At 32.8% G+C, this 72089-nt stretch overlaps 5 protein-coding genes across 11 annotated transcripts; 3 read left to right on the plus strand and 2 right to left on the minus strand.

Annotated features, from left to right (window-relative positions):
- The first annotated feature begins 517 nt into the window (after nt 1–517).
- LOC130624270 (uncharacterized) lies at nt 518–4133 on the plus strand. Its single transcript, XM_057439848.1, has 3 exons — nt 518–1151; nt 2257–3007; nt 3635–4133. Exons 1-3 carry the CDS (start codon nt 813–815, stop codon nt 3778–3780), a joined length of 1236 nt encoding a protein of 411 aa, XP_057295831.1. The 5' UTR covers nt 518–812; the 3' UTR covers nt 3781–4133.
- A 143-nt stretch (nt 4134–4276) lies between these two features.
- On the plus strand, nt 4277–6693 carry LOC130624271 (ankycorbin-like). Its single transcript, XM_057439849.1, has 2 exons — nt 4277–5303; nt 5504–6693. The coding sequence occupies exon 2, from the start codon at nt 5506–5508 to the stop codon at nt 6205–6207; it is 702 nt and encodes a 233-aa protein (XP_057295832.1). The 5' UTR covers nt 4277–5303; nt 5504–5505; the 3' UTR covers nt 6208–6693.
- Nucleotides 6694–7047: 354 nt separating this feature from the next.
- Nucleotides 7048–19464, minus strand: LOC130624267 (S-adenosyl-L-methionine-dependent tRNA 4-demethylwyosine synthase TYW1-like). The gene is made up of 21 exons (XM_057439846.1): nt 19220–19464; nt 17604–17758; nt 17317–17391; nt 15989–16090; nt 15671–15865; nt 14959–15055; nt 14371–14552; nt 14167–14292; nt 14066–14090; nt 13536–13604; nt 12886–12938; nt 12505–12623; nt 12210–12319; nt 11680–11751; nt 11370–11475; nt 10396–10531; nt 9451–9561; nt 8982–9050; nt 8707–8805; nt 8104–8160; nt 7048–7460 (listed from the first exon to the last, which is right to left on the minus strand). The coding sequence occupies exons 1-21, from the start codon at nt 19263–19265 to the stop codon at nt 7299–7301; spliced, it is 2166 nt and encodes a 721-aa protein (XP_057295829.1). The 5' UTR covers nt 19266–19464; the 3' UTR covers nt 7048–7298.
- Nucleotides 19465–21540: 2076 nt separating this feature from the next.
- On the plus strand, nt 21541–34586 carry LOC130624268 (leucine-rich repeat-containing protein 74A-like). Its single transcript, XM_057439847.1, has 12 exons — nt 21541–22023; nt 25595–25776; nt 26375–26482; nt 26640–26733; nt 27198–27247; nt 28431–28512; nt 28974–29059; nt 29547–29662; nt 30922–31000; nt 31240–31332; nt 31861–32192; nt 32675–34586. The coding sequence occupies exons 1-12, from the start codon at nt 21939–21941 to the stop codon at nt 33069–33071; spliced, it is 1704 nt and encodes a 567-aa protein (XP_057295830.1). The 5' UTR covers nt 21541–21938; the 3' UTR covers nt 33072–34586.
- A 1335-nt stretch (nt 34587–35921) lies between these two features.
- LOC130624266 (uncharacterized) lies at nt 35922–51468 on the minus strand. Of its 7 annotated transcripts, none has more exons than XM_057439844.1 (7): nt 50839–51024; nt 46578–46641; nt 43256–43331; nt 41661–42259; nt 41271–41546; nt 40399–40609; nt 35922–37117 (listed from the first exon to the last, which is right to left on the minus strand). In XM_057439844.1, the coding sequence occupies exons 3-7, from the start codon at nt 43315–43317 to the stop codon at nt 36055–36057; spliced, it is 2211 nt and encodes a 736-aa protein (XP_057295827.1). In that variant the 5' UTR covers nt 43318–43331; nt 46578–46641; nt 50839–51024; the 3' UTR covers nt 35922–36054. The 7 variants fall into 7 exon arrangements, with proteins under 7 accessions (XP_057295827.1, XP_057295823.1, XP_057295822.1 ...); XM_057439845.1 differs by having other exon boundaries at nt 36057–36176; nt 36386–37117; nt 41271–42259; nt 50839–51027; XM_057439840.1 differs by lacking the exon at nt 50839–51024 and adding an exon at nt 51390–51461 and having other exon boundaries at nt 41271–42259.
- Between the last annotated feature and the right edge of the window lie 20621 nt (nt 51469–72089).

Consider the following 72089-nt stretch of genomic DNA (forward strand, 5'->3'; position numbering starts at 1 on the left):
TAAAAAGATGCGACGATAAAGATATTTGTTTACGTTAGATTTCCAGGTAAATTTTCCCATGGAAGCAATAGAAACTCTATGTATAAGGCATTAACATACACGCGTTTTTTCGTTTTAACGTGATTATTCGCAACTCTTTGGAAGAAATCATCCTGATGTGTTATCAGCATATTCTTAGCACATTCAAGATTGAAAGATCTGAGAAAGCAAACCAGTCAAAATCACTTAAGGTGCTGTTGCTTAGGCAACCTAATTCAATAGGAAAACTTATATACCTTATCAGGGAAAATCTCGTCAGGGGAAATATTCGACGGGGAACATTTCCTTCACTTGCGAAAAAAAATCGTCAATTTTCCCCAACGAACTTTTTCAACGATAAGGTATCATATTAATGATGTAAATAATGAGTTCGCTACAAAAGAATAAAAACCAAACATAAAATAAAAAAAAATCATAAATTAACATATTTTTACGATATTCTGATCATTTTGTCTAATTTTTTATTAAATATTTCTATGGAGTAAATTCTTAAAATAAAAAAAGGTGTTATCTCACAGAATATTTTATGCAGTACTACGAAGCTAAAACCATTCAATTCTGTGTTATAAATATCACAATAACTTAAACACTTGAAAATTCTTTTGAATTAAAACCATTGTAAGTACTATACGATCCTCTTGTTGATTTTATAAAAGCTTGTCATAATAAACCGATTAAACTCGGTTGTAAAGTTTTAAGATTATTACAGCGTAGCTGGAAAGTAATGTTGTATATTTAAAACTTGTGTTTGACGATTATAAATATATCTATCTATGATGAAGGTGAAAAGACTAAATAAAAAAACTACAGATCAAGAAAACAAGGGTTTATTAATACCAAGTAGCATGGATAACAATCCAGACGAAGAGAATTCTTTAAAATATTTGACGAAAGTGCAGGATAGTCCTAACCGTGGAGTAGTACCGGTGACACAACAAACTAATTCGGCTCAAGATACAGCCCACCACGCTTTTTTGGATGGATATCCTTACCATGAGCACTCGGATCGGATTCTTATTCATAAGAAGAAACAAAGAGATGCTCTGTGGAAGGAGCCTTTTAATTTTAAACTTCTTTGTAAAGAAATCCGAAAGACTGAAGCAGCCTGGAAGGTTAGATCGATTTATTGTTCAGTTTTTCGTGCAATAATTAATTTTTATGGTATAAAGTAGGGATTGCACGGGCCTCCGACAGCTGTAATAATAAAGAAACGTAAAAACTAGTTTGATCTTAGTAGACTTATTTTACGACGCGTTGCTTTTAAAGTAAAACTACTTAGCTTCAAAGAAAATTTATCAAAACAACATGGAATTTTTTCCTAAGATTTTTTAATGTTATAGTAACGGTGTCTTTAACAAACGTGTTAAACTGTTTAATACCTTTTTAGGAGCAACAATAACAATTAATGAATCATAGAATCTGGACGTTTACCTTCTAATCACATTTTCACAAATATTTATTGGGTTGGGTTCAGGGTTGTAGCTATAATAGCTTTGCTACATGTGGAATCAACGAAGAAGCATAGAGCTTATTATAAATATCCATATATGGAATATATTATTTACGCTTATCTCTATAAAATCTTATAATTAATCTTGCAAAATTGTTCAAGCTGTTTATTCACAAATAATAATCTTCATAGAATTCTTCCATAGGGTCCATTTTGTAAAAATATAAAAACAAACATTTGACCTTACAAAAAAACTTCACATTGTTTTCTCTGAATAAAGTTAAAGTTTGTCATTCGGTAAACAGCTTGAAATTTCACGTTTGTTTGAAACAAGTCAGCCAAGTAGCTAGCAGCTTATATCATCATATCCAAAGACCTAGCTTATTTAACACCAAGAATTATAAACAAACCATTTGAACAGCCCAATGTTTGGTAGATACATGCTATTATTTCATATTATCACCAAATGTTAATAACAATATATATGAAAAATTAATTTTGCAAATATTGCAAGTAAACAAGCCATATCTGCACTACTTTTCTGGAAAAATTTTTTTGCTCTTAACTAATTTCGTTTTCATGCTATTCGGTATTTTGGTACTTATACTTCGCGGCACGATAAAAGAATATGGAAATAGACATCTTGCCTTTGGTTATTCGCACTGAACTTTAATATTGCTAAAACTTGAAAATAATTATATGTCTCGCGTAGTTGCTTATGTGTTAAGGAAATAACTTCCTAAATCAAATATTCATTTTGATTATAGATGTTATTCTGGATTGGCATCATATTTGCTTTTGCCGCCATCATCGTTGCATTTGTAAAAGAAGAATTCGAAGGCAAAGACGAGGAACTCATTTTGCATTTGAGCATATCTGAATTGGGTCTTGCTTCAATATCCATTCTGGTGTCGCTGATAAAGCATTGTCTGAAATACAACTCAGTGATCGAATTACAAAAACGGATCAAAACAAAGGAAAAAAACAAAGACGATCTCGAGCAAACCAACAATAGAAGAAAACTATATCTTGCACTTGCTTTCACCTGGTTCGGTTTTGTATTATTCCTTTTGATTGGTTTTTTAATAATGCATTTTTTAAACAAGGACAGTCACAAGGAATTGCAGTATACCAAATACACGACTGTGATGGCTTTATTTGTTACTGTGATTCTTGACGGAGTAATCAACGACATTGTCAGCAATGCCTATTCGATAGCAAAAGCTGATCAATACAGACTGCTTATACACCAATTAAGTTTGGAATTAAGAATTGACCATAGCGGTTCCAGTGAAAGAATCAAAGACATTGAGAATTTTCTGGCAGCTTCAGAGATATTTTCAGTTCACGATAAATCCCATTTTATTAGAGTGGAAACGGTACTTTTAAATGGTGAAATTAGCAACGAGCATGTTGTTTCTAATAAGAAAAAAGAAGTGATTATTTTGGATCCGCGTGAAAAAAAAGAGAACAGAAGCGATGGATTGCATATGGAAGAGATACAACACTTGGATAAAGGTAATTATTTCCTTACTTCACGTATGGTTCTTATGATGCGAAATCGTGAATTGTGATTACTGGTGGCTGAGTAGCATGCAAATTTCAGGTCAGCCCAATCCATATCTTACGGAAGTTAAACAGTTTTGTCAGTTTCAGTTCAAAAACATAGAAGTATACAAAAGGCAATTAATTACTAAGAAAAAAGTAACTTTTTTCATAACCTCTCTCTGCTTTATGAGAAGAAACTTTGTGGGTAATTTAACCTAATTTTCCACGAAAATTTTCCAAAAGTTGCGATCATCTTTTGAATTTTACTATTTGTTTCTCTCAACTGTATTCAAGCGATTGCCGAAATTACTTTGTGCCAAGGTTCTAGGAATAGGTTCAATGGCAAAAAATTTGTCATGCATAAGAAATCAGTGTTTCGTTTGGATATGAAAGCAGCAGAAAATAACTTAAGAACGTAGAAAAGGATTTTTAATAGCCTTACAACTATCAAATATTTTCCACAAAAGGATCCGTCTACTTCGGAAACTCCAAAATTTCTTCTTGCGAAAATTGGTTTTACGACTTTTTTGTTTTGTGAAAATTTTGTGAGAAATTTCTTAGTCCACGATTTTTCATATTTAAATTTGTCACCTTTAGATTCTGCACCGAACGAAGCTGAAGTTGAAGATGGCGCTGAAGATATACTTTTAAACATGGAAACCAGATCAGAAGCTGGATTTGTTGTTGTCGATATCGATAATTTAAACGAAAGTAAAGAAAATATTGCTTCCGAAGAAGCCTAATGTTTACAACTAAGTGTATAGATATGATGGTCTGTAATAATGTTAATGCTGCTATACGAAAACACTTTCTGGTTACAGGATTCTGTTTCAGTATGAGAGTCATCTGATTCATGCGATTAGAAGGCAGTTTGAGATTTTTATCTCAATATGTGAGATATGCACCTAAATTACATGAGCGTAACGATGGCGTGTCTCTGTGTGTGTTTGTGGAGAAAAACTTTTGTAATTTTTTCAGGTTGTGTGAGACATTCAACGTTTTAGTCCATTTAATTACATAGTAATTATTGTGTAGTTTGCTATACATTTTTTTTAAAAAAAGATGTAATTTTTTTTTAAATTTACATATTATCCAACTGGCAGCATTATTTTTAGTTAATTGCGAAATGGATTTAGCATTTGACATGTAAGAACTGAACATCAGAATCCTGCGAAGGCGAAAAAATAGTTTATCTTCTTCAACACTGCGAAGTAATTTTTTAAGCCTATATTCTACAATTTCTTTCAGTTTATAACTTTTTTTTCACTTTCTCTAAATTTCAAGCATCCATAATCTGGTCGTTATTTCATTAAAAACTTTTTGTGCTAAAGCGTGTTTTGTACTGCTGTTCATTTAAAATCCTTGATTAAGTTAAATTGAAATTCATCTACTACACCAGTTTTTACTTTGTTGTTATAGCATAACTCTTCCAAATATTTTTAACAATATGGATACTAAAAGCAAAAAAATCGCGAAATCAAGGAAAATAATTGTCGCTGTTGTCTCTTTTTTAATTTGTTTTTTGCGAGAAATAACTTTTATAAATGACTATTTCAATTTTTTTTGCCAAAATTAACTTTTAAGATTATTTATGTTTAAAGAGGAATTAAATTATGAATGATTAAAAACTACATGATTTTGAATCGACTCAAAGATTTGTCAACAGTCATTATACGAAACCTGAAGCAATAAGAATAAAAGTGATATCATGAAGATTCCAAACAAATAAAATTTCAATATACACGCTTTTTATTTAAAAGAAACCCGCTTATGAGAAACCTGAGGCTCAAAAGTTGAAAATATTAAGGGCCACACAACTTTCGCGATTTACGCTTAAAATAACGACATCAGCTTTTTTTATTAAAAGTTTCTTTTTTTAAATGTAAAAGTTTTTTCAAATATATGAATCTTTGAAAAGGTTGATGAAATTATTTAAATTTTATTTTACTAGAACAATAAATATTCCTCCTTCGTTGACAAGAAAGATTTTTAAAAATAATCTAGAAATGTATAAAAATATAACTTCTTATTCAAAAACCTAATATCATTTTAAACATTTATATGCTGCTTATTGAAAAATCAGAATGTCCCGGTTACACATCTTGATATGAGGCTAAAAGTAGAACACTTTGGTATCAATATTTAATATAATTTAATAATTTCAAACATTTTAACCATGGAATAGAATGGTTTGTGGAAGTTATAGTGATAACAGAAGCAGATTACTTGACATTTTCGAACTCGTCATGGTTAATATGGTGACAAAGTAGGTTTCTTGTTTTATTTTTGTCTTAAAAACCTAACAAGAAATGTTTACTGCATTTTACAGCTTTTTCTTTTTCCAATCATATATCTTATTAAAACAATCAAATAATCCTTGAAAAGTTATCTTTTTGTCTTGAAGGATATATTCTGTGAAGTAAAGGGTAAATTTAGGGTAGAAATTAAAATTATATTTTTATTTAGAAATGGATATTATTACTGCAATCAAGAATCTAAACTTTAAGGTGGTAGCAGAATTACTTGCCGCTCGATTCCAACAAAATGGAAACCGGAAGCAATCCAAAAAAACTTCGAAGGAAATCATTCCCCTCCATGTAGCTGCTGAGACAGGTTGCGTTGAAATGTTAAAAATACTCTTGCGTTATGGTGAGGACATTGACTCAAAAAACAGCGAAGGTGTAACTGCTTTACAGGTTGCTTGTCAACACGGTCATTACGACGCTGTCAGATTTCTACTACAGCAAGGTGTTAAGGTAAACAATGAAGAGAAAAATATGTTAAAAGTATCATTAAACTTTGTCGGTGGTCAATACACTAAAATTAAAAAATTGATAACCAAAGCCGAGCAGGAAAAAGGCGAAACAGCAACAGAAAGCAGTGGAGCGGCAGGAAATAGTGGTGCGGCAAACACAACTGCAAGTGAAGATACCACAACGGATAAGGTAAAAGCAGCAAAACCTGCTCAAACTAGTAGAGTTAGGTTTGAACGTAGAGAAAGACCAATTCGACAAAGAAGCTTTGATGCAGATGCGTTCACCGATCCACTTGACGAGTTATCAGCCAGAAGAAGAGAAGCATTGCTAATTGACGCAGAAAAGAAAAAGGACCTAATGGGTAAACGAAGAAGATACACGCAACGAAAACATAGTGTTGGAAGAAAGTTATGATTCTCGTAGGTATTGTAAAAGATGGAAATACTTGGCTTAAAAAATGATGGAAAAAGCAATAATCTCGTTTTGCAGTTTATCAACGAAACACTGTCAGGAGAAACCATCGCCTGAGTTCAATTGATGTCAACAAGAATTGATTGCAGCCTACAGTAACTGTATTAAACGCAGTAACAGATGGGATATGAACTGCAATATTGCTGAATTAAAAAATCAGTCGAAATAGAATACTGCAAGTTATTGATAATACGTAATGAAATTATGAAGAACATATTAGAAAGTACTTAATAAGACAGTCTGTACTATTTTAATATTTTACTTGTTACATATTGAAATTATAACCACATTGACTTAGCAACAGAAAGTTGACAGAATTCTTTGTAATTGCTGCCCAGTTACACAGTCTCATAAATAAATCAAAGAAAACAACGTGTTGTCATTCACGATATATTTTCTCTTCAGCAAAGCAAGAAAGTCGCCAAGACGGGAAACTATTATCAAGTTAATGTAACTATTTGAAATTTTTACAAAATTTGATCTCTATTTCTGATAAAACATTAGACAAAAACCGCTCTAGCTTTGTTTTTAAAATGCTGAATTTAAGCAAGGAATTTCGGAAACTTTAATTTCGCAACCTTTTCCACCGCGAAGTCGAATTCTGCCTTTACTTCTTGTCCTAAAACATTCTCATAACATAAACAAAATATATGCAGCCATGTATCTAAACTACGCAATAACTGAAAGTTATGGTAGCACCATGCGTACTCATTTACTGCAGGAGTACAATCAGAGTAAAATAATCAGATTCCCAAATTTCAATAAAAAAAGACTTTGTCAACATGCCTTAAAAATTGCTACAGTGGTTTATTTTGCAAAACTGAAGATTACATCTAATATATGAGAAAGTTAAAGATACCTTTGATTCTTCTACTGAAACAACAATTACATTGTTTGATGTTTGTTTTCAAATATTAAATGTCAAGTGTTAACTTCTTTATTTGAAGTTTTTTTTTTCGACCTGAATAATTATTTTCACCAAGAGCAAACGCGTCACTACATAAGCCGCGCAGTACAGACCATTCGTGTCTGTTTTAACAGCCTGATATGTCTTTCTTCTTCTTTCGATGCCATCTCGTCTCTTGAGGGTCGAAACCACGATGATCGTCACCAAACACAGCCCATTCTGGGGTAGGAGCCATGTAATCGATATCTTTAAACGTTTTCTTGCCGTTTGAATCTGTGAAATCTTGGACCTAAAAAACGGTTATAGACATTGTATTACACAGAAATTACAAAACAATGTACGATTAACTTGCGCACCCAAAAGATTAATTAAAGTCCCGTATTTTTTAACCCTACAAACATTTAAAGCTAGCGTCGAGTGCAACACATGACGTGCTCGAGTAAAACTCTGCTCGAATGCAATCTAAAATCGAAACAAATTTGAACCAATGCAGCAATTTTTGTTTTCATTACACAATGCAACGTCTCCATAAACCTGGCAAATGATCACTGAGAGATATCAGTGGTTCTAACAATTGTTTCATTTTTAGTTCTACTGCATGCTCTATTTTTCATGCTCTATGTTTTTATGATTCGAACTGTTTGATTTTTTGCACTGTTTTGCTTGCGAAACATAATATTAATACCAATGATGCACAAAAATATTGCCGACTTTTTGTAAGTTTAATGCCCTGAGTTCGTTACATGGAGGCTTTCAGAGATCGGAGGACGAAAAGTTTGGTTCGTTGAATCGACCGTTCACTATATCAGGGATTCGTTATATAAAAATAATTTAAAAGAGTTTCTTAAGGTTCACTTTTTAAGGTATCGTTATGCCCATTGTATTTATACTGGACTATACGTCAACAAAGCGAAAAAAACAAGTTATCCTACCAGCTGATGATATTTTGGATAATCAATCCATGTCCACCACTTGCCATCAATCTTGAACTAAACAAATAAATTTTTTAATTAAACAGCTTTACATTCGTTCAAGTCGAAATTGGTTTTCTCTTAGAAAAAACAAAACTGGTTTAAATAAATTGATTGAGTTTTCCAGAGAATTTTACATTTTCAAAGGTAAGATGAAAAATAAATATCTCTAGTTATAAATAAACTAAGAGTTTCACGTAGATGCGTTAATAAACCTCAAAGCTTGAATATCCCCTTTCACGTTTTAAAGACTCGAACTCCACAGAAAATTTGAATAAGCAAAATTTTGTTCTTAATAATTCTCAAATATAACACTTTCTCTAGCAGTGGTAAACCTCTCAAATATAACACTTTCTCTAGCAGTGGTAAACCTATTCATGGAACGAATTACCGCCATTTGTCAAGGGATAAAAGCAAACAACAACAATAACAACAACAACAACAACAACAACAAAAGGGAACAACAACAACAACAACAACAGTTGAAACAAATAACTGAGAAGTTAATTGCGAATATATCAAGGATTAATATATTTAAACAAAAAAAGCTCAAAATCCTCTTACGCGTTTGTGGGCTAACAACACGCAGTTAGAATGCTCATGTTCAGAAGCTAACTCATAATCTGGAAGTGATTCAGCCAGTTGCTTGACAAAACCGATAACCTGTAGTAAAAAATAAATTAAAACAAAATGCAGTAAAGCCAGTTAAAAGAAATCATCAAGAATAGCAAGAACATAAAAACCCCCAAAACAACAACAACAACAACAACAACACAGGAAACAACGACAACAAAGACAAAATATAGAAGAAAAATGAATTATATCAAATTCGTGCAAACCTCTTCGTGCCACGGAACGTTTTCCATCGTCAAACTCGACGCCTTTGATTCCCCACAGTAAGTTACACCCTAAAACATGAAACAAAATATACAAGTTGGTATTTCTGTTCGTTTTTCATACAGAAATCCTGTGTGGTTGTTCCTCTCTTCTTAGTTACACAATTAAAGATGCAAATTACTACGATGAATTTCGCCTAAATAATCCAGATTGTCTTAAAAGTGGTATAAATGAAAAGGCATGATAACATATCGAAAGCGAAAACTTAGAACATGGACAAATTTAAGGGGCGATAAATAATATTAGCAAGAAGTGCTTGAGCTCTTAAGATATATAGCTAGACAAATATACACTCATCCTTTTAAAATAATTGGTAGGTTAGTTTGGATTCCTCGCTCCCTACCTCCCCACCCCCCCACGCCCCACCCTTCCCTAAAACGACGTAGCACATAATCCTGCGGTCGTACTTACCTTGATCTCGATAAATCCTGGTTGCCCTAGCGCAACCAATTTGGCGTAAGATTCAATTTCTTCAACGTTGAAAGCTTTCACCAAAGTCAGTCGATATACCGTTCTCTGACCCTAGTTATATTTAACAATAAATATTTTTTTAGACAAAAAAATTGTTTACAAAGTGTAGATCAAAATAGGACAGTTACTTTGTTCGTTTTCCCTTCCCTAAAATATCGAGGATAGGCTTAAAGTTTGTTTCAATGTATTCGAATTTGTTCTACTTTTTATTGGTGTCACAGATTTGTTTTAGTAACACTCCAATACAACATATAAACACCAATCAGTTGAAAAAAATGTTGGCACATGATCGCACATTATAAATTCTGTTGCCACAAGTAGTAATTTCGGCTGCTTCTATATTAGATCTACACAATTTAAACTTGCGGACATAAGACTCCAAATCTTTGGTTCAATCTAAACACGTAAAACGTGCATATATGTTGATGACGTCAGTACGACTCCCTTTTGCAATTTTTCGTAGTTTCTTGGACCTGACATGGGTTTCATTTCCAGCATGTAAAAAAGTGCGACTAGCGAATTCTAAGCGCTGCTCAGCATATCTACGTATGTATACATATAGATGTTGCACTTTTCGGGTGTGGAGTATTGGCAGGTTAATGCTCTTTGCCAATTTAAAAAAGCCCAAATAACTGCCCCTGTGCCAAATCTTTTATCACCGATTGTAGATCGACATTCTTTTACGTGAAATAGACACAATATAACATATTAAAACACTTTTTAAAAAAGTGTTTCAATAAAAAAGGTGTTTTAAAAAGGTGTTATAAAAAGTGTTTTAATAAAAACATATTAAAACACTTTTTTATAGCACGTACAGCATTTTTTTAATAAGTTGCAAAAACATAAAGGTCAACAATTTAACGTAGGTCACAAATTAGAACTTACTTTATCCGATAAAGCTGTGAGACTATCTAAAAATCTCTGCCAGAAATCTTTAAACAATGGTCGGTCAATTTTCTTCAAGCTGTCTTTCGTACCCGCGTCTACGCTAACATACAGTTGCGTGACTGGTTTTAACGTTCTAAACGAGGGAAAAGTTTAATGGTAGCTGTTTTAAGTTTTTACACGGGCGAGGTTAATGCTAAAAATCATTTTTAAGGAGCAAATTAGGGATCTCATTTGGGAAATTTTAGGAAAAACTCAACCTTACATTATGTTACAAAAAAAAAAGGAAAAATCTTTAATTTTGTTTAACATTTAAATGTTTTTTTTATAACTAAATGAAAGTTCGGAGTTAGGCTGGGGTATGTTTATGCAAAAACACAACCAGGCTAGTAAGTCCATTATGCTTAACGGAGAAAGAAATTAAATACTTAAACGTTGCCTTGTGCGCTATATATAGATAAGATGAAATGGTCCTATTTTATGCTTGGTGAATGTTAAAAAATCCCTCATCCGAGCCTGAATATGCTTATAACCGTGATGTTTATATAAAAAACATGTAATCCTTCATGTTTGTTTACTTTTGACAACCATGCTAAACTTTTACTTTGCATGATCTTGTGCGCGGTTTAAAGACTGATTTAAAAAATATATATATATATATATATATATATATATATATATATATATATATATATATATATATATATATATATATATATATATATATATATATATATATATATATATATATATATATATATATATATGTATATATATATATATATATATATATTTCTTTTTTTTGATTTTATAACAATATTTTAGATTTTAATTTATTCTTCAATTATGTTGTGTAACTATTTGTCAGCATTTTCAAGACAGTTTAAACTCTTACATCAACGGTAAGTTCCACGTTTATGTATCCTTTAGTCATATATTGACATATATACAAAAAAGATCTATTAAAAACCAACCTGATGGCGTCGGGAAACTGAGCATTCGTTACGAGGAAGGTGGATATTTTCTTACTGTGAAGTAAATCTATCAATGTATTGATTTCAGGATACATGATAGGTTCACCTGAAAATAAAATAGATCGAAGATTTTATTCATCATCACTATTTACAATAAATTTACAATCTCAATTTTCATTCGCAGAAGCATATGCGGCCATAAACACTGCGATTTTGCTGCAAATATGTGTGGTATATGATGTAAAAAAAACAAATAACAAACACAAAAAGTATTATTGCAACCAAAAAAACGTCCAAAACATCCACCTACCTACTAAAGATAACGCACAGTGCTGTACATTCATTGCTTCTGCAAAGCGTTCTGGTTTCACACCAGGTACTCCTAAAATAAATGTAAACACCCAAAATATATTTCCCCAATTTTTGAATAAGAATATGATATTAAAATATCATACCATCAGATTGATGTTTAGTGAGTGCAACGTTGGCTGGTTGTAATTATTTAAATATGAGAGATCCTGATGCTACTATTATTCTAAGTGAATTTAAGTCATATGGCTGAGTAAGTGCAGGGAATAGCTAAAGAATAAAGTTCACTTCCATTCAACAGCGTTGCACAGTCGTGCAAAAAATAGAAATGCGCGCACAAACTCAAAATAGCCGCAATTCAATCAGATGCAAAATTCTCGGCACTAATACAACCACTTAAATGATTTTGAAACAAACACTGTAGACAAAAGCGCTATTATTATTGTACAATATACAGCACTTTGTCTTTATTTTGCCAGCATCGTTTAAGTTTCCGAATCTATGCTAGAAGAATTAGTAACCACTATTTACCTCGGAATTGTTTGACCATCTTATAATGATTTTCTAGAGCTCCTTGCACGATTACTTCTGGTGGATCCATTTTCCATTTCCATTCCGTTCCCACTGGATTCGTGTGATGTCTACAAAAAATACAAACTTAAACACGTGAATTGCGTCTGTGCGAGTGCAAAGAGCTGTCACTAAAACCTTGAAGTGTAACTCTTTTTAAAAACGTGTTTGTAATTTTTTCTACAACTCAGCAATGCATCGCAAATGTTGGTAATTTGACCAGAACAATAATAATAAAAATAATAAAAAAAAACACCTCCAGCAAAACACGCATTTGTTTGCACATGCTAAACTTGGTGTCGACTCCATACATCGGTGACTCTCAATCCCATAAAACGTATGTTTGTAACATCCACCACGACCACGCATCATTGACTACGGAACAAAATACACAATCTTTATAGATGAAAAAACCTGAAAAAATGTTATTTTCTAGACAAAACTTTCAAATATAGCTTGTCACCATAGTGAAACTTTTTTAGCCCAGAATATGCCTTTTGCATCATGCAAATAAAATACAGCTGGTTGACAAAACCGTCATAACCAATCCTCACAAATTAGAATACTTGGAAAAATGAGTTGAGTTGTTGGTAAACGTAATAGACACAGTAATTAAAGAGGGAAATAAGGAGTATACCTTCGTCCACCGACAAATTTTAACTCCGGAATGACTTCCAATTAGTTTGTAACCTAAACAAAATATGCATGAAGAAACTTAGTTGACTGATTTTTAGGTTAATATTTCTCCAAATAAAAGCTCCCTCTAATAGCACCCCCTTTCTCCCTTAAGAAATGCTCACTCTGGACTTGACAAATTGTCGACCCTTTAGCTGAATTCAACATCATCCGACAATGACAAAAAGGTGGTTGTAATGTAAATGCCCCCTCTTTTAAACGATTCTTTTTTAATTAAAGCATTATGGTATATGTAATAAATAATATATATGTATTTTCTTAGAATACTAAACATATTAGTCTATATAGATCTAACACATATGACTGTCACTTGATCACACACAACAATTGCCTTTATTGAAAACCGGAATCTCTACAAAATTTGGTACAAACAATCAGGTTAAATTATTTAATCCATTTAACTTAGACCAACACTTTTGGAGTATTGTGGTCTATTGATTCTTTCTTTGTATACTTTTTAATAGCACAGTGTTAAATTACTTTACAAACATAATATTTAGCAGGGTTATTCTTTCTGGCACAAAAGGAGCTTCACAGCAGCTTGTTGGCTAATAATAGCACTACCTGTGTAAAGCAACTGAAAAACAGTACCTTGTTTCTCTAATGATTTTTTCAACAAGGGTGTCACCATTTCTCTACTTGCAGGAACAGTTTTCTCTCCTACAATTTAGCATAAAAACTTAAAGTTAGATAGGTGAATCAAGGTGACAGTATTTTTACATTATATAATAAAATTACGTTGGTCTACAATGTTTCATGCATTATTGAAACATATAAAAAATAAACCATTATGGAAAACACACGCAAAAAGGAAACATTATACCATAACTTCCAGTGAGATAGGTAACATGAAGTTGGTTAGGCTTATTAACAAAATACTTTTGTTACATTTCTTAGAAAATTGGACGCAATAATAACCACAGTTTATGATGATTTTAGACGGTAGTTGACAAGAAAATTGCATTGCGGAAAGATTTGTTTGACAGATATCTTTACAAAAATTATTGTTTTGCATCAAAGCTAAACAATTTGTTTGTATCGAATTTAGTATCTCTTTTTTTGCCAAAGTTACAAATCTTTTAATTATCAAATGCACCCTCAAAAAATAAAACTCAACTTACCTACAAAGCCCTCATCGTAGGTGTCCTAAAAAAGCAAAATAAACATTATAAATCATGAGTTTAAACACAAATCATTGACTAAAGTACTACTGATAAATTACATCTGTTTTTTTAAATTCATTCATCATGTTTCCTATATCTTCAACATCGACAATGCCTTCTTCTGCTTTGTTTGACGATTTACAACTTCCACTATTTTCATCTTCACTTTCTGATTCATATTTTTTCTAAAAGAAAATCAGATACTGTAAATAACAAAAACAAAACACAACCACAAAAAAATGCATGGAGCAAACACTACCTACTGTATTTTCTAAAAGTATATTTTTTTCTTCTCTTTCAGCAACTTTTTCATCCTCATTTACCATGCCATTTCCACTTCCATTCGCAATTCCACTTTCAACTTTTTTAACAATGCAAAGAGAGTTGTCTTGAAACTTCTGAAGCAAGGTACACATCCAAGACTTGAAATCATCACTAAGATTACCTAAATCAACAAACGTTTTATCAGAGCTAGAAAATATCACAACACACGTCTCAAAAAAAAAATAATTTTCTCTTCTGATAAAACAAACAATGATACATGTTTCTTTTTTTTAAAAATATCTTGGAACGATAGACTTGTAAAAGTTCAAAAAATTTATTAAGTCCCCTTTTAAAGCCCTTCCAACATGTTCTTAACCTTAAAGATAAATTCTTGCATATAATCCATCACGCTTATCCATTATCTATGGTTTCATAACACAGAATTTGTATATGTATTTTAAAATAAACCTTATCAATGGTCTAGTTTCCTAGTGCTTATAGCCAACATAAGGTGATTTGAAAAATAACCAGGAAACAAAAAACTCTGCAATATCATTCACAAAAACAAACTGACAACTAATTCTCACTTGTTCCTTTGCGTGATACATTATCATCTCCCAATGCAATTGGAAAGACTTTGCTTGCAGATAATTTATGAAGCCAATTGTCAAGATTAATAGCAACCTGTGAACAAATCATAAGCTAAAATCAATGACAGCATTGTTGTATGGTGAAACGGGACTTGCTTTTCTTGCCTATATGTCCTGATACTTGGCCATAAACAATATGTAGTCCTTTATTTTGCAGTGCACATAAGAACAGAGCTCCTATTGGAATGAGCTGGTACAATCAATTTCTACCACATTATATAAATACATTTTTTCATGGTGAAAACCAACGATCCATCACTTTATGGGTCAGATTTCTGAACTAAGATCACAACGGGTGTGGCATGTTTAGCAAATGTCTTTAACAGAAGAAACCCATACCATGTCACAGAAATTGGTTATGTATACCTAATGTATGCATTTAAACACACAGGACCCAAGTTGACAATAATGTTTCCAAAGTAGCTATCCTATATAATTTTTTTGAAATAAAAAAATAATGTTGAAAACAAAATATAACTTCTCATGTCCTTTTTTAAATTTACATAGAAACAAATGATTAAACAGGTTAACAGTTATCACTTAAATAGTGTATTAGTATTTTTAACTTGATCGAAACGATCAAGATACATCAACACTACTGTGAATAATAACATTTTTTAATTTTTAATTTTAAAGAACTTAGACATACGGTATTGTAATGATCTTCATACACAGAATTTCCCAGACCAAACACAGTGTACCGTAATCCTGACAACATGGATTTCTGCACTCTGAAATCATCACTTGCTTCACGTAGAAACTTGCAAAACCAGGCTGCACCTTCAGGTGGTTCACCTTCTGTATATGTCGACACAATGAACACACATAAGTTCTTACTATCAATCTGTAAAACAAAGGAAAAAGTGTTTGAAACAATGCAAAAACGATAAAACACCAGTGATATTAAACACAACGCATTGTTTGCAACCATGTTCTGTAAAAAATAAAAATAAAAAGTAACACAAACCTCTTCAGTTAATGTATCTTCAGGCTCACAATCTTTCATGTTGAAAATATTAACAGTAACACCCTTTCTTGAAGCATGCTCTTTAAATTGTTCAGCAAAATACTAAGGGAGAACAATCTTTAATTTAACATACCACCTTTCTCAATTTAGCATTAAAAGCACCACTAAATAATTGCTGGTACAATTTTAGAACTTAAACACTGTGACAGTTTTGTAGCTCATGATATGGTAATATTTTGTTAATAACATTTTTAGAGTTAAAAAAATACATAAAGGAACTCACTACTTATATCAGCAATTCTTGCTTTCACACATCTAATAGTAACTTAACATTCCTACTCTATATATAATGCCTTGTTCTTAAAACTTGGTAATTCCTTTTGACACCCACTAATATATATATAATATATATGAAAGAACTTGAAATGGTAAGATAATTTCTTGTTTAAAAATAAAAAAAAATGTTCTGAAACATTATATATATATACAGGATAATCATACAACAACTAAAAAATACGCCTTACGATTTTTTTTTAACAATCAATTTCTGGCTCCATTTTTTCGCAAACAAAAACAAAAAAACACTCCAATACGATATCTTATTATATCATGTTATTAATTTTCTTTGTTTTGATGTATTTACCGCCATATCTCACTAAAAAGATATTTTTATTGTGGAAAAGAAATCTCTAGGCTATAGGTATCAATGATACAACCAGGGTTTTTTCTGTCATGTTTCGATGAAATGGATGTTTTTATATTTTTATAACAAATATTTTGTGAATACACACTGAATAAATACTCCAAAAAGTACAATTACACAAAATATATTAATAATCTTGTGGGACAGGCAAATAAAGCACATAATTCTTAAAATCTAAATATCTTAAAACAGGGTTAGAATAAGGTCTTTAAAAGTTGAGGCCACTTTGTACAACGTTTTTGTCACCTTGGATTTTCTTAACTGCAATAGAGATGTCCCTACTACATTTTAAAGTTTAAAGATTTATATACTAATAATCCCAATATTAAATTGTTTACCAAATTCAATTTTAAAATTTTTATTTATTTTCATCCATTCATTTTTATTTTTAATAGAGGGGAAACAACATTGTTAATACTACAATTCGTAATACGAAAATTCATTTTCAAGTTTTTCGGGTACAAGGTGCCACCTCGAAACATTTTTTTGACCTTTTTAATTTTGTAAATACTATGGGACGACTCTATAGTTTAACCTTGTGATGAATACTTTTTCAATATGCTGATACACATAAGACACACACAAGTATCAAGGCATATCAGTAGGACAAAAAATACAAATTTACCTTTGCATTTCCTGTCTGAGTCCCATAAAATACTTTTATGCATGCCTCCTTTTCCTCTTTTGCATCTTCAATGAGCTATAATATGATACTATATTGTATAGATGAACACAAAAGAGTGAACCTGTTGCTTTGTTTCCTATTGTGAATTCTTAAAAATATTGCACATCGTTATTATATAAAAGGAAAGGTTATTGTTATAAAAGTTTGTTGTTGCTAGTTCCTTCATGTCAAAAGGTTTATTGTTTACTCCACCACCACAACAGTATACCTATGTCGAAAAAGTTTACCTGGAATCTGTGCTTGTTTTGGTAAATAAAAAGCCATGTTAGCATTGAAGAACCAAAAACAAATGCAGCAATAGGAAATTTGGCATAGTTCCACCATACTACAAAGTCCTCACTCCATGATGTTGAATACTGACTTTCTTTGTTCCCACTTGAAGCTACAAAATATTAAACAGATTTTTGGCAACTGTTGGGCCTTAAAAACAATGAAAGAACTATGTATACTTTGTCATGTATATTTTCTTATTTAGTATTAATATGAAATAACTTTTGCTGCTGAAAAAAACAAACAGTTTTAACAGCATTATTAAACAAAATGTTTAAAAACTAGTTTATTTTGCTGTTTTTGCTATAAAATCATTATATATGCACACTGAAACAAAGATATGTGCAAACATGATTTTTACAAGTTTTTGATTTTGTGGAGGGGAAAATACTATTTTTTCTTTCTTTTAGAATTGAAATTGTGGTAAATTTTAACATTGTCAAGGACATTTTGCCACGTTTGTACTTCCAAAACAAAACAATATTGGTAGGACCTGCATTGTTTGCCTCATGGAATAGTCTGATTTTTGCTGGGGAAAAATAATGTTAAATTATTTCACAACATTTTTTCTAATTTTTGTAAAAACATTTCTGAACATTTTTACAAAAGCTTGGCAAGCTGAGCATTTTGCAGACATTATTGCTTTTTGGCACATTAATACCCTTTTTTAGGCAAAATATAGTTTCCTGAATGAAGAAATTTGATTAAAATTGACACATGAGAAAAGCATAGTGATGGTGATACAAAAGTCTGTAATTTTTTCCTCTGTAAAAATACAATTTTGAAAAAAAACTGATTAAGGGTTTCAACATTTTTCACAATTCTTTGCTATTTTGACTTTAATTTTCCTCACTGCATGGTTACTCATAGATAAAGTATTGCAATTCTCCGGTCACTTCTATTTTTTCCCAGGTTAAGCTTGCTCAATATTTAGAAAAATTATAGATATTAAAATACGGCTTAACCTTCAAAGAAAGTTTGTTAACAACTTTATATTTGAATATGACTTCAGAACAAAGCTTTTAACAGTTTTATAACAAAAAGTAGAAAAGGTTTAGGCTAAAAACTATATATATATATAATGACATGATGAATAAGTATATATCTTCTTTTTTGCAAATCCTTCACTTTTAGACGAAAAAGTTGTAGAAATTATTAGTTTTAATTTCCAGATTTTCATAATTTTTTTTTAAAACCCTACACTCTGAATGCTTCCATATTTAGCTTTAATTTTATATTCTGTGTGAATTTGTGTAATTGTTCGAATGTAGTCGTATTAACGATAATTTTTATATCATAGCAGATAAAAGTAAAGAAGCATTTTTTTTCACCATTTGCATGCAGACTGCATTTATGGTGGCAACAAACCAAAGCATTGCTTACAGAATATCCTACATGTGACCCTCTAAGATTAGAATTCATAAGGCATTCTGAAAAGTTATCTTGTGAAGCTACTTTGGTTTCAATTTTGATTCATAAATCTATCAAACTTGCACTTTTACTAACAAGAAGTTTTCTGTAAAAACCCTGTATAAAAAATTTAAAAAGTAAGTTCATAATATACAAAACATACCATACACAACTTGAAGGAATAACAGAGTGAATGTAAATAAAGTCATTCTTTCTAATCTAAAATTAAAAAATATGGTCAGCAGAAACAGAACCACAGATTCTGAATCAATGCCATCTTTACGAATAATTTCACAAAAAAATGTAAAAACTGCAATCTTATATCATTCATCAATTGTCTGTATTACCTGCCGTATAACAGCCGTAGCAACAAAATAACCAATAACAACAGATCAACGGTAAGTGGCCTACAGTATTCTTAGACCACAGCTGCAAAGAGGTTTTTTCCTGCAAGGTTAAAAATTTCTTGCAAACTGAATTTATATTTCTAATTTAAACTCTGAAAACGTTATGTGGATTTTGTGTGGCTTAATTTTCACAAAATGCATATTCACCAAATTCCTTTTGCAGATGACGTATATGTCCCTTAGAGTCTTCGCAGAACATCTCTTCTCACAAAACCGAGGGCAGGGCTGACTTATTGCCTGCTGTGTCGTGTGGGAGACAGAACTTCTGGACTTTTTTTTAATACGATATACAATTTTTTCGATTATTATTACTAAACATATTTGATTTCTCTTTCCCCTTTTAAAAAGATTTTTAAACTCTATTCAACATGTATTTCTTTGGTATTACATCACAAGAACATTCATCCGAAAGCTGTACTAAGGTACAGGACACCTAACCTCTCCCATGTTTTGGTTATATTTAACTTGCATGGGTGCGCACTCTTCTCGCAGTATTCTCTGTGACGACGAAGGTCGGACTGACTTGTGGCATGGTTCCAAATGGTCTTCCGTCTTTCCATCGAGTCTCAGTGTAATGCACCAGCTGAGCATAAGAGTGTCAGCATGAAGGAAAGGGGGCTACTTTAATGTTCTCTATACCCTACGTTCTTCATAACTACGGTATCTTCGTATTTTACGTTGGCAATTACGGCAGTGCCGAATGACGACACTAATTTTAAGGGCTGATCATTGATACGAAGTTTTGCTACGAATTATACGAATTACGTATGGAAATTGTGAGACGGTCCTTTAATAAAAATGCAAATACATTCAATTACTCACTAGGCCTACCAGACGACCACAAATTATGAAAACTGAATAACCACTCTCCTCAATTAAGGCAGGACGCGTGAAATTCATCACGCACCTACGACAATCGAGGCGAGTGAAGTATCACTTGGCTGCTAAAATTCATATGACCAGGTCTGACTTATATAAATATTTTTTTTTTCTTGAAAATACGGGCCTTATTAAAAGGTACAAAAATGATTCTGTATTTTTATCTATATTATACATTGCTGGCACGCCTGCCATAAGGCAAAACAGAGTTACACGCAAAATGTCACAAACTGCCCTAGTTTGAAATCATATTCAAGAGCAAGAGTTATAACCACTAAGCTACAGCACCACATATTTTCTAGCCTTCTAGCTATCCCATTTTCTAACCATGTATAAATCTTAAACAAACCAATTTTAAGATATTGGTGTAACTAAAAACAAATTTTAAAGCAACACCCGGCATACACAAGCTAACTGTAGCTTGCCTTATGTATTTATTTCTATTCTTTTAGGTTTTCATTTAGTTTTGTATATTATTCTATATTTTTTTATGTTGAAGTTAGAAACAGCTTAGGCTAAAAATTGAAAATAGTGATATGCAGTTCGCTAAACCAAAATCCTTAATGCTGAATGCTACACTTTTATTACTGTCATGAGAACTTATGCAAAGTAAAATTGCTGAGTGTTTTTTTTAGCTAGGTCATGGGATGCAGTTTACATCTATACGCATGTGTGACACAGTTTATCTATCCTAAGAAGTGCTGCCTGGTAGAACAATCTTCTTTTCTTCATTTAACCTTTTTTTGAAACAAATATTAGACCAGAAATACTATAATGTTGTGCGTGCTTTACTCGTTTTACAACATATATTACATATCTTTACTAAAACATTCCACCTGGATGTGTGGCACAACAGCTCTTATTAGTCACTCATTTGCTTGTTCAATGCCATGTCAACAGTTAGTTTTAGCTTAACCCACCATTTTAAAGCTGGGTCCTCTATCTAGTACTTTTAATTTCTTTGCCTTAGATCATTAGCTTAGTCAGATACAGTAGATATGGGACGTCAAAGTACTTTCTTACTTTGTTTGTGCTCTTTTGAACTACTTATCTCAGAATAGAAGCGTTTTATAAAAAGGGGAAAGAGTGTGACTTGCTGACCTAGCTGGTATTGTTTGGGACAGTTGAGAGTTACTACTTTCCTGAGGGTGTGATAAAAAGGGGGAAATAAAATGGATTGACGGAAAATTACATTACCACAAAACAAAACAAGAAAGAAAGAAGTCAGCATGGCGAACACAAACTGTGCATATTTAACAGAACAAAAAAAGTTAGGTGCACTGTTCGCCCGTTCAAAGAAGGTAATTGTTCCGTAAATTACAACTGCATGCTTTAGTTTGTTTACCTTCTCTTCAATGATGGCACCAATAAAATAAGCAAAAGAGCACTATCAAAAAACATAACAATTAAAAAATAGGAAGGTTAAACAAAGCTATAGATCAACAAAAGTATTAATATTGCGTGTTAAATATATATATATATCCTAGGGAGCATCTTATCTGCAGGAATTTCTCTGTATCGTATCATCAAGATTTTAATATGGCATAGGATTTTTGGATCCATAGCGCTAAATAAGCTAGCAAGTCAGCTGCCAGAATGGACAAAGACAGTAAAAAAATTGAAGAACAAGATGATGATGACGATGATGATAGTGGATGGGATACTGATTTAGATACTGATGGTATGATTTAATAAGTAATAGCTCTATAGCTACGTTGAAGGTATTGACTTGCTCAATACAATGGAAAAACTGCTAAACTGACTGCTTGATTCTAACCTAGGATGGAAGTCCCAGATTAATTCAGTTGCAACGAAACTGAAAAAAGTTAATGGAATTATTGCAAATAAGACATTATTGATGGATGTTCTTCTGTCAGTTTATAATGCTCTTTTCCACTCAAATCAATTATTGAAAACAATTATTGTATGCAGATGATTTGGTTCTCATAGCAGAGTCGATGGAAGAATTAGTTGAAAAGTTTGAGAAGTGGAAGAAAGGACTAGAAGAGAAAGGGCTGAAGGTAAACACAGCAAAGTCTAAAGTCATGATAAGTAGCATTGCAGCCAAGTGTGACCTTGTAGTTGGAAAGTGGCCTTGTGGAGTTTGCAGGAAAGGGGTTGGTAGTAACTCAATTTTTTGTCAGACTTGCAAGCATTGGGTACATAAGAAGTGCAGTAGTATTAGTGGAAGGTTAAGAGCTGGCATACAGTTTGTATGCAAGCATTGCAAAGGTGAGATTATAGAGAATGAAGTATTTCCAGCTTTAATGATGTACAACAGTGGCTCGTTAGAGATAGTTAAGAACTTCTGTTACTTAGGTGATATGTTGGGCAGTGAAGGGGGTGTTGGAAGAAGTGTTACTTGCAGGATAGGTTCTGCTTGGAAAAATTTTAGAGAGTTACTTCCTTTATTGACTAGCAGAGTCCTGTCAATTGAGGTAAAAGGTAGGTTGTATGAGGCCTGTGTAAGAAGTGTTATGTTGTACGGTAGTGAGACATGGGCAGTGAAGCAGGAAGATCTTGACCGTTTAGAAAGGAATGATATGAGAATGGTTAGGTGGATGTGTAATGCCAGTCTGAGAGACAGAAAGAGTTCAGATGAGCTAAGAAGCAGGCTAAGTCTCTGTAGAATTAAAGATGTTATCCAGATAAGAAGATTGAATTGGCTGGGGCACTTGGAAAGAATGGAGGAGGATAATTGGGTAAGAAAGTGTAGAGACTTGATAGTTCCTGGGGCAAAGCCCAGAGGCAGACCGAGAAAGACTTGGCAGGAGGTTATAAGGACAGACGTGATAGAGAGGAAGTTGAGTTTAGATCTAACACAGTCTAGATCAGATTGGAAGAGGGTCATTAATATACCCCGTCCAACCCATGCTAGCATGGAAAACGGACGTTAAGCCGAGAATGATGATGATGATGATGAATTATTGCTACCAAGTCTGGGGTCAGTCCATAAGTTTACAAGTGAACCGAATCACTGTCCTTCAAAATTGTGATATATGTATTATAAATTTTGCCAACAATAGAACAAATGCAAACCAATATTATAAAGATTTAGGCATCTTAAATTCACAGATACTGGGAAATTGCAAAATGTATTATTTATTTATAATTTATTTCACAACAATCTACCTGTTCCTCTGATTGGTACCTTTTCAATTCAAAAACGCAAAAAATAATAGGAAAAGAATTACATGGCCTATGGATAAATTATGGAGTACCTATCCTGGAATACCAACACTGTTAGCAAGCTATTGGGTCATATTGGTAACCAGGAACAATACCAACATTAAACAACACATGACTTCACATGACATTACAGGACAGGACAAACAAAAACTAGCTGTTCGTAATAATAAAATGTCAATATATCAGCATGTTTAAATAGCTGGTTAAGTTAGAGAAAAATAAATAAATAATAAATAAAAAAGCAAACATAATCAATATATAATGTATGAACCACGGAGACAAACCCTAACTAGTTAATCAGTGCTTTCTTCAGGGTTTTTTTGAGGTGAATTGACTTCTTGAGGTGAATTGACTTCTCTCACTCTCACAATACTCATGCTAACAGCCTAGGCCTTATAAATTTGCATGCTGTTCGTACTTCTGCATTTGGTTTGAAATCCATTACGCATCAAAGTGTCCTATCATGGTCTAGTTGTCCGAATGCCTTGCCTTATATGTCTAATAAATCATACATTCTTGTCTAATTATGTTTAATTTATTTATGCCTAAATTTACTATTGTTCACAATCACTTTCACACCACTTTTTTTCTTGGGATTTGCAATTGCAATATTTTCACATTTTTTGCTTGTCTGTCTTGTTTTGTCTGTCTGTGTAAGTTGTGTGTTTTTATTGTCCAAGGTGGCTGTCATACTTCGAGCTCTGCTAACTTTTGCAGTTTCCGGGGTTTACTAGAGCATAATTTTTAATCAAAAATGTATTTATCTCCTAGTAAACCGAAATATATATTTATTTCATTCATTCATTCATAGTTATCTAACTGATTTCTAAATTATAAGTATTTTGGAAGAGTAATTAAGCGTCATACCACCTGTACTTAGGTTGAAACAATTCTAAGGAGACCAGTTTAATATCTATTTTTGTAACCTAATTTTTCTACTGATGGACTATGTATAATTCCAATTTGATTTTAGTCCATATAAAAAAAATAAATTAAAAAAATGAGTAAACAAAGCTTCTAGGGTCTCAAGACTTTATGACTCTACAGCTACAGCAAAAGTGAAGTCCATAAATTTCACCACAAAGCCATAAGGCAAGCTGTTATTTTCAGTGAAAAGATATATATGGATGTTATTTTAAAGTTTTCATCTTTTTCATGCTTTATGCAATTTTTTGGCAAGGAAAATGGAGTGTTATTTGGTGACATCTGGTTTATAGGAAAAAAAAGAAATGGCAACTATATTGAATTTGCAGTACCATAAATGATTCAGCAAAATCTTGTAGTATCGAGAATGAATCCAAGCAGCAAATAAGTAAATTTTAAGATATATAATAATCTTCTTGAATTTGAACCATCAAACTAATACAATTAAAATGAAAAAACTGTCTTTTCACCAATACCCTTATTTGCACATTTTTTTGTGGCCATTAAAAATAAAAAATTCTGGACCCAACAAAATTTTTGACATTTTTCTAGCTATAAAACAAACACAGGAAATGTTTAAAAATGTCTTCATATGAACGATCTTCATTTGATACAAGTGACAATAAAAACATTCCTTTTTTTCAAGCTATGTAAGGACAATACCAGGTAATTGAGTTATCCTGAGCATCCTCTGTTAAATTTAATTTAATTTGCATGGTAAAATAAATTAAATTTAACAGAGGATGCTAAGGATAACTCCACTGACACTAGAAAAACCACCCCCCCCCCCCCCCAAAAAAAAAAAAAAAATGGCATGCTTATATGGTAAAGGTTACCCTATCCATTATACCTGTAATCTATATGTTGTTGTAGTTTTTGATAAAATATATTTAGGCATAAGTTAGCGCAAAAGAAGTAAAAAAGTTTATCCTATTTAATGAGTGATGAGAAAAATACTTATATAGTTCCATACTCCATTACCTTATTGAATAAGCTGTGGGTAAATCATTATTATCGTCATCCGTATAATGTAGCCTGTATGTATACTTTAAAAACAATTACCAAACTTTTATAACCTTTTCCGTACTGAAATACTGCAAATTCTACAACTGTATTTTTCTCCATTATTTATTTTATAGAGGTGGAAGAGGTGTCACACAGTTTGCATAGAACAAACAAAGAAATATACATTGCAGCTTGTAAAGAATATGGAGTCATTCCAGCCTCTTATTTTTTGAGAAATATGGAGAATGTCAGATTAAACATGGCACATCATGGGTTTAGCATAAAGGGCATTAAGGCATTGTCGGTGGCATTGATAGTAAGTTATCTCATTTAATACACACCTACACGCACGTTTGATCATCCTTTTTGTAGGATACCCACTAATGTTTGCTAAACAGCCTCACTGGTATGCATGGAGGAATTTTCTTTTCTCCCTTTATTTAATAAAATAATAATATTCAAAACTTTAGATACTGCATAAAATCCAAACAAAAAAATTGAAATGTTTAAAGCATGTCATTTGGTCACTCTCTTCAAAAGTTTATTTCATGGCTTGTGTTCATTTTGTCATATATAGGATCATCTAATTTTTAATAATTAAAAACCAATTTAAAAGTGTGCATATTTTTTTCCAAAATGAAGCAAACTTTGGCAATGTCTAAATAAAACAGAATTTTAGTTTAGATTGAGTTGAATTCCAAGGATAAGCTTTCAGCAACTTTTGTCATTTTCTCTCTAAACGTGATGTGAGCATTTATAGTGTACACTAATGTTGTGATTCTTGAGTGGCCTCATAGGTTCTTTTACAAGTTCCGATTTTTGGTCCAATGCTTTCTATTTTCTGAATTTCAGAACTTTGTTAATATATTGTAACAGGTTTTTTAGCATTTAACTCAACAGAGTAATACGTTTAGACAAACACTCATTTAACAGCCTTGGACTTGTCTGACAATGGGTTGGGTTCTGAAGGTGTTTACGATTTATGTCAAATGTTGCTGGAGAATTGTTACATTACCGAGTTAGTAAGTGCATGCTTTTCATTTGTATTTCCTTGTTTTTTTTACATTTCCTAGTATATAAAAACTTCATTGCAGTACCAATATTACTCATTTTTTGAGCATGAAATGAAATTCAGTTTCTATGTTTAAATTATGCACTTACTTTTACACGTTTTTGCAGGATATATCAGAAAACAATATTGGAATTGAAGGTGTTGAATACATATGTGGAATTCTTGACCAGACTGATACATTAAAAAGACTTTCGCTACAGGGTAAGCTTGTCTTCTTATAAAATTATCTTGAATGTTGGTGAAATTACATATCTTAATGGTAAATGCTTAGTTCAAATTTATAGTTTGCAGACTTTCCTGTTGCGGTTTATTTTCGAGGCAATCATTTGCGTTTATTTTTTTTCCAAAGTCAGAACAATATTGTATACATAAGTGATAATGAGTAAAAAAGTCTATAAAAATGTTTTGTTGAGTGGCATTTTTGTGTGTAGGAAGTAAATCAGGAAAGTAAATCTCAAAAGAGTTACCTTCCACAAGTAACAGAGATTATATACACAGTAGGCAAATACTATAAAAATATGTTGTTGTGTTTTTTTTATTGAAACCTTTGCTTCGTTTTCATGTGTAGGAATCTTGTAATGGTTGTTGTTTCATCTATACTGGTTTTTTTAACTTCATCGTTTCATAGTTTGATAGTTTGATTTCAGTTTAAAATCTTATTTTAGGTAATTCCCTTGACACAAAAAGTTCTATTATTATTTGTGAAGTTTTGGAGGTAAAAAATATTATCTTCTATGTTTTATATACACCTTTTTAATTTTTAAAAGCTCTGCAGATATAGCAAAATACACCATCGCTCTCTGTTACTTCACTTTTTAACTATAAAGACCGGTACGCACTATGTGATCTTTTTTTATTTTTGTTGCATACAATGCTTAGCATGCAAAGAAAACCAACATACTGCATAATGTAACCTATACAATACAGCAATAATGATGGAAATGCGCTGTATTTAACACTGCTGCAAAATCAAATCGATTTGATTTCGCAGGAATGTTGTATGCAATTATTATAGGTTGCAACAACATTCTTGTACGATTGCACGGTACGTTAGTTATTTAAACGTGCTTTGTGCTAAAGTATTTCCATGGACCGAATACAACATCGTAAAAAAAACCATAAACTCTCAGAATGGCAATAGTTAGGTTAAAAGTTGTATTATGGGAAGTTGTTATTCGTCTGAATTTCGCTAACGGGCAATACAGATATTCAGGCATTTTGAAAATCCGTATTAAGAAACCAAACCCTCTGACGAAGATGTAAGCTTACTATGCAAATTTATTTCTAAACCGCCAAAAATTGCAGGCAACGGTAATATAATGCGTACCGGCCGTAAGATTTGATTCACAAATCGAAAAATGTACGATTAGCGTTCAGCCGAGGTTAGTGAGGAAAAAAGTGAAATCCATTGACGTCTAAGTATTTCGTAATTTTAAATACCGATTTTTTTTTGGATAGAAAGTATTTAAAGTGGCTACATATTACACAGTAGCGTTTGTGTGAGTGCAGTATCCTCTATCTCTGATTTCAGAGATAGAGGATACTGAAAAAGTTTGGATATTTTTAACTTAGACGGTTTAACAATAATATAATAACCGATGATCCCCGCCCCCGATCTGTACTTAGACCTTGGGCGATATTTTGCGGTACAGCCCGGCGGTAATCGGTTGTTATTGTATTAAAATTCTTGTGGTAACAAAATCACCCGAAATTTTCGGAATTTGTTTTTCGTACAATTAGAGGAAGTCAATTCTCACAGTTTGAGAATTTAAGACAGGATTTGAGGAAGGAAAAACAAATGTTGAATTGACGTTTACGGTTCACGTTATGATTTGTTAGATCTCCTGGGTAACAAAAGGTATTTTTAAGAAATAAAATGAACTCTTTTTTTTTCTTAGCATAATACAAGCCTGCGCTATCTTAATGTCAGTCATAACTTATTTGGAGAGGAAGCTGGATTGCATTTTAGAACTGCAATAGGTACGGACATTATTACCATTGAGCATAGAGGCAGTGCATTTTGCTAAAAGTTTACAGTACTGTCGTGATTTTCTAACCCTATTCCTTCTGTGCTATTGGCCTATTTAGTGCTTGGGAGAGTGATTCATCCCCCAAACCTCCCTCCCCCTCCACTGAAATTTCTAAAGTTGTTCAAAATTAAACATAAAACTTACCGAAAGAGCTCACCAGGTTCTAAGTAACAATTTGGTCAAAAAATTGCTGTTGTCAGCAATTCTGCTAATGACGTCATCAAATTTACAAAAATGGGTAAAAGTCGGTGTAAATTTGAGATTAATAGAATATTTGTATAATTGCTTAGTATTTATTATTCCCTTTTAAGTCGTGTTTTAACAAATTTTAATTTAAAACAAATTGCAGTAACTTCAAGTTAATGTATTTATGTTAAAACTTTGTTTCTTTTTTGTTTCTTGGTGTTTAAGCAATGAACGAATATCTTGAAGAGATTGATTTGAGTTGGAATCATCTGCGTCAAAAAGGTGCTTGTGCGATTGCAAAGTCATTGAAAGTATGATGTTCTTCTTTTCGTAATAATATATTATGGCTCCTTATTACAGCTGTGCCGTGAAGTTGTTGATATAGCGTGCTTAGCTAACTAAATAATTCGAATTCCAGGGTTAGATTTTTTGTTTCATGTTAGTAGTTTTCTGACATTGAGTATGACTGATTAATAACGCATTTCTTTTGAGTTTGGTAAATTGTATTAACCATTCTTAACTTCGCCGTCGTAAAAAGTTTAGAAAGATCTTAGTCAGTCATTGATCACTACTTCATTTAGAAGAATGAAATTTGCTTAATTTCTACGAGGAAATTCCCCTCTGAAAGTGCCATTTTTTCCATGCTTTTAAAAGTTGATGTTTTTTAAAAATTCCGTGTACGAAATTTGCATTAACCTGTTATCAAAAAAATCTGAAACGCAAAGTCACTTTAATTTCTTTTCACCTCAAGCCTCCTCGAATATTATTTTTTTTATTAACTAATTTCGTTTTATTTAGGAAAATACCACTTTGAAGAATCTTAACTTATCCTGGAATGGTTTCGGAGACGATGGTATATATGTACTTTCGGAATCGTTGAAACATAATACTTCACTCCAACAGCTTAATATTAGGTAAAAAACCTGCATACCTCTCATGGTATATATGTTAAGCTATGCAAGTTTTTTAAAAGAACCTTATCATTCACTGTCACAAGATCAATGTTCCTCTAATCGAAAATTCCTAAACAATTCTACTAAAACAGAAACTACCTAACTATGTAATTTCGTGCAGTTTTCTTTTTAAAGTTTACCTTTCAAAGTTCAATTCCATTCAAATCCGTAATTGTTTTACAACAGTGTTTTGTGCAACATCTTTTACGTCCCTTTGTTTACGATACAGTGGTAATGGCGACCAGCTACCTTACCGAAAAATATTTTGGTGACTTCGCTAAATTTTGTGATTTAGTAATGCGATTTGTCAAAAACTTCTTTTCGTTGAACATGCCACATACAGCCATTTGTAAAAATTAATTTTTCGCGTAAAAGATTGTAAGGCCGTTTTATTAATTTAAACTTTTAGATAGGATAGGGAAGGGAAGATAGATGGCTTATAGGGATGTAAGAAGATTATTCTCTTAAATATCTATAATCATCCTCATCAAACCATTTACACTATCAGTTTTTATATATATTTTTCTAATGTCTGTTCAATTTACTTTCGCTTTCTCCTCGCTCTCTACCAGTTTCGCATCGTTACTCATTTCTCTTTTCTTTTCTCACAAAATTAGTTCTTGGGACAGAATTGTGGACACTTGACATTTTCTTCTCGAGAAACGAAGAATTACAGTTTAAAGTAATTTCCACAAATTTCTGCTTGTAAAAATTACCTATATTATAATTATATATATAATTAACCATGTACCATATCCAAACTATCTACCAGATCTAAACTATCTACCAGATCTATCTCTAAATCATCTACCTTATCTAAACTATCGACCATATCTAGACTATCTACCATGTTTAAGGTATGTACCATATCCAAGCTATCTACCAGTTCTAAACTATCTACCAGATCTAAACTATCTCTAAATCATCTACCTTATCTAAACTATCGACCATATCTAGACTATCTACCATGTTGAAGCTATGTACCATATCTAAACTATCTACCATATCTAAAACATCTACTGTATTTAAACTATCTACCATATCTACCATATCTAACCTATTTACCATATCTAAACCATATCTAATACTTAATTTTCTTGAAATTTACGAACTAATAACCATTGTGTAATTGTTCTTCATTTTTTTAAGATTTTCCTAAGTAATAACTTTAAAAATAATCTGACTTTGCTTTCTAAAAACTGGTACTTTAATACATTTAGTTCGAATCGCATCACACACCTTGGTGCATTGCACTTACAGAAATGTTTAGCTGTTAATGAGGGACTTATTGTATTAAAGGTGGGTGCGTCTATTAATTTTACCCGGCGTATCGTATTAATTATTTTGATGCTACTCGCTAGTGTCGCGTGGGCTATTGCTTCGCAATCCGAAACTTAATCCGTGATTAAGTTCATGAACATTTCAACTATTTTTGGCGATTGTTTGAATTTGAGATTATTTAATTCAAAAAAATTGTCGTTAGCTATATAAGAAATGTCCAACATTTGACACATTTTTGTTTGCTTTTACAATTTAAGGTTGGTCAAAATCCACTTCAACATGGAGCAATTTGCGTATTACAAGGTGTTAAAGCCAATGCCAATACATTGTTGGCTGAAGTTGACCTGTCGGTAAGTCATACTTATCTCAATACTTTATTCCATGATATCTGTAGATGCCGCCTATAGGATTTGAGCATGGAATTCATGGTCTACCTACACTGCACTTCACTTTGTGCCTAATTTCGCTTGAACATGATATTTGTAACGTAGTGGAAAATAAAATTCAGTAATTCTCTTCACTTCGATAAAACATATTTGTTTCTATTTCAAAATGAATACAATGTTTCTAGGATCTTTATATTCGCTGTCATTTTTCACCCTAAGCCCTGTAAAAAATGTCAGCGTATAATTTCGACAAGACAAACAATATCATCAGGCACAATTTTTTTTATAATAATGACGAAAACATTGCCCCTTAACACGGTAATGAATGTGAATTGTATAGTTGTCTCTTTCCTCATCTTTCTAAACTCCACTAAGACCTTGTGTGATAAAACACCCGCTAATTATAAACAGTAATTTCGTTTGCTTTGTAATCTCAGGAGTATATAACTAACCTAAAAAAAGATATTGATTTCACATTCTGTTCTTTCACAGGATGTACAAGTTACAAGGGAATTCATGGACTTATCAAAAAAGTTATGCGAAGGAAACGAAGAGCTTCGCATTTATCACGGCGGTTTGGGTGGTTCTCCACAAAAAGCATCAGAGCGTCCAAAACCCATGAAAGTTCTTCGGGACTACATCAAAGGAAACCAAATGCGTGTGTTTGACTTGTTTAAAAAGTTAGACAAGGACAAGAGTATGAGTATTTCCATACCAGAATTTGTTCAAGGCTTAAGAGACACTGGTGTTCCCTTGAGACATGATGAATTGTTTCAATTGGTAAAGTCCTTAGACTTAGATGGTGATGGTGAAATCAATTACAAGTAGGTAGTTTTATTTTAAGTGTTACTTCCGGCAACAGAGATTAGAATATGAAGCATGAACTCTTGCGATCTTAAATGTCATTATATCCAGGATACTATATTTTAACAGGCCGAGATACAGATTGAATCAATTGGTAGTCTAATTTAGCAATTTTTTTAGAGACATTACAATACTGCATAGCAAGAAAAATGTATGATTGGATGTTGTTGTAAATTTACCGAAAAAATTGTCCTGACAGTCTAAAGTTATAGTTGTTTCACGACCTTACAGTGTTTCGAGGATAGCGTCTTATTTATGTTTAAATAATAGGACTGTATAATGATATGTCTCTACCTTGTGGTAAGAAAACACTCTGACGCAGAGTGCGGCATATTTATACACGCCTAAGTCGAAAAGCACGAGAGTGCAGACTAATCCGCAGAATTAACATTCTCCGAAAGTGCAATTTTTGAATTCCGCATTTCGCTTTGTTTTTGTATAGAGAATTCCTAACTGGTCATCAGGAGGTACAGAAAGAAGAAAGAGATACATTCTTGAAAGATAAAGCTGATAAAGAAAGAAGGAAAAAGCTCTCCATGAACCTGCAACCGTCAACACCGAGTTCGGGCAGTAGAAGCCAGCGAATATCAGTGGTTAGTCGAGAAAACTCAAGACCTAATTCGAGAAGTAGTTCCCGTCCAGTTTCACCTGGGCAGCACTTCAAAAACGAGGGTAGAAGAAGTAGGTCCAATACTTCTGGAGTTGATGAAAGCAGTTACTTAAGTATGAACAGAATTCCACCTTCTACAGCGCCTGCTAAGAAAATTAGTGTAGTTGTTCGGGAAGAAAAAGCTCCTGGCACGGCTCCAAATAAAACTGATCGCTTGGTTTTGGAATAGCGATAACAGCAGAATACCAAACATAGGGAATGCATGGTTGATGAATTTTCGTTGCGGAGATTTAACCATTGAAAGAATTAAATGATTATTGTAAAGTTATCAATATAACTTTTTAAACTGGCTTCCACTTGAACAAAATTCCTCAATTCGATTGATGTCAACCTGCTATGGGCAAAAGTACGATTGCTTTCTACTTCGAAACTCGTCTTTTCACTGTGTGATTAACAGTATCAGTTTTATAGTGTTTTTAACCGTGAATATTTTCGTACGACCTTCATATAAATGAATTTGCATTTGAATTTGTGTAAATAGGTTTATGGTGAAATTCATTTAAAGATGCATTTTTTACTGTAACATTGATACAAAAAATGAGGGGTTATTTCAAGTGCAAAATTTCCTTTCTCTTTTTAAGCCTTTAACCCTTTTTTTTAACCCTTTTAACGCAAGATTTTTTCGAAGAACCCAAAATTTCCTTTGCTTTCGCCGAAAATCTTTCGACTTTGAACCGGATTTCTGGACACCTGCTACTTCAAAGATAGTAAACGTAAGCACTGGGGGTTGGGAAATTATATTCTTTTTCACATGGTCCTGTATCTGGATATCTCATAGTTGTGCGTTAAGAAACTACGACCGACGGACAGCATGCTGCTATTTCGCTTTAATAGACGCCAATTCGCATCCTACTTTGTCTAGGGGTTAAGGAGAGAAAGTGCATGTACCGCGGTTTAGTGTAATTACCTAAAGTTTTTTTGGCCAATCAAATTTAAAAAAATAAAAAAATAGAAGAATTGCAATTTATATTATATAAAGGATTTTTCCAAAATTTTTCCCCAACGTTTTAATCTTTGTTTGCAGAAAAATAAGTAATATATTATAAATATTAATTTTATATGTCAATGTTTATATGTTTTTTATGTTTTTTTGTATACATGAAATTTCTAAAGTTTTTATGTTGCAGGGAAACGACACGGGAAAGTTTTTTAGTTTGAGAAAAGCAAATTACCTTATGTTGAATATTTCAATGCGCATTTATTTTATTTATCAGTTTTACAAAAACCAATCACATTAATGTTATTGACAGATCAAAACAAAATGTTTTTGTGTCACGTGTAAGAATATCCCAACAAATAGTTTTACTAAATGCCACAAACGCTTCTCGTAAAATGCTCGCCATTATGGATACCCTGCCATATTCTGTACCGACGCGTTTAAATCTCTAGGGTAATAATAGAAAAAAGCCGTTCTACGGAAACACGAAATGCGATATATAAATGACGGATTACCGTAAATCCACAGGCTACCGACTAGTTTGTTATATACGCCTGTTTAGCTAGCTAATAAACCGTGGTCCAATATCACTACATTGCTGAAGGTATTTAAGATTTTCTTACTATGCTCTGTTTAAGTTTATTATACCATTTCTGTAATATATAATTTTATATTTTTTAATATTTTTCACATAACTGTACATAATTTCTGTATTTTTTATCAATAGAAACAGAACCTTAAAAAAAAACTTAAATAGTATTCTCTTACCACTTTTTTATAAACATATCAAATCTACACAATCCCCCGAAAAATTGCCAAAATTTTAAACAATTCTTAAAAAATTTGTTGGGGTAATGTGATAAATATTAGTATAAATGAAATAAATATTTTAAAAATAAACAATTTGCCTAATAAACTTATCTAGATAAACAATAAATAACATTTAAGATGTGTTTCCTAAGCAGCTAAATAATGTTTGGAGCGAAGTGTAAAAAATCAATTGTTTATGAAAAGAGTGTTATATAGGAAAGTGAGCCTTAACTATAAGTTGAGTAAAACCTCAATTTTTTTCCCAAAATTATTGAGTGGGGAAGGTATCTTGTACTTAAAATCTCCACTATACCAATTACTTGCACATATTTACCAAAAGATACTATGTTTTTCTCTTCTTTAGAAAAATAAGAAATAGTCAAGTGGTTGCTAACCAACGCAAGTTCTCAAAGAAATGATGGTGCGGGTGATAAAGTTGTTGCACCTGCGATGGGGTCATTTTTGATGTACTCAAAAAGATACATGTTCAATATCTGTCAGAAAGCAAAAATGAAGTATTAAACTCGTGACTAAAGGCCCAAACATATAATTTTTCTGTCTGGAATTTTTTAACAAAAAAGCTGTATTGATATTATCTTGCGACGCGTTAATACAACATGTTAAATTCACACTTTGATCGCAGTATTAGAATTTGATATTTTCAGAACTCTTCAAGATAAACCTTAAAAATACTGCTCGCCGGTTGATCGATTTTAATTTCTGGTTAACGTTTTGATTTAATTTCTGAAGTGGATTCAATTTAGGTGAATTTTAGTCTTGTCGTATGGTTAAAAGTAAAATTAGCTAGCTACCTAACAAATTGCAGAATTCCTAGAAGGTTTTTATTGTTATAAAGCCTTTTTAAAGCGCTTGGGCAAAATATGTACCAATTTTATTATAGGCGTTTGGAATATAATGGTCTCTGATCTGAATTTTTTATGATGTAGAATAACAATTTATGCAATTAGGCTAACAAATTTACGAAATATTTGCACCAATTGGATCGAAGCAATTTCTGTTATTATCATTATATTAAAAGTAACTTAACTAAATTAAACTAACGAGATTCTAAATTATAGATGGCCATAGAACATCGATTTGCAAAAGGGAGACAAAAGGTAAAAACAACTAACTTCATCATGATTTTTGTCACATTATTGCAAAAAATTCTGTTGCAAAATAGCTTCTTTCATATTTTTGGGCAACAATGGTGGTAGCCATTTGTTGATGTCAGAAGTAACCAACAGATTACATTAATCAACAGTCAGTACATCAGCTATTATATTTAATTTTTCATAACCTATTAAAAATTTAAAAACATTAACTGCGAATACAGCTTAGCACTATCAATTCACTGAGTATTCAAAATGCTGTAAAACCTTGACGCTATCTGTTGCTAGTTCATCTACATCGTTAACATACTCGTCGAGTTAGTATAGCCTGATATTGTTTCCAACCACGTGCGGTGTAGCTCAGCGTAGTATTTCGTCGTGTATCCACGAACAGCGAGTTCAAAGTTTAGTTGATCTAAGAGATTAAAGAAATTGTTTCGTTCATCAGTTTTCCAAAACTGAAGGTAATCATTTAAAGCCTCGAAGTCTTCTGTGGAGAAATAAGATGTGGAATGTGATAGTGAAAAACATTTAGGTTGGTTTGATTTAAACTTCAAAAACTTTAAAACAAAGTGATACCACATTTTAACCACAGTAAAATCAGTAAAGGGTACCCAAGCGTACCAAAAGTTTGTACTATTAAACGTTATCTCACTCCAACCAACAATGTGGGGCAATACATGTGTAAACTTGGCCACTTTACAAAGTTCAAGATTGTCATAAAATAATTTCGTTACAGATGTTGCTTTAAGTTGAATTGCATGAATCAGAATTATCAAATCTTGCACAACTCTATCAGACGTCCACAAGGGAAACTTTTTTATTATTCCAGCAACAATAGAATGCGATTGCAGGTCTTGCAGTCTTAAAAAAGTACAATTCACATTAGTATACGAAGCCTCGAGAGTAACACTATAAAATATAATTCCATATGCAACGGCGTGTGCACATGACGGCTTTAATTTAAAAACGTTAACATATTCGTCATAGTTGATTATCACGATATCCTTTTTCGCAGTGTAGTGGTCATGGTTAAAATCAAATTTAGGTGGGTTCAGTTTTTCTTGCCAAAGTTTCATCCCCTCCGAGAACGTCTTTGGGATATAAGTATTTGTTTCATGTTCTCCATCGAAGAAATACTTTTCTATAGCTTTCAAATTATTTATATTTTTATCTCGATTTTGTTTTCTATCTTTGAGCATTGCTGCACTCATCGCTTGAAGATCGGAATTCTCCAATTTTTCGAATAGTTCTTCATAACTGTCAAACTGCTGGACGCCGCCGTAATAATAATAATCCGAATATTTCACCCATTCTAAGATTGCTTTTTCATCGAAATCATCATTCGGGTTATATCTGAAAACAAATATGACAAAATAAATGTGGTTAATTTTCACAACAACGTACAATATATTCGATGTTAAGGAGAATATATGTTTCTTTTATAAGCATAACGCCTATAAGAAAATTCAGGTACATTTAGGAGAATTTCTAATCATATTGCTTAGCGTTGGTGCATTCTTCTCATTAAGTAAGTAAGTAACGGGAAGATTTTAAAGAATTTGGGGATTCCATCCTAATGTTTGGTTCTTCCTCACCTCTAACTGTAACTTTTTTACATTACCGCCTAAGATACGTATAGCATATTTAACTTGCTTGTCTGCCACACAATTAGTGGTGAGTAGATGGCACCAAATAGGCTGCCAACACTACATTTAAAGTGCGCCAGGGTGGGGACTCGAACCTGGAACCTTAGGGGTACAAGTCGAATGAGCTACCACTATAACATCTGCTCTCATGGATGGTTCTTCTTGTATTATGGTTGTTTTAATACTACAGTAGACGTCCGTTAATTCGAACAAGCAAGGGACTAAATTATTTGTTCGAATTAACGAATGTTCGAATTATCGAAAGTTCAGAAAAAACAACAATTTTAATAAATGTTAAAAGGTTTTATGCTAGCATAACTTTATTATAACTTTAGTACAACTTTTATAAAAATTTTTTAACGTTGTTTGCTTGGAGTTGGGAAAGGCCTCCAAATTCCTTGTAAACTTCATTTTATTGGAAATGCCAATTTAATTGATAAATTGAAAGAAATTTTACCACCATTGATGCAATAAAAATGAATAAAAATGAAAATATTTTTTATTTTTCCATAAGATTTTATTAATCGATACACAAAATTTCGAAATAACGAGCATAATGCATCCTTGGGAATTAAAAAATTGTTCGAATTAGGGAAATGTTCGAATTAGCGAAGTTCGAATTAAGCAGCTCAAAATATAAGACTTTATTAAACCAAACTCAAGGAACTTTGAAATTTGTTCGAAATAACGGAAAGTTCGAATTAAGCTGCATTCGAATTAACGGACGTCTACTGTATATTAATACCACTATTTTATTTGTTTAATTTAAAACATGAAGTTTCTAACAAAATGGCGTAAATTATTTTTACTTGATTGGCATAAGTTTCCGACAGCTATTTAAAATGCAGAAAACTATTGCATTTTTTTGCATGGAATGTTTTGTCTTAGACATCAAAATAAGTTTAATTTACTCTCTCATTTACATACACCGGCAAGATATTACATTTTCTCAAATCCTTATGATTCCTGTTGCGCTATGAATTATTAATTAGACGAAACAATGCCTCATTGTAATTTTTAAGATTAAAGCTTACCTTCCGCGCAAAAACTAATTAATTTTATATAAAAAAGCTTAAAAATTTGTCTCTCTTAAAGGTACACATTTTCGAGGAGAAACAATGTCACGGATTTGGCCTCAATTCATAAAGTGTAAATACCCGCAAAAATTATTTAAAAACGTCATCCGCAAAATAAAATACGCGAGAAAATACACCAGTTATAGTTTTACTGTATAATATTTTATAACTTGAATACAACTGGTTGTTAATAGTGATAGCCTCAATCTCGTAAAATGCAGCTGTTTCTATAGGTGCAGCTTGGTTAATTGTGAGAAAGTTTCTCATGTCAGCTTGTGACCTTTACCTCTCTTAAAAAGTGATAACCCTTTTCTTTTTCTTCCCTTCCTTAGCCTTGTTTCTGGCATTATTATATCATTATCTCGATGACAGGTTCGGGAAATGACCCAAGCGTTTCTTCATTTTTTGGTTCTGCATATAATTCATGAACAAGTTAGTTATACTTCTTCAAATCAAGGAAATTGTATCAGGTTCCAGGTAAACTTCCCGAGACTTTACATGGAATTTCCAGTCCATCCTGACCTAGAGGTGATCGTCTATAATGACTGCTAGACAATTCGTTACGTACATCCGCACCATTGTTATGAAAAACGTATAGTTTCAACTCACCACGCTAAAACATTTACCTGCAAAATGGGTGGTTGAATTTTATAACCATATCACACGCGAAGAAGGGAGAGCGGTCGTTATCAATGGATGGAAAGCAGCTGGACATCTTGATGGAATCAAGTTGGCAGTTAGAGAAATAGCCTTTTTAGATCCATTTCTGGAAACATCTTGCTGACGACATCACCCAACAAAGCTGATGCTTCGAACTTCGAAGTGTCAAACGGTCTGATTTAATTAACAATAGGGAATACGATTCTGTATCTGAATTGGGAGACGATTATAATTTGTGCTTTTGCATGTTGTCATAATGAAGTGATTAGATAAACAAATATAATACGAATATTCTTATTTTCTTCTGTTCAATCCACCCCTTCATCAAAGAGTAAAAATATAATAAAACACCTAATTTAAAACCTCGATCCACGAAGTCAAATCCTCGCAAAATACACCATTTCGTCCATTCGCGGAACTAAATACCCGCGAAAAGTTTTACCTTTAAGGTAGTATTTTACATATCTTGATTGGTTCTTAAGTTTCTGTACTTAAAGTTAAAGGTAATTATGCATGACGTAAACAAGCTTACAGTGTTAGCAAGCCTTATACCTTATAGGACTAAAAAATATTTTTTAGCCATTCAGTTTGGCGCTTGGAACCATTTCCACTAATTTCGATATTTAAGTACAATAATTATGGTTAGTAACAACAATTGCATGTTTTAGAGATGACGTTGTGATTGCACATAATAAGCGAAACCTTGAAAGACACATCTAGAGCCCCAATAAGGATTTGTCAAAAAAAATAAATAAAATGATAATAGATATCTTTCAAGATCTTTCATATGAGCTCGACTTTTCACAGATATCCTAGTGCATTTAAAGCTCCTATTTGAGCTACGAAAGTCAAGCATGTTGCAAGCACAGCAATCGCTCAAATAGGCAACCGCGGTTAGTTTTCAAATAGGTTCTTTAGCGAATTGCTGGTTCCTGTTTAGAAGCAATTTCACTGACAATTTACTGACAAATAACATATCATTTCGGGAATATTTTTGCGCACGTGAAATAATTTGAATTTGAAAGGCTGACTTGCAGCAAAATATTACTTGTTTTGTCACAGTACTTAGAACATATGTACGTAAAGAATTATCCCTTTCACATAAATTTAAATGCGCGCAAACACTATTAAAAAGTTGACCCTTGCCATTATAAAAACCCTCACAAATTTCAGATGTTCGATATTGCTGAAGTAAGCGGCGAAATTGACTAAAATACCATCAGTAATAAATGAAATACATATCCGAACATACCCCATGTTTATCGACCGCGAACTTTCTTTCATGTCGTCCAGACGAGCTTGTTCTAAACTACTCTTTCTTTCCAGAATGAGATGGTATTTTCTCTCCCATTCAGCATACAGACGAGGTGTAGGCACAAACAAGGGAATGCCCAAACTTGCCACTTCAGATGTGAAGTAAGACATGACAGAATAGCCCAGAACAATTCCAGCCTGATATGCTCCTAGGAAAAACAAATTATACTGTACTAAAGTGTTCGATGATGATGAAAATAAGAAAAGTATATCGCATACGGTAGTAGTCGATGATAAATGCACGGTTTCACCAGTCCTTTATTTACGGCATTTCGTCTTTTGGATGACCGACAGACGTATATGTGTATTATAATAGAGACTAGTCGTTAACGCGTGGGAAAATCCAAGGGTTGCCTGTCTTAAAGTTACACGCTATTTCGTATGTCCGTAACATGGCGTGTTTCTTGCTGACAGACAGCATACAGCTCTTTTTAATGAGACTAGCCGTTACCCACGGGGTCTCCCGTCTTTAAATAGCACGATATTTCGTTAGCATGTAGCACGACGTGTTTCTTGTGGGCAGACAGAATACAGCTGTTATCAAAGAGACTAGTTAGTGGCCTGTGTAGTATTCCACAGGTTCGCCTGTCTTTTTATAACGCATTTTGTGTATGTTCGCTATTTTCGGCAACATTTTGCGCTGAGTCAAAAAAAAAAAAAAAAGCGTCTATTATTATAGAGATTATTATGGACATAACTCGTAATCAGTATTTGTAGGTAAAATTTATTTATGAGCCTTAGCGAAAATATACCAAATGTACAAGCAACAGTGTATTATAATGCTTGGTAAAACAGAAAATAAAATTATACCTATCTGGCAGTAGTTATATCGACCTTTAAATGCCTCTTCAAAGAGTTTGACTTCGTATTTTTTTTTAGCTTTTCCTTTGTAGTTTTTGATTTCTTCTGCAACAATGTATCCACCTTTAGACAGCCGTTTGGGCATGATCAACACCTCCATTTTGCTCGGATGATAGCCACTAGTCTTTATAGGTACACCCTGGCATTTATGTTGTTGAAGTTCTTGTTCTAATCTTTCGCGCACATAGTAACCAGTTGCAGGGAGTGGAATGATTTTGTGAGAACCTAAAAAGTGCTGCTCGTACAATATGTCATAAATAATATGTCCTGCCATTATCACATCAGGGTTGTATCGAACTGCATTATAAAGTACACTTTGCAAGTGCTTAGCTTGCTCACCATTAGTTGGTAAGTGGCCTTCAAATCTATAACCAGGATTTAGGATCATTTTCTTATTAAACGGTGCAAATATGAGACAATGCCATACGTCGAAACCACATATTATAATGTCTGCTTTGACTAATTGCGGGTGATTGCGTAGTTTTTCCCAAAATATTTTTTGAGTTTTATGGAGATGATTTTGGTCGTAGGAATGAACTAAAAAACTTTTGATAATTGTTGGTGCGTCTTTACTCCTCATTTCCCAACTAATATACTCTATTCCAGATTTCCTGCAAGAGAACTCTTGATCAGCATCGTGCCCTAAATGAACGCCCATGCCAAGTACAACTGTTTTTCGTTTTCTTTTAAATATTTTGTTGGTTAGTGGTTGAAACGCACATAGTACTGTCGAAGGACTCGCATTGCTTTTCAGCATTAAATTCTTCCACCAACCTTTCCGCGTTTTATTTTGGAAATCTTTAAGCTTTATAGGAGATATTGTATCACCTTTACTGCGATACAGTGCTGAAAGATCTAAAATATTTCCCCTTTCGTTGTATATACCAAGCATAATCATTAACAGGACAATGAGAACAAGAAAGCCAAACCATAAAGTTCTAAAGGAAAGGTTAAGAATATGATATACTTTGCCTTTTTCATGTTTAAAAAATTATTTGGAATATGTGCTTAATTTTGAAGATAATACCCACAAGCAATGATTTACGGCGTTTTAATATTATATTATATATTATAAACTGTATATTATATATTGTATATTATATATTAACATTCATGCACTTTGAACTACGGACTTAGAACCTTAGCTTATTTGGTTAGATTTAATGCGTCAAACAGTGAAAATTTTTGCTAACGTCAGCATGGCATATTTTTTCGGTCCCTTGAACTTTCTAGGGCAAGCACGGTAATCGTCCACGTTAAAGCTCTATGTTACCCACCCTATTTATCTGCCAACACAAAAAACCCTCAGCATTTCTGCTGCGAAATAAATTTTGACAAGAGATGCTGTTTTTTATTTTCAGAAATTTCCCAAAAATTTTCTTAAAAAAATTATGACCAAAATTGTAAATACTTCATAAAAGTAAAAATAGGAAATTTTTTTGACGTAACAAACTTTCTAATAGCAAGAAATAATATTTAGTTCAAAAAATTATCATGCTTAAATATTCTCCATTGACACTGTTTAACACAGAAGTGCAATTTTAAAAAAGAAATTAAAACTTGTAGCATATTGTATCTTTTAATTCTATTTATTCGCATTTTTTCTATTTTACTTGCTATTCGTGTACGTAAAACCAAAATCTCTACAGGATTACAATAGTATAAATAGTGCGATTGTAATATTCAGGATGATTAAAGAGAATATACTTTTTCCCTTTGTACAGATGACAAGTTTTTTTTGCTATGGCGAGTAGCTCACCTTGGTATAATTCACAAGAAGAAAGTTTCACCTATCGGAACAAAAATTTGCGAAGTTTCGCAAACATTTCTTTTCATGAAAGTTACCTCCCTTAAGGTAGTCCGTCCTGCGAACTCTCGTAATTTCTAAATCAACTATATTATGTTAAGTAAAACACCTCCTTGGTAGAACTCACTTTCCACGCATGGTACAATACAACTTTGAAACGACGCCTTCTGATGCATCAAAACTGACCATTATCACCAGTGCGTCTATAAAAGGAAATAATGATATGTTAACGATTTCTTGTTGACCTTTGCGGTTGACTTCGCCAATTCCTGGCAAGAACTTGGAGGAGAGTCAAGCAAAGTTTTAAAAAACTATGAAAAATCCTAACAATACATTTATTTGCACACGAGTTTTTACTTCATCACCTGAATTGAAAAGGCATAACCATATTTTGGTGAATGGACATTATTCAAATCAAGAAAACTCTAGCGGTTTTAGCTAAACTTCTCTTCACGATGTTTTTTACATCGACTTTTGCTGAAGCACGACTCATATTCGGTTCTGTTGTCCTTCTGCATAATCTTTTCAAGTTCTTTCTTACAACTGGATGTTGAACAATATAATTGCGTACAAAGAACACGTATATTTGAATTTCCGCGCCCAAAGGCGTAGGAAATTCTTTAAAACCGTCCTTTTTTTCTTTCGGAGCATTTTTTGAGAAAAAATCGACCCTGGGAGTTCACGTTGGTCCGTCACAGATGTAAACTTCGTACCCAAGCTCCTTAACTACTGGGAAATCTAGTATTGACGCTTCAGCCCAAAATTGGTATTTGTTTTCTACAAAATTTGGCACAGTTAACAAAAAAAGTATGCTGAACATAATGGTGACATAATAATTTTGATTTTTGTCACCTAAATGTCATTTTAGGCCAAAATTGGTCCAAAAATTAAAACTACTTCATTTTCAACAAAAATTGGCAAAGTTAACAAAAAAAGTATGCTGAACACAATGGAGACATCAAAATTTTGATTTTTGTCACCTAAATGCCATTTTAGGCTAAAATTGGTCCAAAAATTAAAACCACTTCATTTTCGGCTAAATCTGGCACAGTTAACAAATAAAGTATGCTGAAAATGATGATGGTACAAAAGTTTGATTTTTTGTCACCTAAATGTCATTTCAGCCCAAAAATTATCCAAAAATTAAAACTGCTTTATTTTCGACAAAATTTACACAGTTAATAAAAAAAGTATGCTGAAAATGATGGTCACATCAAAATTATGATTTTTTGTTAACTAATGCCGTTTAAGACCATAAACGTTTCAATCGCAAGACTTAACCATGAATGATAGGCTGTATTTTTTGTTAGCAATTTCTTTTAAAATGTGACTTTATTATGACACGTTTCGTTTTGTTTGCGTTTGTTGTAAGATATAATGTCACTGGTGTGCTTTATCTTCAGAGGTTTATGCACCAAACCCCTTCGAATGTTTGGCACAATAACACAACGAATTAGCAGGTTTTCATCAAATATTTTGGTAGCGCGCGGAAATTCTTAGAGCCCCCAGGGCTTCTTGTTGTTTTTTAAAAAAATCCTGACCGAAGTGATAATAGACATACGCGTTCTTTTTTCATGAATTTTTATCATGTTTGTGTGACTTCTAACCGAGCGCGGTTTCTTGTTCATATTTGTGATAAATGTTATGTGAATTTCTTTTTTTAATTTTATACCTAATAATGTATTCGTCTCATTTGATCTCGCATTTTGTCTTTTTTTCCGAACGGTGGAAAATCATGACTTTATTTTTAACATAGTTTTTTTAGAGCACACAATTTGCTGTGATTTCATTCTCTAACAAAAAAGACATGAACTTTAAAATGACGAAACACGAAAATCTTACTCATATTCTAACCACTAATCAAGGATCAGGTATACGAACTACATGGAACAAAATGTATAAATAACAGGCCGCAACTTTAAACCAACAAGAAACACTTACTAAACATTATTATACTTTGTGAAGCAAGAGTGTCTGTAAGTATTTCCAAGTTTTTGTGGATAAATGCAAAGATTCTCTGATTAATAACAGAGCCGAATTTCCGAATCATTTAAAATAAAATACACGCTTTTTTATAAGAATATTTTATAAGAAAATCAGGCTAGAATTTTAGTTTAAAAACATTAGGTTTATTAGCTATTAGGTTTATTATTTAGAACAAAAGGGAAATGAGAATAATAACCAACCTGGTTTGAATTTTGACATTTTTACAAAAAATCACGCGTGCTTTTAAAATCAATCCAATATTGTAATTATTGGACGCTTTGTAATTAAATATGCGAATTGTGAGCATGTGTTTATAAACAAACACACGTGCAGAAAAACAGAAGAAATAAAGCTCTTTTTTTGTTACAGCACGTTCACAATTAATAGCGGTGGTTCAAAAAATAGCGCTACATGAAAATTCGCTATAAAGCATTTCAAATTGTGGTAGGAAAGGTCACATAATACAGCTGAGAAGTTTATATATTTTTTGTTGTTGTGGCTGCATCTGATTTCCCAGAATTTTTACCTAAAAGGAAAACAGTGCAATTTTTGGAAGACTGAGGAGGTTTGGTGCGTGTTTGCAAGATTTAAAAGTATAGGTACCTACTAGAGGAGAATACATTAGACATAAAAGTTGACCTTGCCAGCAATTATAAAAAATGGTTCTTTAGTTACTACATTTTGCGCGGCTACCTCCTTTTACAGAATCTCGTTCACGCTTTACTTGAATGATTGTTTCCTTAATGCTTTATTGTTCAACCCCAAAATTATATATTCTGATTGAATTATTATGTTGGACACCAACAATAACTGTTATAAAAAATTACCCGCTTATTACAGGCAGTTGATAGTACTTAATCTCCAAATCGTCAGTTTGTGATTCGAGTCACAAATCTGATTTAGTCCATCAATTAACTGGCTGAGAACACTTTCTAGTTAGGAAGACAAACCCAGAAAAGCGATCAGTTTGTAAAAAGTTTGTAAAAACATTCAGTGTTAAATTTCTTATAAAAACTATATAATGCTAATACTTGAACAGGAATACAAAGGGCTGAACAAGCTTTACCGGACTAAAAATTTAGAAGACAAAGACACATAAGTGAGAACTTAATGACTAGTATTCAGGTAGATATCCAGTTAACTGATTTAGCTGGACATGCGTTTATAATACAAATCTTGCTCACGCGTTTTAATAAATATTAGAAAGATCCTCATGATTATACTTTAACACTAGTTTTGTGAAGACTTAACGTTCTACTCACAACCTAGAAGTGTTTATGTACGAAGCGAAGGGAAAACGGTAACTTTTGTTTTTAAAAGGTTTACCCTGATCTGCACATGTACATTAAAAAATATTAATATTTTCTCCACCGTAATAACCCCGTCCTTATTTCATAAGATCGCTAATAACAAAGAATCTGTCAATAAAAATTTCTATCCAATATTGTTAAACATTAACTTACATATTCATTGTCTTCAGTTCTTCTCCTTGAACATTTATTTTTTTTCCTCCACAGATGTATAGTTCTAAAACAACAATTCGCTCGGGTTTAATGTATAGAGCTAGAGTGAAAAGCTAATAAAAAGCAAGCATTCTATAAATTATTTAACAACCCAAAACATCATTAACATTTTTCAGCAAGAATAAAATTCATAAAACGATTGATAAACGTTAAATTTGCCAACATAAAAAGACGGTTTTATTAAAAGCGAATGTGAAAGTCTTGAAACCGCAGAGTCATTTAATGTTATCGATCTTGAAGAGACTCTTTTAGCTGATTGATTTAGAAAGACTTTAGGGAGTGTTTGAAAAAGCCATGAGCGGAAGAAACAGTGCGGGAATAACAGTTGTGTTAAATCTATGGTCTACCAGGGTACATGAGAGACCCTTGACTCTGAGGTCTGTGGATTTGAGTCCGCCTCTGGGTTGATATTAGGCTATTAGAGCGTCACCAACAGCTGTCTGGCCATATTAGTTTTTAAATTTTTACGATAGACTTGACTTTTGAGAAGAGGACTAAACTTTTACATTTTTTGTTGAAAAGATTCACTGCGTTTCTATATTGGTGCCGGGTGAGGGACGAGTTTACAGGCTAGAGAGTTTATCGTTGTTTTGGATTACACTCTGTCCGAAAATTTAGTTAACATTTTGGATGAAGCACAAATTGATATTCAACAGTAGTTCCACTTCAACCTACAACACTTTATCAACAACATTAAGTTTTTTGTTGTTGTTATTGTACAAAACGTTTTGAATTGAGAAAACTTAATTGATCTTGATATTTGTTGATTTTGCTGCAAACGGTAAAAGACATATATTCAGAAAAGTAGCACAGATCATCGCCGGCATTTGAAAGCTGGTGATGATCTACCCTTTGATGACTAAATTTTACCATGGGTTAACGACATCCCACTGCGCCTTATTGCCATTACCAACCATCACAGGGAAGGATATAGGAATTTAGCTAACGTAACCAACCCTACTGCTTCCTCATTATCACCACCATACGGAAGTCTTTCACCACCACCAGCTTCCACTTCCGATTCTACAACAACCGAAACCACTGTTTACCAAAAAGCTCACAGAAAATTTAATTCAGAAGTATTTTTTACATAGTGAAACACAAAATATTGATTTGAGATACGAGTTAGGCAAATTTTTGAATGTGCAATCTTTAAAGTAAAAGTGATTGTGTTGTGAAAAGTTTTATGAAGGATATCTGTTTTAATGATGGCCGATTTGTGACCAGACAATTATAACGTCAGTAAAAGCGAAGGTCTAGACAAATCGTTTACCACACAAGGCAGAAGTTGTGATAGGATGTAAAGAAATGTTTAAATCATACAAAAAATCTAAAGTTAACGAAAGATTTGCTTCGAAGGAAATTGTAAAAGAACCAGGCCTGTACAATATTTATCACATTGACCAGTTACATGTCATGATAAGGTCACCGCAACTATCAGATCAGTGTTTGACTGGAGCAGTTTTACAAATAGTCTATTATATGTCTCTTTATACGCCGGACCGAATCTGTTGAGTGAGGTTATATATTTCCCTGCTGGTTGCTGGATATCAAACAAGCTTTCTTAAATGTTGAAATTGAACCTGAGATTGAAGATTTTCTGGATTTCTTTGGCACGAGAATCCTACTGAAGAAAAACCTAGAAACTTGATAACCGCTTTTCTCGTATCGTATTCGATATCACATCCGGCCACCATCTAGAAAAATATCCAGCGGAACAAGAATTTATTATTAAAAGTATCGAAAGCAGAGTTCTACAAGGTAAAAGTAAAATTGCAGCCGGAAATAGCTCATACAGTGACGCTAATTCAATTACTCACGATAATGGCACCTTCGCTCACTCGCCGTTGCAAATGGGCAATCAGGTAATCCGAAAGTGTTAGAAATAGAATGAAACATCTAAACTGATGAATTTGTTTGTTGCTTCAGTACTTCTTTTTAAAAATCGTTAAAGCTACTTTTCACAAGGCGGAACATCTCGAAAATTATTTCAGCATCACCCGTCACTCTCAAGATGAAAATGTAAGGACAAAAAGGACTGGGGAATAATTTATTAATAAAGCTATATGTGTAGAATGATTTTTAAACAACCTTTCCACTTTGAATATTTTGCAATTTGATTGCCTTTTGTTTGTACCCATTCTTGCGGTCGGAATGTTCTCCTTCGTGCTCTCCTTGGGGTACAAAGTGGACTTTTCACGGTCAAACCTTCACAGTAGAAACCTTAATAAACAGAATTTACAAGCAAAACGGCGTTAAAAAAAATTCCTTGAAAAATCCACTCTTGTGTTTATGAAGGTTTAACCACAAAAACATTATGATTACGGCATGTGTACACCATTTCATAATGGCTGCTTAATCTAAATACTGGCCCGTGATTGGTTCAAACAGTATTATGACGCGAAATCGACCGCAAGAATGGTTTGTTATACAGTTCTTAACAATTCGGTGTGGTCTATTTTCATGCAAAATCGCAAAAGGACCTACATTAGTTGCAAAGTCCGTCACATCTGCTCAAGGCTAGAACTCGTAGTATTCGATGAGTTATTACGTTAATATCGGACGTAAATGTGCCATATACACCATTTCACAGTTTTGCTAATATGACGTAATCTGATTACGTTATGTTGATGCGCGCGCAGAAAGCGAAGAAAAAATGTAAACAAACGTTGCAAAGAAACAGTAAAAATCAAAACAAGATTACATTTCTCGCTGTTAAAGTTGGATAAAAGAAGTTTGTAATAATCATGTTATGAAGACGAGCTCACTACAAAAGAAATTACTTTATCTTAAACCAAATTTCTGGTCTAAATATATTTAAGCAGACAGCCAATGTTCTAACCACCAAGAGCAAAACTTCATTGCTACAGGAACACACCATATTTGTTTTGCTTTATCGAGGATATTAAGCAAAACCAACAAACGCAAAGACGATAGATCACCGAATTGTTATAACAACAAATGTTAAGCTAAAAAGCGCGTCTGCCGTGTAAACATGATATCTTCTGAAACAAGAGAAAATACGTCATTAATGCGAATTAATTATTTTGACAAAATTGAAAGAATTTTGAGAAAAATTATTTAACTTTTCTTTATGGTCAGAGCCTTCTTAATTCATAACAATTTGCTACTTTTTCAATATATATGTTAAATATGTTTGTTTATTATATAAACATATTTTAAGTAGATTTAGTGTTCAGACATTGTTACAAACTTAAACTCGTGTGCATGAAATTATTCCTGCCATTACTGTTACAATATTTAATTATTTATAATGTAAACATTTTCTGTACAAATAAAATTAAACAAAAAGAAATTTTAATCTGACTGTTTCTGGAACAAAAAAATATAGAACTTTATGTACGCATAAGGCGAAGCATAAAGATGGGTTTCCACTCAAAAGCAAAACGAATCGGAACGAAACAAGAAAAAAAATTAAATTTAATTGGCTATCTCGTAATCATTGTTGTTTTTTTCAGTTCTTTCCGTTACTGTCCGAAAGAAAAGTTGAAATGATTTAACTTTTAGTTTTGATCGAAGCGGATTGGAACGGAAAAAATTATTAATCAATCAGACTCCAGAAATCACGATTGTCCGTTCTGGACCTGTTCCAAAGTGGTTGATAATCAGAACTTTTGTTATCCTCGGTTTCAAAAGTGGAAAGTTCAATGTTATTCATTTTAAAAGGATATTTATGTGTTTTGCAGCTAAAATGGGAAAATGTTCAGGGATGGTGAGAAAAAAATATAAATTTGTCTAAGAGATAAATTCAACGAATTAACGTTTAGTTATCACGTCTTTAAACCGGCTTTAAAGAGAGAAAGACATTTTCCTTTCAGTTTTAACCCTATTCGGTCCAGGGTTTTTCGAACATAATAACTTTTCATAGGCTTGTCTAAATTGAATCAAACTTGGCACACTTATAGTTCGTCACAAAAGGAGAAAAATGACACGTTAGCACATTTTTTATGACGTCGTCAAAAGCTGAAAATTTCTTCAAAATACCACCATCTGCTTAAAATTTAATTACTTAATCCTAGAGCGAGCTTTTACATTCTATTTCAAGTTTTCGAAAGCTAAATAAAAGTTTTTTTAAGAACAGTTGCCCGAAAGTCCGGCGATTTCCCGATTTTCGGATAAAATCCGAAAAACTCGGGAAATCGGACTAATCACGTGTCCAAAACAAGCAAAGGAATCCTACCTGATGGAAACCAAGGTTGTGTTGTAAGTTTCAAGTTATATGGATAATCCTAACAAGCGCTATTATATTTTCTCCATTAACGAATTCATGGAGATTTTTAAGGGTAGTTTCGAGTAATAGCCATTACCAAAGCCTTTGAAAGGTATGAGACCTAAACATTTGGCATGTAGGTGTCTAATAAATAAATATTGAAACTCAGCAGTTTGTATCATAGCCATGTAACATAACATGTAACAAAAATTTGTAGAAATTCCGAACGAAAACAAAATAATTTACTAGTCCTCATATAATCTCATAATATCACTGATAAAGAAATTTGTGGTAAATCAGTGACGTGTTTATTTCTTTTTGTAGAGAGAAATACATCAAGAGTATATACTTACAAAATAGAGCTCATACGCAGTGGGCGAAAAGAAAGGAAACAAAAACGAGTGAAATAGGCTAAACTTTGATAACAAAACAGACAGAATAAATTGTAATGCTTTTAAAAAGTATTATAAGAATGATACAGGATAATAAATGATAAAAAATAGACGAAATATTTTACATACCTATTTTAAGTGAATGTTTGAAACCTTTTAAAAAAGAAACTGCATATTTTTATACAGTTTGGTCGTTTTAAAATTCAACTTTAATAATTAATTAAAAGAAAGGCAGCAAAAGAAACCTAATAGCTATACTGAAGGACCACCTGCTCAACGAGATAAAACAATAAATTATTTAAATAGATGTAAAAGTTCTAATGATAGATGTAAAAGTTCTAAACCTAAACACGGTTGACCCGGGAAGCCCCATTTTTGTGCTAAGAAGTTATTTGTAATAATTGATTTACCCTATTTTGTGTGGTTTTCTTGGATCCTTGAATGTATGAATGAAGGTATTACCTTATCAGTAAAAATAGGTCGGCAAAAAGTGACTTAATTTTAGCTAGGCGACTAATCTTTTTGCCAACTTTTTTGTTACCACCGACCAAACTATTTTTCCTACATTTTCTTTTCCGACGTAAGTTTTTTCCGACTTTTTTTCCAACCACCTTTTTGCCGTTTTTTCTTTCTTGTTGCTAATTTCTATCAGTTTTATGCAATTATTCTTTATTAGTGACTAAATTCAAAATTTTAGTTGGCAAAAAGTGACTAAATTTGTCCATCAAGCGACTAATATTTTTGCCGGTTGATATTTTGCCGACTTTAACGCACGCTGAAGAAATTAAGCCAGCTTTATTAAACTGCATTTGACGGATTTTAAACGGCACCAGTCGGTTTGTGTTACAACAGTTCCGTCACATATCCGTACCAACATGAATTTAGCGATAAACTCCCGATATTATTAAGTTCCACCGCTTTTAATGGTGAAACGATTGACTGTGGTACACGAGTAATACGATTGTGAACTTTGGCGTAGTAGTTGTAATAAATAAGACCTTTCAACTGCGACAAATAACATAACTCGCAGCGGAATTCAAACAGTCATTCCAAGTGTGGAAAAGAATGTTATTTTTGGCAGTCCAAAGGTCTCATTCATTACTGTTATTATGGCAAATTCAAGAATCATTTCACTTGCGTGAAACAGTCAATTGTTTCACCGTTAAAAGCGATGGAACCTAGTAAGTACAGAAGAATATCGCTTAATTTATGTTGGTACGAATATGATACGCCACTGTTGTAACTCAACCGGACCGTTAGAAAGTCAAATAAATACAGTTTACATCTTAAACCCGCGGTTAGAGCTACGATTTGTAACACAGTGAAATATGCCTTATTTACTCTAATTTTTGAACAACGCGCTAACACAGCACCCTGTCTCATTGCCGAGTTTAGGTAGACATTCCAAGCTGGGAAGAATGTTTTTTTTTCTCGGAGTGCAAAGGTTTCATTCATCACAGTTAATACGCCAAATTACAATGTCATTTCACTCGCACCCGACAGTAATTAGTTTCGTCGCTAAAAGCGATGGAACCTAGTAACATGACAAGATTATTTCTAAATTCATGTTGGTGGAAATATGTAACGCAACCCTTGTAACACAAACAGACTGGTACCGTTAGAAATCCGATGAAAATTAGTTTTGAAACTATCTTCAGGTTTTTAGCGGCCACTATTGTTAGGATTGTTACCGCATTGTAAACTGACTTATCATTCTTAAATTATGAATAAAGCACTAGCAGGGCGCAATATCAGGACTTTAAGTATTGATTTCAAGCTTGGAAGAATGTTGTTTCTTGCAAGTCTCATCATTTTTACTTTTTCAGTGCGCTTAACCTGGCTGATTTCACCCTCCTTGTGTAATTTCCACAATTGTTCTCTGTTGTAGTTGACACTTACCACAAGTGTTGTCCAGGTATTAATAAACAAGTTGGTAAAAAGAAATTTGATAACGTCAGCATTTTTTGGGATAGCGTTATCAAGTTCGGTGACATATAGAAAAAACAAGCAGTAAATTGGAATTTTGTTGATGATTTTGAATGTTGTTTGATTGCAACAACAAAAATAGAAACACAAAACAATATAACAATATAAGCTAAAAAGTCACATAAAGGTTTCAAAAACCTGTAAAAACATTTTTTAGTAATGGCAGCACTTTGGCATAATTCCAAAAATCTTTCCAGGAAATAAAGGTAAATAAAAGTTACAAAAAGTCACACAATTTGAAGGTGAAGCTATAAACACATATTATAGTATATAAAACAAGTCTAAGAGTGGGGGCTGAATCAGCCCCCCCCCATCCCGCTCTTCCCCACCACGAATAGGGTTAAGGCAAGCTATAGCTGCCTTTAGGATGCTGGCTCAAAATTTATGTTTGTTGTCAATATCTTAAAATTTGTTTGTTTGAGATTCCTATATGCCTTGAAAATGCCTTTATATTTAAGCTACGTCTCGTGACAAAAAGATTTATCTTGCAGGAGTTTTACCGCCAATTAATGTGCTGGCTTGCAGAATATAAGTTCGTGGCAAATGACGTTGCAAAGCATTTGCTAGAAGTTTGAAGCAGTGTTGATCAAAAGGTGATAGGATTTTTCAAAGCCCCTATCGAAGGGGTTATAAAACGATTCAATAAGCTCCATACCTGCATATTCTGAAGAATGGCATGTAAATTATACACACTTTAGAAGCACATAGACGTCTAGACAACCTGTTATAAAAAAATAATCTTTCATGATGAAGTTTCTACTTTTTATTTTTATTTTCTAAAACAGAAACAAATTTTCCTTCAGTATTTCTTTTTTGCGGTAAATTTGGTTCCGTCTGTAAAATCATTAGATCGATATTTTGTTTTGACGAGGGAATAGAGACAACACTAGGAGCTGTATGTATTAAAAAATGCTATGTTCCAGCTTTAAGCAGTAATGAGTACCTCCAAATGGATTTAAAAGTCATTGTTGTTGATTCGACTGGCTTTATGTGCAATAAACTTGCATGTATCTATGCAAAATTTTTAATGATATAGCCACCTAGTTCAAAAAGTTTTTTTATTAAAAGTTAAAAGCAAGGTAAGTGCTTATACTGAATAAGTTATGGATATCCAATATACGTAGGAAGCTTTTCTGTCATTTTCAGTTATATTTAGATAGCCAATATTATAATTAAGATGATTGAAGATTTTGCTTTTACGACTCCACTTCCTCCCCGGCTTTTATTCTAACCCTTCATTTTTATTTCTTTATTTCTTTATTTTTCTTTTGATATGTATTTAACTTTAGAGTCCGTTACTTCCTTCTACTTATTTCATTGTAAGTGGTTAGTTGTTTCTTCATTCGAACGCTTTTGACAAATGGTCCAGGTATTTCATATTCTTCTTCGCCAAACCTGATCAGGCTATATGTTTGAGTTCAAATATTTGTTACCGCAACTTAGCAGTAGCTGGAATGGACGGTAACGACTACGTAGTGAGCATTAGCGACTACGGGGTGGGCGGTGTTATTGACAAGAAGGGCGACATTAGTTTTTCTTTTACAAATCGCGACACAACAAACAAACAGAAATTAAGTTACATACTTGCAATAAAACAACATAGACATGTATATAAATAAAAATGACAAAAAAAACTAATTCTGCAAACCTGATGCCGAACGGCCAGTACATTCTACATAAGTAACAAACGCAAGAAAAAACATATACTGACTAAAACACAAAATTCCCTAGACTTCATCTATGAGTACAAACACGATACAGATACTTTACACACTGACAAACAGAAGTTGTACCCGCGAAACATGACAAATACACTATACTGAAGAGACAAAAACACACTAAAGCATAGCACACAATAAACAAAGAGGAACTGAACATTTAAAAGTATTTACAAAACACGCAAAGAGAAAGAACCAGATGCATCCACGAAGAGTTTGAGGCCTACAATGCTGTTTTCTGGACTTAATGTTTTAATGCAAAACTTTATAACATTGGTTCTCCCCTTATAACTTGATTACTAGGAGATCATATTGAAATGAAAGTGCAAATACAAGCAGGTGGCATGCCACGTCCATTTTCAAAAACTTCAACTCATATTTTTTCAATTGCGTTATGTATTAGGCGTTTTCATTATTTTAGGTTTGCGAAGAATAGAAGCAGTGATATCTCAAAGGAAGAATCTACTGATCGCCATAACTATAAACACAATTATGGAACCTTACCGCAAACAAACAATCCTATATAAGTTTGTGACCATTCTCACATGGCGACTGATTAACCTTTCCGTAGAATGGGGAAAATTTTAACTAGTGATTATAAAAAGTTACAATACGAAATTTTAGTCAATGTTTTTAGGCAATACAGATAAAGATAATCTTAAAACAGGCGTTGTTGTGTTTAAACATATCAGATTGTTGTTTCATCTCAGCCTGTGTCAATACATCTGTATAATCTTGTGTTGGCAAACAATTTCTAATTTTTTCGTAATGAGAAACTTAAGTTTTAGACCGTTAACTGTTAATCAATAAGGAGGAGTTAAAAAAGAAATACTGGAAACTAATTTGATTCTATTTTTCCATAAAGGGAAATGCATATCTGTTTCAAATTATTATTGTCCTTTTTTTTTCTTTCAACACGAATCTTTTGAAATGTTTTTTTTGCTGTGGTTGCTTTATGCTTGATGTGCAGAACCTCCGGTTTGCAGTTTGGAAGTAACACAAAGAGAAGTAACGAGGTATATTTAGTTTACTGTCAAAATTGACACGTTATGTTTAATATTAAATACTTTTGTGTACTTCATATACGCCTTTACCCTTTATAAGCTTTTATCGTGTTCTTTTTATTTTATCTCTATCCTCACTCTCATGCTTGTAAGTTTCACTTGATAAAAAGTTTTTCGACTGCTTTATGGCTGGCCTATGTGTATACAAAAGTGTTCTTAGCTTGAAATGAAATCACGATGAAACATTCGTAAACAACTACTGTCACAAACCATTACTGAAAAGAAAAATTGGGAATTGTGAGATGGGAATAAACAGTGGCGGTTACACCTTTGTTTCTAATACTTTACTCGCTAAAATGTTACAGGAAACTTAAAGCATTTTTTTCGCAACCAGCGAGATGTAATTCAGCGAATATCAAAGCCTGATGGCACTCAGCCCTACACTCTCGTTTGTCAGTACAAAAACACTGGAGTTCTGCGCACGTATTTAAACAGGAACAATGGAAAGCCACCCTGGAATATCGATATGGGTAATTATATTCTTATGGACGTGATCTTAAGCTGGATTCAGGATAAAAAAGTGACTGGTTTCTTTTCCAACACGAGTATATTGAAGTTTACAAACTACAATTATAAACCATTTTTTCGCTCCAACGTCATTTCATGCAAAAAACCTACTATATGAACAACAAGGAGTGGCTGTTGACTGGAGAGCTATAGTGCGACGACCATACTCCGGATGAATGGATGAGGTCAATGTATCCAGCTCTTGGAACCGCAGTTGGATTGAGATTAGATTCTGTAGTATGAATATTGAACAATTAAATTTACCTTACTTGCATTTCAGTTTATTAATAATACCTTTCCCCTGAACTATATTTTTGATTAGTTATTAGCGGCTAAATTTTGGCAACAAAACTTTTACAGCATACGCATTGGACATTCCGATTTGCGTCCAGATCTTTTCTCCTTCTGGTTGTTTATGAATAGTTATATTCAACTCGTATTTAAAAATAAAAAAAGAAAATATTAGTCATCTTAGTACTGATCATCTCAGGTGAAAATTTCGTAGCAAAAAGTTGATGTTTTGTGATGTGTCAGAAACCTTTTATGGTAAGTTTACACATTGTGACAGACAGAATGTCAAGACATTGAAATAAGAATATTCTACTACCGGGATCTCCGGCATCGAACGCCGGGGTAAGCAACAAGTAAATACGTCGAAGGTAAACCGCGTCTCACATTGAGGTGCGGCTTGTAGCACAGGTACACAGTGTGTTACTCTAGTAAAGCGGTTACAGCGACTAAGCTTTTCTGATGTAATGCGTTCTTAAAATAACTTTTCTGTAAATGCAGATGAAATAAAAAAGCACATTACCCAGTCTAGATAAAACATTCATCCAGCAAATTTATTTTGCGGAATAAGTTTTTATTAGTCAGTTTGAAAAAGAATACAGACTACAGCATGTCGCTACAAAATCGTAAACAAAAATAAACCTTGAATTGTGTGCACAACGCCTGTCGTTGGTTCAATAAACTTTATGACTTTTCCCAAGTTTACATTGCAGTAAAAGGTGTAGCTTTCGATTTTACTGTAATGTATTAAATTTTGCAGACCGTAGTTTTAAAAAAAAAAACATGTGGTTAGAGTTTTTCTCGTACGTAGAAGAACTAATGTTAAAACTCCATCCAACAACAACCATGTCAATGTGCAAAATGGCCCCACCATCGCCATCTCACGAATGCCCCCATGCGATCGTGTCCCTTATTTATAACAACAAGCTCATTTACCGCACCTCTAAATTTGGAAATATTTTGACGAAAACCGCAACAAGACGTCATTTTGTTTTTTTGTGCTGGACAGGGATTTGCTGTCAAAATCGTGATCCGGCTTTTGTTATCCCTTTATTATCTCAATTTTTGTAAAATATCGTTAAAAATTTGAGCAAGCACAATGTATTACCTGTGTAGATGGTTTATTAAACTATTTTATTTTAATTTCAGACAGAAATAAATGACAGAACACATAGTTTTACCCAAAATGGGACAACAATTTAGCTAATAATACTTATAATAATATGACGTATATATGTCTTTCCGAATGTAGCTGTCAATAACCTACAAAGTAGTTTTTCTCTTGACGGGCTATATAACTCTTAGCAACATGGAAACATGAATAAACATGTTTTACCTCAAAGGACTTTGACCCACATTTTTTAAAATACCAATATTATGTGCAGACAATACACCATCAATACGTTCATAGCCAAGTCATAATTTTGTTTACAGGTATTTTAAAAAGCACACGAAATACAATGCTGGATACAACACATGTATAATAAAAATTAACAAACAACGAATTTAAAAATATCCAACTAACTGGCTAGATAGTAACCAATGTTAGTGGCATGTTAATTTGAGCAAGGTAAACAAACCATATGTGTATCATTTAGCTGGAAATTTGTCTCTGAACTAACTTCATTTTAACGTCAGTACGTATATTTTAGCTGTGCGTTTTGCCAATACGTGTTATGAATGTTCCAAATAAAATGATTCTTGGAAAGTTTATCTAAATTCAACTCTGACTGCCTAAGATTGCCTAAGAAATGGCAGATAGATCATTTGAAGTAACTAGATCTGAATTTCGTGTAACAAAGAAATAGCTTCTAAGTGCGTCATTTAACTTATGAAAGCCGTATGATTACCGCAACCGAGTAACAACACAATCATTGAAACTATCAGTCATTCAAAATACAGGAACCTAATTGCATATAGTTTTTCTCATAAATTTTCTCCCACATGTTTGTCCTTGAAAAACTAGGAAAACTATATACAGTTCATCAACTCTCCTATCAAACGGAATGCGGAATAAACAATGGTTTTTTACTTTTACTATTAAATTAATAGGGGTAAAAAAGATAGGGGTGTGGTATGAGCAAAAGCAAAATTTGTTTTAAATGATTTCATCCTGTTGTTAAATTAGATTATGGTGTGTCAATACAGTGCTATGAATTGAATATGGCGGAATATGCTAAAGAAATTAAAAGACGGAAAATAGTTATTAGCTACGTCAGGCCTCTTTAGTAAAGTCATTGCTGTTCCGCCTTCGAAAAATTAAACACCAAATATTGCTGTTTTAAATGCCAAAAATTGAACGATCTGAAATCAATAAATCACACATACGCAGTAGTTTGATATGTTTGTTTACCCTTTCGATGCGTCTTTAAAAATATTTGATCACACTGGATTCTAAAAATTATCTACTATTCTCTCGCGTATAAACGGAAAGCTGATGTTGCGCTTTCTTGATATAAAGTGAAGGAAAAAGATCTTTATCTTTAGTTGTTTTTATTGAAGCATAGGCCTTAATTAAGATGAAGAAAGAAGTTGTTGTTGCTGAAATTTTTCAAGAGAAAATGAAGTGAAAGTAAAAAATAATTTTAAAACCAACAATTTTATGATGACTTGAAGCATGTTTTAAAGTATTTTTATGTTACAATAGGTAACATTTCTTTCTGCTTGCAAAGTTCCTTATAGCTAAACAAAGACCCTATACAGGAGAAATTTTTCTTTCTTTCTTTCTTTCTTTCAGCGAAACAAACGAACAAGCAAACAAACAAACAAACAAACAATTTTCATGATCTGTATTTCGCCATGTATCAAAAAATTGTAGCTAGCTTAGAATTTGTGTGTCGTATAATTTATTGCGTTTTATCTAGACAATGTTGTATTAACATATAAAGTTCTAACTTTATGTAGGGAAATTATGAAAAATATAAAGTTTATGTTTTTTATTTTATTTTTCACATGCGCTCTCACGAAAGCAAAACACATATTCGGTTTTGCTTTCTTTCTGTATATTCTTTTGAAATAAGCTCTCACGGGCAGAGGAAAAAACATTTTTGAAAAGAAGCTTTTGTCCGGAGTGATCAGAATGTTTGATAAAATTATAAACCATGCAGAAAGTTTGACGACTTCCTTCACAGGGCGCTTTAGAAAATCTTTATTTTACCACGTCAAGGCTCGGTTTATTTTTAAGTAGTTTTTTTCCTCTTTTGACACACCATGCTCTAATTAGGTTTATGAACAATTTGGTTTGAGTTTTATCCCGCCCTCCTCAAATACAAAATTTACGAATATGCAAGTGATGCAACTGGAATTGCGGGTTATTATTTTTTAATTAATATTTGGATTGGTACTATATCGACATATTCTTTGCACGAACGCGTAGACTGAAATAATTATTCGTTATGTTCGATTTTAAACCGACAGCGGTTTCTTGTCCAGTATCGTAAGCAGAAAGTTAACTTTTTCTTTAACCCTATTCGGTCCGGGGGGGGGGGGGCGGATCCCGCCCCTCCTGACGGTTTTTTTTTAATAACTCCTGATTGCTTTCTTATATGGCTATGATACTTACTGAGTTTCAACATTTATCTATTAGACACCTGCATGCTAAATTTTTAGGTCCCATACCTTTCAGAGGCTTTAATATTGGCCATTACTCGAAACTACCCCTAAAATCTCTATGAAATCCTTATAATGGGGAGAATATAATAACTCCTGTTAGGAATATCCTTAGAACTTGAAACTTGCAACACAACTTTGTTTCATCAAGAAGAATCATTTTGAATAATTTTGACACGTGACTAATCCGATTTCCCGACTTTTTCGGATTTTACCCGAAAATCGGGAAAAACGGATTCTCGGGCAATTTTTGGCAACTTTTTATCCGATCCATGTAAAAACCGGAAGATATGTTAAAAAAAATTTATTTAGCTTTCAGAAACTTCAAACAGAATGTGAAAATTCGCTGTAGAACAAAAGTAATTATATTTTAAGCAGATAGTGGCATTTTTAACAATTTTCAAGCTTCTGATGACGTCACAGAAAATGTGCTGACGCAAGCAAAAATTTATTGCCGCCATTTTGTTCCTTTTATGACCTACTATAAGTGTGCCAAGTTTGATTCAATTTGAACAATCCTATGAAAAGTTACTGAGGGGGGGGGCGGAATCCGCCCCCCCCCCCCGGTCATAGTATGTTCGAAAAACCCCGGACCGAATAGGGTTAATACGAAGTCACTCTATAAACATGATATGATTGACTTTTCTAAATTTGACAGTAAGTGCTAATTATTTTTATAAGTGAATAGTAATATGCCCAAAAGAAACCTAATAACGGAACAACTTTTGTTGTCTCGTCCTTTTCTAAAGTCTTCAATACACAGTGTCATTTTATAAAAGCAACTTAGCTAGTAATCTACCTAAAAAAATCTCTTAAAGTTCTTCTATAATTTCCTTTATCGTTTTTTAGCTAGCTGATTTGATTTCAGTGCAGGAAAAAGGGGATGTGTCCGAGTTTTTTTACAATCTACGGCAGATGATTAAAAAATGGGTCCTTACAATATTGTTCTTTTAACTTTAACGAAGGAGGTTTGCTTTAACTGTAGTTTTTTTTACCAACGTTATTGCGAATATAATTATAGAGGATAGCAATTTCGGTGTTGAGAAATGTTTGATCAATCTGGCTGCCATGTTCTGATTATACACATTGGAATTAAACTGGCATTGTCTACACAATTTCCCTAATATGCCAGGTTCCCATAGCTCCCATAAAAGCACTTGCTAAACAAACCAGCGTTGTAGAATAAACCACGGACCTCGAGAAGGTGAAGCTACAACCACTAGGTCACGTGCCATTGCGTTCCTGTTATTTTTTTCAGTCTACAACTTTTACTTCGGCGAATCGCCACTTTTTACTTTGAAATTGTGTAAATGTGAAAGAAAAGTTAAAAATTACTTGTAATTGACAAAGTTATTTAGTCATTAATTCATCTAAAGTCTTTCTAATTCCAATTTTTTTGCGCGCACGAATCATGATCGGCCTGGTTAGAAATGGAGGTCACTGAAGATGCCATGCATGTCTGAAAGTATCAGCTATTGTAGACGATGATAATAGCAAAATATTTTCCGCGTTGCTAGACGTCATTCAATTAAAGAAGTAATTAAAGTTGGCAGGAAAATACGTCTCCAGCATTACTGTAAGATGGTTCTTTATCACGATAGGACCTAAAAAAATTGCAATCAACCTTCAGTAAACTAATTTTAATACCCTTAGCAAATAGTTGTAATTGCTAAGGAACAACACTTTCAAGATGTTGTACACTTCAAAAATAGCGGTAATCGTCATCACCTATATTCTTGCTATAAAGCAGGTTTTGGTTTCTCCTGTGCATAACATTGCAACAACTTCACCATCCCCGGTTGAACGAATTACAACGTCTTGTGATGCTAAAGAAACTGCAAATATCGCAAAAATGCCGGAAAAGCGAATAAAAAGCACAGAAGATGTCATCTGTGGACAAGCATGTCAAAATAAACTGTGTGAAAGATTTTCAGAGATGGCACATTCACCACGACATTTTTAATAGACTTTTACTAAAAGCACCCAATAGAAAGCACAATGCATGATAATTCTCAAAACCACGTTTAGTAAAATCAAAGTAATTATTATCACGAAATGTTAAACATTCAAGCAAAAGCACTTCATTCTACTAATTAAAATTCTGGAGGTTATGTAAAGTTGGGTATCGAATGAAATATTTCTAGCATAACTTAATTATGAACGGCAAAATGACCTATGTCTTCTGTCTATGATTTTTTGTTTATATTCAGTTGCGGCGCAACAAATTGTAACTTTTAATTCAGCGTATATAAATTATATAAGGTTATAATTACATTACACTGCATCACACTTTTTGTAACATCATCCTTTCATGGTAGATACTGTTTTCTTGTAATTGTAAATTTGATTTCTATTTACCCTTCGTTTAAACAAGCTTTAAAAAAAAAACGCTAATTAATTTTAAAACAGGTACAATTTTTTCTGAATTTAATTGGGAATTGTAAAAAAGGTTGTTTAGAATTGCAAGATATATTTAGCCATTATTTTTGTTTTTACAAGACAGGCCCTTTGTTGGAAAAAATATATAATAATATTGATGAGGGAAGATTAGGGAAGGAAAAAATATAAATATTGCTCTAAATCTCCTGTGTACACACTGTTTGTCAATTTCTTTTCGTCTGTTGCCTTGCTAGTTTCACAGGACTTGCAGTTTTAAAAACAACAATATTTTTGTAAGGGGTAAAGCGTTCAGTTCAATCGTTTATCATACAAAGAAGCTCACGCTCCCTGCCTATATTCCTGAAGTATGTTTTCAAAAACATTTTCCACAATTATTAATATTCGAAGGTCCTATTTACAAGCAATTGAGCAACTCTTAAAGGGGCAACGAAACAGCTGTTTGTTTTCGACTTAAGTGACATACATGAAAATCAAGCTAATGGCAGTGGAAAAGTTTCTGATCACTGAGGACAAAACAACAACTTAAATCATCTTAAATATTATATTAGGCATCCAAATATAACAGAAAATGACAGAAAATCTTCCTACATATAAACATCATATGGTGTATATTAACTTAAAATATCCATCACATAAAGCAAGTTTAAGCAATAAAAACAATTTTAAAATATGAATTACCTTCTTAAAGCTACTAACGCAGCATTTTTTAACAAATAAAGCTTCTCGTGCTGTCGCTGATCCCTGTTTAAAACAAACTTTCAATTTACGGATACTTATTATATTTTATACCGCTAAAAAGAATGATGGAAGAACTGTTTTCTTTTTCATACAAACTTAAAATTAAAAAGTAGCAAATTCATCATAAAAAATATTTATTTATCAACAGGTTGTCTGGACGTGCATGTGGTTCTAAAGCGTGTATAATTCTTGACCTGGTCCGTTTATTACAGGGCATTTTTCAGAAATTACGTAGCCCCTTTCAGCGATGCTCAATATTCGATTAAGGACCCCTTTCCTCTTTTCAATCACTAGCCCTACTTAAATCAGCGCCTATTCTGCTGTTAAAATAATTTTATAAACGCCTGATTGAATAATTGCCCACCCACTTCGCCTTGAGAAATATAGGGCTTTTCCGAACTTTTGGTCAAAAATGATTTGTAATCTTAATTCAATGTCTCGTTTTTATACGATGTACGTTGATAACTAAACCAGTAAAAATATGGAACAAACTCTGTTCTACCTCTTATCTGCATTGTTTATTTGTTCTTTACTTTAATTAAATAAATTATTTTAAATCGTACCTAAGAAATAATTTTTCTCAAAATCTATTTCCTGTATAAATATTCGGAATAATAATAATAATGATAATCTTTCGCAATATAAAAGCGCCCTACTCACACTCACTGCTTTGACGGAGTAAGCGTTCTATTTTCCAAACTCAGAAACTAAATAAGCGCCAAGGCGCTCAATTAAGGATTTACTGTTTGATAATAAATGAGTCCGTTGGCAAAAGCGTGGATGTGAATTGCTCCGTAGTACTAACAATTTGGAATCTGCTATTTTTATGTAGCTTATACGTAGTTTAGTTTTAACTTATTGTCCTTGTTAAATAATTATCATAATTTATGTTGTATTTTACGTTTCGTATTTAGGAGAATTGCACATTTTTCACGTGTACTACATTTTACTATTTTGGTATTACAACCAAGCTTCTGTATTAACGGTTATGCTATGCTGCCTGTTAGCGAATTGATGCCGTTTTGGACTTTCGAGAAATGCATTTATTACAGCCAATGTTCTATGACAAAGGATGGGACTGCACAGAATATCTTAAATTGACACAATACACGAATTTCGTGTACAATATTTTGCTCTCAGTAAACTTATTATACAGAGCTTAACATTGCTCAATATATAGTAATAGGAAATGTCACTTAACAATTGTCTATTATATTACTTGCGCTATACGTATTGCTTCTTCTTGTACAACTAATTCTAATACCAGTTATCTCTAACTTTGCAATTATCTTGTCCATAGGTATGCTTCAAATTTAAGTATTATTATTTCAAATAAAATAAGTCTTTTTCCATTTCTCTATTAAAGTTGCAGTTCTGACTCTGAATCTTAATCTCCTTGACCGTATTTTGCGTAACTGACGGTAATTGTAAAATAGGGTTTAAAGAAACACGGTATATTTTTGCACGAAATAGCTTGGCGTAAGGACCAATGCTAAATTATTTATTTCTACTGAGAAGAGCTGCCAGCGTCGGCAACGTTTCGAATTTATTTTCCGAATCAGAAAGTTTCACCTGATCATCTGGAATGAAAGTTTTTTTAAAAGTTGTTAGGTCTTTCAGTTTTATTTTGATTTCTTGGGTATATTTAATTAGGATAGTTTGCTTTGCGAGAGTTCTGCTTTGGCTGATATGTCAGGCTGGTGAGGCGCGTTAAAATTCCGCTTTTTGCAGTTGCTGCGATGTCTGCATTGTGGAACATTTAACGCCCTTGTCTGCAAGAGTTTAGGAAACCGAGAATATAGGCCATGGTGAAGTCACCAACCATTGTGCTAGTTTGAAGTATTTCAACTAATCAAAAACCATGAGATCCTAAGTGTTAAGGTCTTTGTGAATAAATGAACTTTGACAAAGTGCGTAGGTATAATATTGAAACACCTTTAATTATGACTTACGGTTATGATCTTCGAAATTAAGCATCTATTCCAATGATTTTTTGAACATGATTGTGGGCACCTAGCAAACCTTGCAATGTTTCTTAAGCTCGTGGAGTGGTGTAGTCTTACTTCTGTCCTTACGTTTTTTAGTTATTCCTAAGATTAAATAGCTACAACTCCCACAAAATATCTTGACATAGGTTGGCAAATTACCAAGTTTGTCCCCACAAGTGCTAATACAGGGTATTACTATATTAAATTCACGCAATAACAAATTAACAATGTTTACAGCAGACTTAGAATTTACGTTATTATCTCAAATTTTATTACATATCGTTAAAGAAGTTGACCAACCACAATGCGTTGTTTGTACATACAGTTCATTAAACTATTCAATTTTTAAGTGGAAAAAATAATACTGGATAGAGCACATATATACTTAAAATTACTAAGCACCGACTTTAAATAAATCTAATTAACTAACTAGATAGTAGCCAATGTTAGTGACATGTTAATTTGAGCAAGGTAAACAAACCATATGCGTATCATTTAGCTGAAAATTTGTCTCTAAACTAGCTTCGTTTCACGTCACCTGATATATTTTACTGTGCGTTTTGCGAATACGTTTTTTAAATGTTCCAAATGAAAAGATTCTTAAAAAAATTCATTCAGATTAAACTTTGACTGCTCCAGAGTACAAGAGAAATGGAAGATAGATCATTATCCAGATCTGAATTTTGAGTAACAAAGAAATAGCTCCTAAGTGAATCATTTAACTTATGAAAGCCATAAGGTCACAGCGAGCCACCAAGCACACAATCGTTGAAATTATTAGTCATTCAAAATACGGAAACCTAACTACATATACTTTTTTCTTTATGAATACTATATACAGTTAATTAACTTTCCTATCAAACGGAATGCGGAATAGATACGCCGTTTTTTCCTGTTATTACTTAATTAATGGAGGTAAAAAAGATAGGGGTTCGATATAAGAAAAAGCAGATTTTGTTTTAATTGATTTCATCCTGTTGTTAAATTAGATTGTGGTGTGTCAATACAGTGCAATGAATTTGATCGAATGGAAATCGAATTAAAGGAATATGCTAAAGATATTAAAAGGCGGGAAATAGTTTATACATCTGGCCTTTCTACTTAAGTTATTGCTGTTTTGCATTCAAAAAATTAAACACCCCAAATTAATGCAGTTTCAAATGCCAAAAATTTAACGATCTGAAATTATTGCAGTTTTCGCATGCAGAAAGTTTATTTCTTACTGTTTTGCTTTAAAACATTTACTTTCTTTTTCTTTAATGCAAAGTCACTCTATAAACATGATATAATTGACCTTTGAAAATTTGACAACAAGTGCTAATCATTGAAACAGTTTTTATATGCGAAAAGGAATATGTCCAAAAGAAACAACTTTTGCTGTTTTATATTTTTCTTCAGTCGTCAATATACGTTGTCATTTATATAAAAACCTAGCTTGGAGTCTATTTCCAAAGGTTTCTTAAATTTTCCCTCAAAATCCCTTTATCTTTTTTTACCTAACTGATTTAATTTCAGTTGGTCCTATGTTCTGAATATATACATTAAATATACATCAGCATTGTCTATCCAACTTCCCTATGATAAAAACATTTGCTAAACAAACTAGCACTGTGGATTAAACGACGGACCAAAGGAATGGTAAATTAGTTTTATAACCACCAGGCCACGCGCCATTGAATTCCTGTTAAAAATTACTTATGATAGAGATATTTATTCAGTAATTAAGAAATACTTTTCATCCACCTAAAACTTTCTAATCCCAATTTTCTTGCGCGCCCGAATTATGTTCGGCCTGGTTAAAATTGCCCATTGTACATATAACAATGAAATAATCAACTGTTGAGGTCACTGAAGATGCTATTCATGGCTAAAAGTATCGGCTATTGTAGACGATGATAATAACAAACTATTTTCATCGTTATTTTAAGACGTCATTCAGTTAAATAAGTAATTGAAGTTAACAAGAAAATACGTCTCCGGCATCACTGTTAGGTGGTTATATCTTCTCACGATAGGACCAAAAAACAAAAGGTCATAAAATCTGTCGTGTGTCATATCCTCTATAAAAAGAAATTACGATTAACCTTCATAGTAGTAGTTTTAACAGTCTTAGCACATAGTCATCATTGATAAAGAACATCACTTTCGAGATGTTTTACACTTCAAAAATTGCAGTAATCGTTGTCACCTATATTCTTGCTATACAGCAGGTTTCGGTTTCTCCTGTGCATAACATTGCAACAACTTCACCATCGCCGGTTGAACGAATTACGACGTCTTTTGATGCTAAAGAAATTGCAAGTATCGCAAAAATGCTGGAAAAGAGAATAAAAAGCACAGAAGATGTCATCTGTGGAAGAGCATGTCAAAATAAATTGCGTAAAATGTTTAAAGAAATGGACACACTTACTACGACAATTCCAAAGAACTTTTACTAAAAGCACCCAATAGATAACTCAATGCATGATAATTCTCAAATCCACGTTTGGTATAATTAGAATAATTGTTCTCACTAAATGTTAAACATTCAAGCAAAAGCACTTCACTTGCCCAAGTGAAATTCTGAAGATTATTTAAAGTTTGGTATCGACTGAAATATTTGTAGCATAACCGCAAAAGCTTATTTATGTACGGTAAAATGACGTATATTTACTGTCTATGATAATTTTTGTTCATATTCAGTTGCGGCGGCACAAAACGTCACTTTGCTGAGTTCTAATTAAGTTTATATAAATTATAAAAAGTTATATTTATATTATATTGTAATTTATATCTTGCAATATCTTCCTTTTGCTGTAGCTACTGTTGTTTTCTAATCGTAAGTTTGTTTTCTATTCACACGTCTAAGCAATCGTAAAAAATAAATGGTAATTAATTTTTTAACACGTAAAATTTATTTCTAAATTTCATTAGGAATTGAAAAGGTTTGTTTATAATTTTGTCAGATATATGTAGCTCTTCTTTAGGTTATCACAAGACAGAGCCTTTGACGGAGAAAATATATAATAATATTGATGATAAAAGATTACGGAAAAAAAGAATGTAAATATTGTCCAAATCTCATGTGCACACACTTTCTGTCCTTTCTTTTTGTCAGTTGTCTTGTCAATTTCCTTGTGAATTTCGCAAGAGTTGCAGTTTTAAAAATAACAATACGTGTGAAAGGGGTCAAGCGTTCAGTACAATTGTTTATCATACAAAAAACTCAAGTTCCCTACCGATATTCCTGGAGTATGATTTGAAAAACATTTTCAACAATTAGTAACATTTCAAGATCCTATTTACCTGCAATTAAGCAGATCTTAAAGTAGTTACGAAACAGTCTTTAATTTTTGACTGTAGTGACCTACATGAAAGTCAAGCTAATGGCAGTGGAAACATTTGTGATCACTGAGGACAAAAACAACAACTTAAATCATTTTTTAATATTATATTGGCAATCCAAATGTAACAGAAAATGACAGAAACTTTTCCTATATAAAAATATCATATAGTGTATATTAACCTAAAAGATTTATCACAATGACTTCAAAGCATGTCTAAGAAACAACAATGACTTTAAAGTTTGTTAGAGATATGAATTACTTTATTAAAGCTACTAACATAGAATTTTTTAACAAATTAAACTTCTCGTGTTGTCTCTGTTCCCTAGTCAAAACAAACTTTCGATTTACGGATACTTATTATATTTTATACCGCTAAAAAGAATAATGAAAGAACTGTTTTCTTTTTTATACAAATTTAAAATTAAAAAGTAGCAAATTCCTTATTAAAAAAATATTTATTTATCAACAGGTTGTCTAGACGTGCATGTGGTTCTAAAGCGTGTATATATTCTTGAGCTGGTTCGTATATTACATGTTATTTTTCGGAATTGCGTAGCCCCTTTAAAGATAATAAATCTTAGATTAAGCACCCTTTAATCTTTTTACTTACTAGCCCGGGCTAAATCAGCGCTTGGTGTTTAATCGAGGATTTGCTGTTAGCAAGCCTGTATCGTAAATTCTCAGTCGTTTTTTGGCGGTAGTGTGGATGGTAACTGCTCAGCAATGCAAACCATCTGGAACATGCAATTTTTATGTAGCTTATGCGTAGTTTAGTTTTAACTTATTGCCCTTGTTAAATAATTATCATAATTTCTGCTAATTCACACTGTGCTTTTATGTTTGGTATTTAAAAAAATCGCGCAGTTTTCGAATGTATTTTAGTATTAAAACCAAGCTTAAGTAATGCCGTTTTGGACTTTCGAGGAATGGAACTACAGTAAATATTCCATGTGAATTGATAGGACAGTCAGTAACATTTTCAAAAAACGAATGGTAGCAAGAAACTAAAAAAAATATACCAGGTTATTACCTTTCTATTAAAATTAAAAGATTCTTGACAAAATCACAAAGCACAGAATGTCTTAAATTCAACCAATACACGAATTTCGTGTACAATATTTTGCTCTCAGTAAACTTATTATACAGAGTTTAACATTGCTCAATATAGTAAAATATCACTTAACAATTCTCTATTATATTACTTACGCTATACGTCTTGCTTCCCTTTATTCAATTAATACTTTTAACAGTTATCTCTAACTTTGCAATTATCTTGTCTATAGGTATGTTTTAAAAAAATATAAGTCTTCTTACATTTCTCAATTAGAGTTGCAGTTCTGATTGTGAGTGTTAATCTCTTTAACAGCCGTATTTGGTCTAACTGACTAAAGGAACACGGTATATTTTTGCACGAAATAGCTTGGCACTGCAGAATGATTTATTTCAACTGAGAGTAGCTGTCAGCGTCAACAACGTTCGAAATAATTTACGGAATCAGAAAGTTCCACCTAGTCATGAGAACGAATATTATTTTGAAAGTTCTTATGTCCTTTAGTAATATTTGGTTTTCTTAGGAGTATTTTATTATGACAGTGTGCTTGGCAAAATACATTAAATTGCCTTAATTATTGTATTCTTAGTGGCAACGTAGCTATGTTTAACTACAATCCTGTCATAAATATCAGTTTTTTGGTCATGTTTCCAAATGATTAAACAACATCTCCTTTTGAATGTTTCGCTGCAGAACAGCTACGACAGTTTTGTTTTGGAAATTTCTAGGGTTAGTGAGGCGCGTTAAAAATCCGCTTGTTGCAGTTTCTGCAATGTCTGCATTGGGAAACAATTAAGCCAATTAGGCCATGCTGAAGTCACAACAACTATGGAAGCTTGAAGTATCAGATCGAACCAAATAACCTAAGATCCTAAGTCATAAGTTTGTTGTGAAGAGCGAACTTTGGATAGGTACAATATTGAAACGCCTTAACGCATGACTTGCGGGTATCATCTGCGAAATTAAGCATTTATTCAATTAATATTTTGAACACGTTTGTAGGTACTATGCAAAAAATTCATGTTTTCTCAAGCTTATTTATTCCTAAGATTGGATAACAACAACTCTCCACACAATATATTGATATAAGTTGGCAAATGTGCTAAGAGTTGTTGACCTTTGTATGCCATAACGGGGATTATTTCACAATTCCATAATGCTAGAAAATAAAAATACGACTATCGCGTTCGAAACGATTTTAAGTGTACCTAAGAATATAGAGAAGTTGATTTTCATATTCCCAACTGCAGAGTATTAGCAGGTTGATGATTTTTGCAAACTATAAAAAACTGCTGTCGTGCTTAATTTGCCGATTGTAGCTAGTTACGGCTAACTGGCTAGAAGTTAGTTATTGTTATTATTATGGACAATCCATAATATAAAGCAATGCGTGGAAAATTAACAAGTCGTTCAATAATATGTCTCTAGTACACTAGCCAGGAGGCCAAATGACAGTGCATACGCCAGGTGTAGGACAAAAAGTAAACACTGTAGTGATTTTTGGTGTGTCATTGTTTCTGCAACATCACAAGTTATTTGCTGACATGCCTTAATACAATATAACTCGTATTGTAATACATTTCATACTAAGCTGTGATTTTCTATTGCATTGAGACTTCTTTAAGTTGCCATATTTGTTACTTTGGATGCGTCATCAATTAGATTAACCGTGCTAACCATTTGGACATCATTGCCAAGCCGATTGACTTACCTAACTTTCATCATTTTGATATTACACGGAAAAGCCTTGTGCTTCCCATGAAGTTAAACAAAAACAAGTTTAGATCTTCGATGGGGCGTTACTGAATTTGTTACATGTACGCCGAATTAATTTCGAATGATCATTGACGTAATAAAAACTTCCTCATGCTGAACAAGTTATTAATGTTTTTTATCTCGCACCTAATCCAATTTTACTCGTGCCATATCTTAATATATAGCAATTAAATGACACACCAAGAGTTCATTTAATAACAACCGGATTAAAAAAATCTATTTTTTTCTACAACGTGGCATTACGTTTTTTGTGATAAACAGCACCGCCCGAGACAGAAAATACAAGTATAATTAAACAAGCTATATGTCATTATGTCCAGCCCCATTCTCAGATATTGCAGGTTCATGTTTGTACCGAGTTATTGCTGGCAAGATAAG

The sequence above is a fragment of the Hydractinia symbiolongicarpus genome, chromosome 13, assembly GCF_029227915.1.
Source record: "Hydractinia symbiolongicarpus strain clone_291-10 chromosome 13, HSymV2.1, whole genome shotgun sequence".
In the NCBI taxonomy this organism is placed as follows: Eukaryota; Metazoa; Cnidaria; class Hydrozoa; order Anthoathecata; family Hydractiniidae; genus Hydractinia; species Hydractinia symbiolongicarpus.

What these genes read in the sequence shown, in the direction of transcription:
- LOC130624270 (XM_057439848.1), top strand. Translation starts at nt 813, where the DNA reads ATGATGAAGGTGAAAAGACTAAATAAAAAAACTACAGATCAAGAAAAC. An exon ending in AGACTGAAGCAGCCTGGAAG is followed by an intron (nt 1,152 to 2,256) that starts GTTAGATCGATT and finishes TTTTGATTATAG; the next exon opens with ATGTTATTCTGGATTGGCAT. An exon ending in GATACAACACTTGGATAAAG is followed by an intron (nt 3,008 to 3,634) that starts GTAATTATTTCC and finishes TGTCACCTTTAG; the next exon opens with ATTCTGCACCGAACGAAGCT.
- LOC130624271 (XM_057439849.1), top strand. Translation starts at nt 5,506, where the DNA reads ATGGATATTATTACTGCAATCAAGAATCTAAACTTTAAGGTGGTAGCA.
- LOC130624267 (XM_057439846.1), bottom strand. Translation starts at nt 19,265, where the DNA reads ATGACTTTATTTACATTCACTCTGTTATTCCTTCAAGTTGTGTATG. An exon ending in ATGAATTTAAAAAAACAGAT is followed by an intron (nt 14,091 to 14,166) that starts GTAATTTATCAG and finishes TTGCTTTTTTAG; the next exon opens with GACACCTACGATGAGGGCTT. An exon ending in CTGTGCGTTATCTTTAGTAG is followed by an intron (nt 11,476 to 11,679) that starts GTAGGTGGATGT and finishes TTTTATTTTCAG; the next exon opens with GTGAACCTATCATGTATCCT.
- LOC130624268 (XM_057439847.1), top strand. Translation starts at nt 21,939, where the DNA reads ATGGACAAAGACAGTAAAAAAATTGAAGAACAAGATGATGATGACGAT. An exon ending in ATTGTTACATTACCGAGTTA is followed by an intron (nt 26,483 to 26,639) that starts GTAAGTGCATGC and finishes ACGTTTTTGCAG; the next exon opens with GATATATCAGAAAACAATAT. An exon ending in TGGCTGAAGTTGACCTGTCG is followed by an intron (nt 31,333 to 31,860) that starts GTAAGTCATACT and finishes GTTCTTTCACAG; the next exon opens with GATGTACAAGTTACAAGGGA.
- LOC130624266 (XM_057439840.1), bottom strand. Translation starts at nt 43,317, where the DNA reads ATGGTCAGTTTTGATGCATCAGAAGGCGTCGTTTCAAAGTTGTATTGT. An exon ending in TATTGTACCATGCGTGGAAA is followed by an intron (nt 42,260 to 43,255) that starts GTGAGTTCTACC and finishes CCTTTCCTTTAG; the next exon opens with AACTTTATGGTTTGGCTTTC. An exon ending in ATATAACTACTGCCAGATAG is followed by an intron (nt 40,610 to 41,270) that starts GTATAATTTTAT and finishes TGTTTTTCCTAG; the next exon opens with GAGCATATCAGGCTGGAATT.